Source organism: Carcharhinus amblyrhynchos, chromosome 2 (genome assembly GCF_965287045.1).
Source record: "Carcharhinus amblyrhynchos chromosome 2, sCarAmb.v2.hapA, whole genome shotgun sequence".
In the NCBI taxonomy this organism is placed as follows: domain Eukaryota; kingdom Metazoa; phylum Chordata; class Chondrichthyes; order Carcharhiniformes; family Carcharhinidae; genus Carcharhinus; species Carcharhinus amblyrhynchos.
The window spans coordinates 45,058,854-45,130,942 of record NC_137325.1 but is presented as its reverse complement, the minus strand read 5'-3'; positions in this window follow the sequence as shown (position 1 = coordinate 45,130,942).

Below are 72,089 nucleotides of genomic sequence, written 5' to 3'. Positions count from 1 at the left end.
TTATGGGAATTGCGCACTTCCAATGCAGAACCCTGATTTAAATTAAAGCTTTGTGCTCCTTTGATAGCAACAGAGAAGCTGGATCCAAAATGGCAGGCAACGCATTTCTGAGCAGAAATGGTTCCTAATGGCTACATTTTGGCAGTTATTTGACCATGTTCTTGCCTGAAAAATGGACCCTGCACAAGTAAATTTAGACATTTAGCTGGCCCCATAAACAGGAAGCGACGATTGTTCTTGGGTGCCTCTTTATGTAAAACTGAAGAACTATAATGAACTGGCAAGTAGTCTAGTTTAACACCCACACACTGTTGTGTAAGCTCAGATAACATATATGCTTGATGTTGGGCATTAACATTGCTCCTGATTTTAAATGAAAAAAATGATGCTAACACTATTAAAGTGGAAAAGACAGTCAAAAGAAACATCACACGCTACGAATTAAGCTTTTAATAAGCAATCTTTCACTTATCAGGAAATTAATATTAATTTCTGCTTCTCAAGAATTTATATCTGAATGTTAAAATTACAGGCAATCATTTTTGATTGTTAACATGGTGGCACAGTGGTTAGTACTGAACAAAGAATAAAGGAACACAGCACGGGAAACAGACCCTTCAGCCCAACAAGCCCGCGCCGCCATCTTAACAATGTGTTTTTCCTCCTCCACCCTTAACCCATGTCTATGCTTATGGTACCTCACAGTCCTGCCTCACAGTGCCAGGGACCAGGGTTCAATTCCTGGCTTGAGTCACTGTCTGTGTGGAGTTTGTATGTTTTCCTAATGTCTACATGGGCTCCCTCCGGGTGCTCCGGTTTCCTCCCACAGAGCAAAAAAAGTGCAGGTTAGTGCTAAATTCTCCCATAGTCTACTCAAAACAGGCGTCGGAGTGCGGTGATTAAGGGATTTCCACAGTAACTTTATTGCAGTGTTAATATAACCCTACTTGTAACACTAATAAATAAATTTGATAGTTTCTACTGGTGAACAAGAATTATTACAGTTGCTAAGGCTTCACATGGAATTGTATCCATCTCATTCAAGAATGGCAGATGAGAATGGCCTTTTGGAATACTATTATCTTCTATAGAGGACCACCCAACTCAGTTGTGTTAAATTTCTTTGTGCATTTTAATAACGCAGGTGTTTGTTCATTTATAATAAACACACCATTTGCTTTGTTACAATGGAGCATAGAGGAATTTTACACAAAAAGCTTTAAGCAGTGCAACACCAATGGAAAAAGAACTCCACAGACTTCTTCAACAGTAAGCTAAAGAAAAGAGCAAGGAGAAAACAATTATTAGTTAATGGTGTCTGGGGTGCAGTTTATTCAAACTTGAAATTGGCTTGTGCTGGTGAAAAGGTTAATGTATACTGGAAATGCACAGAAGTCTGTGCAGTGAGTAAATCATTCTGCCCTGGTGCTGAAGAAAATGGTAGTTTATCCTGACACAGTTTATTGCTCTGTGATTGCATGTGATTTCCTTACATTACTCTGCATTTTATTTCTCACCCCAGTATTAACTTATTTCTCTCGAATTTTATGATTTGTTCCCACTGCTCCTGCCCCTCCATTCCATATATATATAACTCAGCAGTCTGTGGCAGGTGTAATGAACCAGAACTTTTCAGGTCTGTTCCTGACCAGTCACTGGGAAAGGATTGCAAGGCCATGAGCTGATTCACACACACGGAACGCGTAGGAATGCACACATCTTCACATACAGAATGGGGGCTCAATCAGCATTATCAGCTTTGATGAGGAGATGCCAGCGTTGGACTGGGATTAAACACAATAAGAAGTCTCAAACAACAGGTTAAAGTCCAACAGGTTTATTTGGTAGCACAAGCCACTAGCTTTCGGAGTGCTGCCTCTTCATCAGGAGAAAGGAGTTCTGTTCACAAACAGGGCATATACAGACACAAACTCAACTTACAAAATAATGGTTGGAATGTGAGTCTTTACAGGTAATCAAGTCTTAAAGGTACAGACAATATGAGAGGAGAGAAGGCCAAGTACAGGCCAAAGAGGTGTGTATTGTCTCCAGCCAGGACAGTTAGTGTGATTTTGCAAGCCCAGTCAAGTTGTGGGGCTTACAGATAGTGTGACATGAACCCAAGATCCTGGTTGAGGCCGTCCTCATGTGTGCGGAACTTGGTTATCAATCCCTGCTCAGTGGCTCTGCGCTGTCGTGTGTCGTGAAGGCCGCCTTGAAGAACACTTACCCGAAGATCACAGGCCGAGTGCCCGTGACCGTTGAAGTGTTCCCCAGTAGGAAGAGAACACTCTTGCCCGGTGATTGTCAAGCAGTGTTCATTCATCCATAGTTGTAGCGTCTGCATGGTCCCCAGTGTACCTCAGATGCCTCGGGGCATCCTTTCCTGCAGCGTGTCAAGTAGACAACGCAGGCTGAATTGCAAGTATATGTACCATGTACCTGATGGATAGTGTTCTCACGTGAGATAATGGCATCCATGTCAATGATCCAGCACATCTTACAGAGGTTGCTGTGGCAGAGTTGTGTGGTGTCGTGGTCACTGTTCTCCTGAAGGCTGGGTAGTTTGCTGCGGCAATAGTCTGTTTGACATTGTGCCGTTGTTTGAAGACAAGAAGTGGGGGTGTGGGGATGGCCTTGGTGAGATATTTGTCTTCATTAATGACATATTGAAGGCTCTGGAGAAAATGTCCTGGTTTCTCTGCTCCAGGGAAGTACTGGACAATGAAGGTACTCTGTCAGCTGTGTCCCATGTTTGTCTTCTGAAGAGGTCAGTGCGATTTTTCACTGTGGTGCATTGGAACTGTCGATCGATGAATTGGGTGCCTTATCCTGTCCTTATGAGGGCATCTTTCAGCGTCTGGAGGTATCTGTTGCGGAGCTCCTCATCTGAGCAGATCCTGTTGCAGTCCTCCTCACCTGAGCAGCCCTATGGGGGGCTTGTCCATAGGGATGGCTTCTTTAACATAAGGACACAATACACATCTCTTTGGCCAATGCGTGGCCCTCCACTCACATTGTCTGTACTTTTAAGACTTGATTACCTGTAAAGACTCGCATTCCAACCATTATTTTGTAAGTTGAGTTTGTGTCTGTATATGCCCTGTTTGTGAACAGACCTCCTTCTCACCTGATGAAGGGGCAGCGTTCCAAAAGCTAGTGACTTGTGCTACCAGATAAACCTGTTGGTCTTTAACCTGGTGTAGTGACTTCTTACTGCATTATCAGCTTGCCAGCCAGAGTGTTGTAATGGGCTACAATTCTCCCTGGTCAGTGAAAGCGACTGTTTGGAGAGGTGGGGAGAGGTGAAAGAGGAAATTTGGAAAATTGTGTGTTGGATTGGCTCCCCAATATAATTCAGCTCTGAGCATTTTTCCAGAGGCAGTATAATAGGGGATTCAACAGCAATCCATCTGGCTGCTATGGGAAGCTTATTACAGCCAACAAACAATAAGCTCCTTTTCCAAATTTTCCCCACTGCAAGAGACTTTCACTGGAATATATAAGCCTCTCATAGGGCAGAAGTTTCCCATCCCACCCTCAGGAAGTTTCGTGATGAGCAAGAGGTGAAAGTTTAATGGGAGCCAAAAGGTCAGGAACACGCTGGTTTAGAATCATATAGCAATTCTCCCAATGGCGGGTTAATGTTGGGTTGGTCTGCCCACTGGCTGATGGCATGAATGGTGGCACGAATGCATGAATTTGCATTTGTTGGCATCTCATGAATGCTCATTAGACAGCTGCCTGTCGGATTCCCATCCAACCTTGCATCATGTCAACTCGAAATTATACCAGTCCAAAGCCCAGTTGCTAAAGAATGATATGCACAAAAGATCTTCAGTTAGTGAGAGGTATGGAGGTGAGTGCAACAAAACTTTCTACCACAGAGGCATGCTGCTCCAGGTGTGCTGGTCGCCACTCTGCCGGGGCAGGCCAGTTCCTGCCCTCCATCTCCATGCTGAGCTAGTCTTTACAGACTGCACTGTACTGTTGGACCCATGAATCCTCCTGTGTAACTGAGTTGATTCAGTACAGATCCTGGGCTTGGGGAGTACAGAGATCTCCATCTCCCTATGTCACACACCAGTGTCTATCTGGACAGCAGTGTGCTACGAGACTTCTGTAGCCACTGCAACAAAGGTCCAAGTTCAACGGGGGGCTCCATGAGGTGAGGCTGGGGGTGGGGGGGGGAAGGGGCTGGCTTGATGAAGACAAGGGGGCAATGTGGAAGAAGGGCAGTGCAAGGACAGGGAAGTAGAGGTGGGCAGCTTGGGGAAAGGACATGGATGAAGGAGACGAAGAATGGAAGGCAGAGGGAAGACAGGGAGAGGGAAGCTTGCCCTTCACAAGGCTACATGAAATGCTCGCAAACAAGGGAGTCAAAGGGATACCACATCAGTTACTGGAAGGGAAGGATGAAAACTCCAGATGCAGTGGATAGGAGTCCAAGGAAGCATGGGTGCCTGACAGGTGATGGGTTTGGGGAAAGGAATTGAATTGAGGAACAGACTTCTTTGTGAGCCTGTGGGCATTTGACCTTTGGGTCACTGATATTCTGTACAGTCTGGTGAAGACAGGTGAGCTGGAGAAAGTGATATGAGTGTATAGACTGACAATGAAACATGGGCCAGGACCTTTGAACCCACTAGCTGACAGTGGGTGGACAAATTAGTTGCCAGCCCACCAGGTGATTCAGAGGGGAACTAGCCTGTGCATAATTAATTAAGTTTCAAGTGCAGAATCTGGTGTGGTAATCCACTATTCTGGTCAGTGGGAAAGGCACCAACAGAGCTGCCCACCACCACACTTGGGTGGAAGAATTTTGCCCACTTTGTTTGAAGTCTGGTAATGCATTATGGTTGACAGAAAGAGGTACGAGTTGTGGCTCAATCAAGGGGTTATATTTATTTGATGGCAGCAATTCACAAAGTGGATTGCTTCTCATTATCTTGTTGCCACATCAAGAAGGCCAACGTTATGGCTAACGCTTGCCTTGCCCCTATGGCAAGTTGCTAGTCTCTCACTGGAGATATGTTCATGGTGCTCCTGTTGGTGGCCAGGCATGTTCACACTGCAAAGAAGAAAGGTGGCCACCTCTATGGGCCACGCTGAATCAACCTCCCAATGCTGGAAGGTAGTCGCCTTCCCAGTGGGACGGGGTTCCTGGTGGCAGCTTCTTAATTGGTTCCTCACTTCCGACATGCTCTTCCAGGTTCCTGATTCTGAATATATCTGGACATTAAGATCAGCATGCTAGCAGCAAAATGTATTCAACCATAGGTCTGGGCCACTTGTCAGGGAAAAGCGCAGTTTTTCATTTCCTCTGATTTTTATAGGACTGAAAATCAGATAGTTTCCCGTTGAAAGCTCTATACCAGCAGTGATCTTATGCCCTGGGAGTAAGTTAAAAATCTACTCCAATGTGGCAAAAAAATAAATCACAACCACATGCCAATGTCCTAACTCTCTGTGACAGCGTCTTGGAGTTCCCTCACACTGCACTATCTGTTAATATTTAATGCAGAAAGGGTATTATAGCTTCATAAAAGTAGCAATTTACTCATTCTAGATTATCGCCAAAAATGCACTGGTGTTCAGAAACAATTTCACGCAAAATCTGATTCGTGATTTTTATTTCATGAACACATTAACATTTTATCGTGTGAAAGTGCAGAGCTTTATCTCAAACTAAATTAAGAGCATGGACTCTAAAATACAAACATTTCTCAATTATTTATTTCAGGGAACAATTTGGTGTCTCTATCTGAAACCTATTCTCGGTTATCGGTTCAACATTTGTAATTGCAAAGTCCAGCAGAGGGCGCCTGTCAGTTACAACAGTATTCAATTAAGTTTTTCCACGCACGCACAAGTCAGCTCTTTCCCATAATATGTTCATTTGGAAAGTTATAGTAATGCTAAACGCTAGAATGGCAAAAAGCAGAACTTACCTGAAAAGGAGATAATGCAAATATTAATACTACTGAGATCTGTGTTTTTCTCATTTATATCACACTGCATTGAAGCCAGTGTAAAAAAAGCAGTATTTCAATGGACATATTTTACACTCTATGTGACAATAGTACTATGCTGGAATCACTGACAGTAGTAGGCAGACAAAGTGTGGCGTTTCCTTGCACCATCTCTTCAGATCACCTGCTCTGGAGTCTCACTGAGAAGGATTGCCGCATTTTCCTGAAATGCTATGATATAAGCAGAAGCTCACATTATTGCAACAGTAAATTCAGTCTATTATATCAGCATAAAGATTATTGACCAAATTCATGTTCCCAGACTCAAGAATGGCAAGCTTGCATAATTATGTATAAGAATGGGTCAGGTTTTACTGGAGATATACTGGTTGAAAACCTCCATCCTTGTGTGTGGCTGGGATTGTCTGCTGCTGTAAGGGAATGGAGTTTTGGCTGGAAGGCCAAATTCTCCATCCTCATTTGCAGCTGGATGCGATTGGAGAATCCCGCCCAATGTCGTTAGTCTGACTGCTCCCAACCTTGGTTGTCATATGTGACCCCATCATCCGACATATAGCTGTGCCAACAGTACGACCCCCTGTGTTCATTGCCCAGTTCTGAGTCTGCTTCAGCTTACCTACTGTTGAATATCTCATTTGCACCTTTGTTGTCTCCAAACTTGACTGTTTTAAATGTACTCTTCACTTGTCTCCTGTCATCCCCATTCCAGAGACCTGAGGTTGAGTAAAACTCTGCTGCCCTTGTCCCTACTTATATTGGCTAGCCTGCTGGAAGGTGGAAGTTTGGAATTCCATGGTGAGAAGAGGAAGATGTCTTGTTGCATCAAGTTCCTCCTCTCAGATACCTCTATGTGTTTCATCAGTCACAGGGCGCACCGCAACATCCAGTTTTAGATATCTCACCCTCCAGTTTGAGGTACGCCTGCAAGGATTGAAGAGACAAATGGAGAAGGGCAATAAAATTAAGGAGCATTGATGATATCTGGAAAAGTATTCCATAAACTGAATAGAGGTCCCTAATCAACGTTGTTTGAAAGTTAATATTTACTTGAATGCTGGACCAAGTCTCATTTGTCTATCATTCCTGTGTTTGCTGACCCTCACGGGCTTCCTTTTAAGCAGCACTTCAATTTTGAAAATCTCACCCTCGTTTCATATCACCCCATGTCCTTATCCCTCTTTATTTCTGTAACTTCCTCCATCACTACGACCCTCCAAGATATCTATGTTCCTCTGATTCTGGCCTCTTGAACACCACCTATTTTAATCTGTGTTTCTGCTGCACCAAGACCCAAACCAAACAGAAGTTCCAGTCTGAAATCTCTGTTTCCTCTTTTAGACACTCCGTAAAACCTTTGACAAAGGGTTTTCACCTGTCGTTGTGTGGCCAAAATCTTCCAAACTCATTTATGGCTGGGATTTTGCGGTCCCTTTGAAAGTGAATGGAGCTTTGGCTGGAACACCAAATTTTCCTTCTCGCTCACAATGGGTCTCACCACAGACAATACCGGAAAATCCCACCCTATGTGTTGAATTTTGTTTGCTAATGCTCTTTTGATGGGCCCTGGGATATTTTCCTATGTAGAAGGTGGTTATATAAATACAAGTCATTCTTAGTTCGAACAGGATTGAGTAGTTTTCCAAATAAGCTGAATCACCAGCTGAACTTGAAGACTCGCAGTGTCGGATAGGATTCATTTTAATATTAAAACATCACCTTCATATCAAGGTGCAAACAAACACATGTTGTATCAATGTAAAACTGGCAGTTTAACTGCAGCCTTTGATATTAAAGTGCATGACATAATACTTTGTCATTTGGTTTCTTTGGCAATATATTATTTGTAAGATGTCATGTGACAGTTTTAGTACAGTTATATGAAATTGGCAGATTTACATGCTAGACCAGCACTAACATTATATTATAGACTACCCATCTCCAGCATGGATGTGCAGGATAACTGGGATGTAAAAGGGAAGTAAGGCATATCCTTTATTTGTTATCATTGCCTCAACCTTAAGCAAGTGGCGATATCCTGGTAATAGAGCTGGAGAGGAAGATCACAAACATGTGTTTGCGAACTGCCAGTCACTTTTTTTTAATGCATTCGTGTAACATGGGTGCCGCTGGCTGGTCAGCATTTATTCCCCATCCCTAGTTGTCCCTGAGAAGGTGGTGATGAGCTGCCTTCTTGAATCGCTACAGTCCATGTTCTGTGGGTTGACCCACAATGCCATTAGGGAGGGAATTCTAGGATTTTGACTTAGCGACTGTGAAGAAATGGCAATATATTTCCATACTTGCACTCGGTGAATTATGTCAGCTCTCAACCACCCTGCTGGATGGGGCATCTATCAAAGGGCAGAATTCCTTGTTGAGGAGAGGAGGGAATCTTGGTGCCTCGATAGCCTCCAGTCAAGTACCTCTAAGTGTTTCATCAGTCACAGAGCACTGTGATTACCATATGAAAGGCCATAATGTGGAGATATCTCACCTTCCAGCTTGAGGTTAGCAATCTGAAAGAATGGAAAAGATAAATGGAGAAAGGCAATGAAAGTGGGCAACGTTCATGACATCTGGCAATGCATCCCACACACCTTATTTAAGTTCCTGGTAAACATTGGCCCGTGGCACTGGCAACATTTTCCAGTCTTGCTGTAGTCAATGGCTCACTGTAATTGAAGTTCCACCCAGACTACAATGGGGACCTAAAATTCCACCCATAGTTTGAAAGTTTTTTTTAACAGTGTTAGGTTTAGGAGCCTAATCATTGAATTTTATAGCCCACCACATTGCTGTTGGCTCTCTGAAAAAACTGTGCATTTCATTTGATTTAATTTAACTCTGATACCCGAACAATTAATTTTTTTTCAAATATATCCTCATTTTCTTCTTAAGGGATTTTTGGCTAACTAGCATGTTAGTAAATATCAACAAATTAGATTTTTGTTATCCAACATTTTAAGCATTACTGAGAACTGCTGCCAATAATGGTCTAATTCAGGTTTCATAACGTAAATATTACATTTCTTTGAGCCCAAAACATATTGCAGTTCAGACTAAGAAGTGATTCCGAGATATTCATTTCTGAAACCTTTACCAAACTGATGTGAAAAATGTATGGCACCATCCTTTCCATGTTATTGCAGTCCAAAGATGAGTAGGTTATGTGGATTAGCAATGGGAAATATGTGTAGGATTACAGAGAAAGGGTGGGGGAGGCAGCCTGAGTAAGATTTTTTGTCGGAGAGTCAGTGCAGACTCGATAGGCTGAATGGCATCTCCTGCACTGTAGGGATTCTATGATTTTATGTATTATTTCATCAATTGCTTAGGTTGCACACTAAACAACAGCATCACAAAACCAGCAGCGTCCATAAAATAATTTTTATGTTAAACAGCAAATATTCAGCACAGGTCATAATGCATGGATCAGACCACTATTAATGGTTGTGTACGTGTGCTATGCCAACTTCTATGGATGAAATGACTGTATACACTTCCATATTATTGAGCATATCCACCAGCAAAATGACAGGTTTAGCTTATGTTGGGCCTGTGACTGTTCTTTTTAAATAAACTTGCCACCTTGCTGCAATTAGAAAAGAGGAGCCATGGAAGTCTATGTTGAAATAATCCAACCCGAGTTTAACATTCATGCGTTGAGGTCAGTTGTAGGACAGCTGTAGCAGAATATCAAGTTTTATTGAGTTCTTTCCAATGCACTCCTCTCAGTCTGAGTGCACTTCTCTTTCATACGATGTGTAGAGTCATCACAAATTTAATTTGCTAGCTTTCTGCCCAAAGGCTGATTGAGAATGTAATATTAATCACTCCTGAGTCTTCCAGTTTCTCCTTTCTTATCCAGGTAAGTCAATACCAGAAGCACTTTTCTGAGGGTGTATGAACATGTGGAACCAGAATGCAGTTTCCTCTGCCTATTTCGCCAAGAGAGCAGGCAGATTTACAGCCATCACAACTTGTGGCCAGTTTCTAAGCGGCTGAATTAACAGTAGCTCATCTTATTTTTTATTAAATTAACAGGATCAAGAGGATTCAATCCAATTAACAGTCAATCGTCAGCTTTGCTCGATAGTTAGGGGGCTTGACGTATCGGCTTAGAGCGCAATTCTTTGGCAATTTTTCAATGTTTTTCTGCTACAGATGTTTTGCAGTTACAATTATCTTTAGAGAGCATAAGTCATAATTAGTACTGGCTGGCTAGTGTAACCTGGACTAAATAGCTCACAACTAGTAAGTATTAGGTAATACTAACTGACAGGTAAAATATGAATCATTATTTAATGTGATAATTGGCCATCAGATAGGAGCATTAACTCTATTTCTCCATAAATGCTGCCAGGCCTACTGTGTATTTTCAGCAATTCTAGTCTTGGTTAAGTAAAAGTAATCGAGGTTAGCCAAAGTAGCATGGATCATTATCTAACCAGTTTTTGTTTTAGAAATTTCCACTGATGTACCCACTAATGAACCAATGTTAAGAGAGTGAAGCTGTTAACCGCTTGCAACTGTTGTGAATGAAGATGAATGGACGCCACTGAGATGAATTCCTGTCTTCACAAATAAGAGGCTTGTTCTTTTATCTGTAAAAGAAACTTTAAACTCAGCAACACACTCATCTATTTTACCATTGCAGCTCAAAGGCAACAAATATGAAACAAATTGCCTTTTCCAGCCTGCCTGAGTTTGTGAGAGATGATCAACAACTGGTACTTTGTTAGAATTAGTTCAATGCCAAAAGAGCTCAGCATAAAAAGATAAATAAGTAAATAGAAAGAACTAATAAATGTGTGCCACCTGCTGGATTTCTGTGTAATTTCAACATATATTTGTGTGTTTTTACTGAATTAATTCATTTCTCTTCAAACATTCCTTTTTTTTGATATCAGTCATTTGTCTTTTGTAAATTCAGCTTAATTTCGGGGCATGTATTTTAGCAATAGTGCAAGCTTTTTATTATTGATTAACTCTCTCTATAATTAATCAATGCAATGTTCTGGCTAAAATCCTGCAGACCTTTGCAAGGTACTTCTTTAATCAAGGATAAAGCTTGCAGCAATGAAAACATGTTACATTGGGTGACTACCATCTTGATTTAGTGACTATAAGAAATGCTGCATTTCATATCAGTAATTTTGTTCATATTGATTAACCATTTTCCCCGTTTCCTTTTATTTCCTTCTCCTTCATATCACTGATTACCTTTTAGGCCAAACCCCTCCAACCGTGCAAGCTATTAGGATCACGACACAAGACGATATTTAGGTTGCTATAAAAGATGGTGCTTTAACAGATGGAAAATAATAGGAAATGTTGTATAGGTTACAACTGTGAAAAATTTCCTCAGTGTTTTTGTGCAACAAAATCATCAGTCCAATTGCAATGAATGGGTTGCACATTATATAGCTCCCAACAACCGCATCGCACCACCCCCCCCACCCTGTCATATTAAAGAGGGTAAGAAGTCCCACAACGCCAGGTTTAAGTTCAGCCAGTTTATTTGATAGTAATCCCAAATTTATTTGATAGTATCAAATAAACTGGTTGGACTTAAACCTGGTGTTGTGAGACTTCTTACTGTGTTTAGCCCTGTCCAATGTCGGCATCTCTACATCATATTAAAGAGGGTGCAGATCACAATAAGTGGATACTGGCTATACTGAGAGAAGTGTGGGGCAGCACTGCTGCCTCACAGCACCAGGGACCTGGATTTGATTACTGGCTCGGGTCACCATCTGTGTGGAGTCTGCATGTTCTCTCTGTCTCTGTATAGGTTTCCTCCAGGTACTCCAGTTTCCTCCCACAGTTTGAAAGACATGCTAATTAGGTGCATTGGCCATGCTAAATTATCCCTCAATGTACCTGAATAGCCGCCAAAGTGTGGCGACTAGGGGATTTTCACAGTAACCTCACTGCAATGTTAAACTAAGCCTACTTGTGACCAATAAATAAAGCAGGTCTTCATTTGTAATTTTATCTATGTATTGATTTTACATTACTGTTTCAGGCGTATGATTCTCAATTATCGCTTTCTCTTTGATCACTGTTGGCCAATATTTAGCCTTCAGTAATGTCTTTATAAAAAGGTTATCTGTTAAATACCACAGTGCCAAATGTGAAACCTTGCTATGTACAAATTGGTTGCCATGTTTTGTACATTACAATAACTACACACGGGAAGTACTGCACTTGACTGTAAAATGCTTTGGGATACCCTGACATTGTGAAGTACTCTGTACAAGATTTTCTTCTTTTTGAGAGATGGGTATTACAACAACAGGTTACTAACTAATGAAAAAGAAACCTTTAATATGATAACACATCACAAAGTGTCATAGAAGTAGATTTTTAACAAACAATATTGTAGGAATTGGTTCTCGCTGTACTCCTCAGGTGGAAAAAAAGGGTATGGCATCCTGTTCATTTCATGGACAATTATACTGGTGTGGGAAGATTTTTAGGTATTCCATTAAATCCCAAATATAGTTCAATGATCTATCTGTAAAATTTGCCAGGCCAACCCTGCACAATATTCTTCAGTTTTCCCTGCAGACAGAAATGAAAGTTATTTTTCACATTCATCATTTTTAAAAATGCATCAGGAGCCATAAGGACTCTCTCAAGAAAGACTTCCTCAACTTCACAGGCATTGCTCCCATTCTCTTTGCCAAAACTCTCCAGGGACTCACCTATGAGCTACTGCCAGTAAGATAAGTGTCCTGATATTCTGCAGTTCCAACGTATCAACTGCCAGTGAACGCATGTCAGGTCAGTCTCGGGTCTTATGTTTGGGGTCAACATTGACAGCACCAAATTTCAACCTGAAAATGGATCAAGAAAAAATTTCTACTCCAATATCTAGCTTAACGTATTTATGTGAATTCTCTACAAAAACCAAGCCAAGATCTCATAGGATAAGATAGCTGTTTGTTAACAAAGCATACCACAGAAATAGATGACCTAAGCACAGACACAACACCAATGCACCAAAAAATTGATTCTTCCAGTCAAATTTTTGGATCTGCCAAGAAGGCTAGATCAAAACCTGACTTCAGATTTTACTCTTTTATTGGCATCGGTCTTTAAAACAGCACTTTCAGAATGAGTTAAACAATGTTATTGTTTCCTTAAGTGAAGTTAATTTACAATTGAGGGATTGCTGCATGTTATGCTTCTGTCAGCTCCTATGATGGATCTATAAGTTTACCCAGTGAGGAGTTGAACCATACAGCTTGCCAGTTCAATGTCTTGGCTGACTGAGGTAGCTAATCATAGCTGGACAGTAGTAAAAGAGCAATAATCAACTGGTCTGCCATACCTAATAATTATCAAGTAAACCTTACTGTAACTGCACGTGCATGAATGTTAGTTGGTGACTGCATGATTAGGCAAATCTATGATATCCCCAAGGTAGCTAGTAGTGACTTCCTTAATGTTGATAAGTGTATACAGGCAGGATAATATATGTAAAATGAATAAATAAATAGAAAAAGCATTCCGTTTTATGGGACCACAGATTGATGCTGATTTTGGAATGGTCAGTACATTGGATGAAATTATGTTCATTCTTTTGATTAATGGCTTGTACCTTTCAAATTGAAGACTACCTCCAGATTGATCATGCCTTTACGCATTTTCTCTTTCTACTTCTTCGTCCATAGCAGCCCCTTTGGAGAAATAGCTCTTACAATAAAAAATTAGCATACATATTTAGAACATAAATAAAAATGGTATCTGATAGAAATGATGAGACTATTCAGGTATTTTCAGGGGGTGCATAGGGACATATGAACAAGGTGCAGGAGAAGGCCATTTAGCCCCCAGAAGCTGCTCCACTAATTAATAAGATCATGGCTGATCTGATAGTAATCTCAAATCTCCATATGTCTGCCCCCAATAACCTGTCCCCACTTTGCTTGCCAAGAAGGTATCCACCTCTGCCTTGAAAACATTCAGTTGGCCTGCTTCCACTGCCTTTTCGGGAAGAGAATTTCAAAGACTCATGATCCTCCGAGAGAAACAAAAATTGTTCCATCTCCATTTTAAATGGGAAACACTTTTTTAAACAGTGACCCCTGTTTGAGCATTTATTTGAATGTTCGGAGATTAGGAAACTATTCAAACTCGAGCTGGTGAATAGCTTTGCATAGACACAAGGGGAGTGATTCTCCCAGCCCACTGCATTACTCTAGCAGTGCAGCAGGCCAGGAGACGTAAGCAGATGCGGTTCAATGGACTCATTGCTGAGTGCCATTGCACTCTAGCCGCCAGAATTATAGTGTTGTCAGCTCCACCCTGATTTCCAGTGCAGAGCTACATTAAATAGTTAAATTCAAATTTTGATGTGATTAGCAGGTCTGGGACTGAACTCTCCAAGCACGCTCACCTCTCCCCCATGCCAAGAGTGGTTCACTCCAGTGGGTTTACAACAGCTCCCCACTAACGGGGAGCTGGCGGTCTGACCCTATTGGAATGAAGGAAGGCCCCCCAGGAGGTCAGGGGTAAGGAGGGTGCTCCTTGGGCATTGCCAGCTTGGCAGTGCCAGACTGGTCCCCGGTACTTCCCAAGAGGCAAAGTGGCAATGTCTAGGGGCACCTTGGCACTGCCCATCAGACATTGGGAAGTGTGAAGGGGGTGGGGCCAGAGGCAAGGTGTGACCTATAGGCGTGGGGCCTGTGGGAGGATTGTGGGTATTGGGGGGGTCCCACTGCCACTCTGATTTGGGATCGGTGACAGAGGAAGTGAAGGACTGATCAGGGCTGCCCAGCGAAGGGGGGGTTGGGGGGTTTGGCCTGCTTGGGGGCAGGACTGTAGGAAGAGTGGTGTGGGAAAAGGGGAACGATGGAGGAAGGGGGAGGATGGAGGAAGGGGCTGCTGATGGGGGGGTGGGATTGGGGGATCAGGACTGCCAGCGAGGGGTGGGTATGAGTGTCGAGGCTGGCCCGAGCCATCCAGGAGGCCAGCGAGCCCAGTGTCAGGAGTAGCGATACGGGGTCATGGGCTCACCAGTGATCGGGGGGTCACGAGCTGGCCAGTGATTGGGAGGACGGCAGTACGGAGCTACTGCGCGTATGCCGACCTGTACACTGACAGATCGTGCGTGCAAAGTGGTCCATTCAGCGCTATATTAAAGAACAAAAAACAACCTGGCATGGGAAACAGGCCCTTCAGCCCAATGAGCCCGCACCGCCATTTTAAAGCATTTTCCTACACCTACCTTGCCCCGTGTGTATGTGAATGGAACCCCTACTGTAGCCAGATTCAGGGGAGAATAGTGTAGGGTCAATTTGGTACACCAATCAGCCTAAGAGCACATCTTTGGGGTGTGGGAGGAAACCGGAGCACCCGGAGGAAACCCACGCAACCACAGGGAGAATGCGCAAACTCCCACAGACACTGGCCCAAATCCATGTATCTGCACAGCTATCAATGATCGTCACTGAGCTGTTGTGGTGCCCGTCTGCTGGTCCAGATTTAAGCGCACACATCGACACGAAATACTAGGCCACTGTCGAAACATCCAAGAGCAGCCCATGCACGAGCCACCGTGTGCATGTCCCTCGTTTGACAACAAGGTGGACCGACACCTGTGGATTAAAGAGACAAAACATTAAGACATACTATTACATTTCCAGTATCGTCCCGAGGCTCTGTCCCTTTTTAAAACCGTCTTATCTAACCCTCCATCCCTGTTGCTGACCTCTCTAGCAGGAACAGGGCCCACCCATTGATTTTTAATCGAGATTCACACCAGGGCAGAGTGTGGAAAATTCATTTTGAAAATCCCACTAAAAAAACCTGCAGGGTTTACTCCAGTTTTTACAAAAATTCGGCACTTAGAATTTTTGGGGGGAGAATCCCGGCCAAAAGGTTTTGTGTTGGAAGTCAGGAAGTTGAAAAATTACCTCTACAATCTGCTGAAGAGAGGATGTAAGAGTGGTGAAAGGAGGCAACCAAAACACGACCGACACTGCGTATGAGACCATTTCCAGGAAATAAATTGAAATGGCTTCAGCTTTCTGAGGCACTCTGTCCACTGAACTGAGATCTTTTAAAATGTAATTTTTAATCTTTTTTAACAGACCTGTTAACATTTTTAATCTGGTATCTAGCTGTTGGTGAGAATAGGTCTCAGTATGTGCAGAATTGTTTCATTCTGATTCAAGAGTAATGCTGAACTTTGAGTAATCCAATGCCACTCAGCAGAATTTTCCGATATTTTCCCAAAGTGTCTCTGGTGGGAAATGCGGAGAGCAGGTTGCCAGCTGTCTTGCCGGCTTTTCCTGTTGTACTGTTAAACACTTCAAGAGAGAAATGGAAGGGGCAGGTCTCACAATGTCATAATGGTGGGGCAGACTCTAATTGAGTCCATCCCAATAGCAACTTCGGTTTTAAAAGCGGGCACTTGGACTTAAAAAAAAATCAAAGTACAAACAGGGGCACCCCACAAACCCCCTACCACAGACAACCCTTCCCCAGTGATGGACACAGAACCAGTGGATAGTGCCCAGGCAGTGCTGGCAGGGGGAGTAACAAGGATCAGTTGCAGGGACAGTGCCCTTTCACCCCTTACATCTGAACTCACCAGTATTCCTCCAGTGGGTTATGTTCACCAGGGATATGTTGTGGGGGGATCTGTCATGATTCGTGCCAGCGTGGACAATCTAACATAGCAGGACAATCAGGCATGAATTGCTGATATGCATAGTCAATTAGGTGTCTTTGGCATGGGGTGGGGACAATCAAGCGGGGAGATCTCACGATGTGACAGCTGCAGTTTTGAGTCTCACACTCAATTTTACTCCCCCTCCGCCATTCCTGTCCTTCCAACAATGAGGGCATAACGTCCCCCCCTCCCCATTTTCTTGTCTCATGCCACAAACTTCATACCCTCATCACCAATTGCATCCTCTTAGAGTCACCGTTTCATGTTAAACTACACTGTTGACAACCTTGTTCTCTGGCAGTGAGATTCTCTGGTTCCCATTGACAGCACACTCCCTCTTCCGGGCTTCCTGGCAGTGTGGGGTAACATCAATGGGAAGCACCATTGACAGCAGCAGGACCAGAGAATTCCACTGCCAACACAGCACACCAGCTTCCGCTGTTGAGAAACCCAGATTGGGAAATCGGAGAAGCACTCCCAATGTGTGAAAACCACACCTTTGTTTAAAACCCACAACCTTTACAATAGTTAGGACATTACAAAAAGAAAATTGGTGACGCATCAGGATTTTGTTTCACTGAGAACATTAAGAAAAGATCCTAAGTAGAGAAAAAATACATTGTGAGTCCTCACATTTCATATATTAAAAGGCTGGGGAAAATCAACAACAGGATTAAAGATTGACGTGTCAGTGCAGGAAGAGCAAGTAAGAAAAGAAATGCTGTGTGGTTTTAAAAGATGGGTTTTTTCTCATTAGAGAAGGAGATTCCAGGCAGTACTTGGCACATTGAAAAAGAGCAGACGTTTTGTTGTGTGGTTGGGGTCAGTTAAATAAAATCAAGTCAACAGTGTCCAGGGTAAAAAGTAGAACTGGAGGAGTACTGGGAAAACATTAAAAAATATATACTGAGCACTCTCAAGACATGAGTTCCTGCAAGAGAAATGCTGGGTCAATTCAGAATCAAAAGCAAATGAGTCATGGAATTCCCAAGCAGAGCATTTTCAGTACTTTGCACAAGCAAATAAAATTGTAAACAAATTGCTCGTACGGGCTTTCCTTAGTACAATAGGAAGAAACCTTCAATTTGCACATGAGCCTGGCTCTTCCAGTTCACTAGATTAATTCCAGAGATAAGGGGTTTGTCTTGCAAAGACAGATTGGGCAATTTAGGCCTATACCCCCAGGAGTTTAGAAGAGTGAGAGGAGGTCTAATTGAGATGTACAAGATGATAAGCAGATATGGAGAGGATGTTTCTTCATTAGGGCAATCTCGAACAAGACATCATAGCTTTAGGATAAGGAATGGCAGATTTAACACAGAGGTCAGGAGAAATTATCTCTCTCAAAGGGTCATTGGAGAGTTTTTGAGTTTGTCTAGTTTGTGGTCTCCAAAATGAGGCTACCCAAAGAAGATTGCTCACTGAACATGCTTTGACTTGGAAGACACCATAGAACTGAAAATGTCGATCGAACTGGCTGCTTAAAGAGGCTCCACAATTTGGTGCAGGAATGAAGGTCCACAAGTTGGAAACAACCCATAAGACTAGAGGGCACAGCCTCAAGTTTCGATCAGGGTTGAGGAGGAACTGCTTCACTCAAAGGGTGGTGAATCTCTGGAATTCTCTGCCCGTTGAAGTGGTGGAGGCTGCCTCGCTAAATATATTTAAGTCACGGGTAGATAGGTTTTTGATAGACAGGGGAATTAAGGGTTATGGAGAGAAAGCGGGAAAGTGGAACTGATCCACTTCAGATCAGCCATGATCTTATTGAATGGCGGGGCAGGCTCGAAGGGCTAGATGGCCTACTCCTGCTTCTATTTCTTACGTTCTTATAAGAAGGCAAAACAACAACAGACTTGTCACAGATGTGCCATTCAGTGAGTTAACACTAGAGGAAAGGACAGCTAATGCAAGAATTGTGGCAAAATGGATCACATTGTAAAATCCGGTTGGGTTAGGCCAGTTCTCCTGAGAAGAATATTCAGGAGATGAATCTGTATACCCTCAAGAAGAACAAATTGCATCCTACAAAAAGAATTTACACATGGAAGAAAAGAACTACAACTGTGCACAAGAGAATGTCCAGAAATGCTGAGAACCTCCAACTGAACAATTTAGCCACAAGGTTAATCACATATATTCTGGGTTAAGTTAAGTGGACAACCTGTTAGGATTGAGGTTATATAGCAACAAAAGCTGAAGTTTCTTCCTTTAAAACCAGTTCATTTGATTTTAAGGTTTCAGAAGTGAATATGCTGTGGAAAGGTTACATCATGGTCAACTTAAGAGTTGACCCTTTTAACCTGTGCTTAAAGATCTCTCCACTCACATTGTCTGTACCTTTAAGAAATAATTAGCTGTAAAGACTCACATTCCAATCGTTATGCATGTAAATTGAGTTGTGTCATTGTGCCCTGTTTGTGATCAGAACTCCCACCCACCTGACGAAGGAACATGTTCCAAAAGCTTGGGGCATTTGCTACAAATAAACCTGTTGGACTTTAAGCTGGCGTTGTGAGACTCCTTTCTGTTTTACCCCAGTCCGACGCTGGCATCTCCACATCGTTATTATACCATCCATAGTTGCCCTTGCCAAGGTAGTGATGAGCTGTCTCCTGGAAGCACTGCAGTCCATGTGCTGTAGGTTGACCCACAATGTAATTAAAGTGGGAATTCCCAGATTTTTGATCCAGCAACTGCAAAGGAACAGCAATATATTTGTAAGTCAAGATGGTGAATGGCTGGAGGAGAACTTGTAGGTGGCACTTTTCCCATGTATCTGCTGTCCTTGTCCTTCCAGATAGAAGTGGTCGCGGGTTTAGAAGGTTCTGGCTAAGGATCTTTGGTGAATTGCCACAGTGCATCTTGTAGTTAGTACACACTGCTGCTACTGAGCGTCGGTGGTGGAGGGAGTGGATGCAATGTTAATCAAGTGGGCTGCTTTGTCCTGGATGGTATCAAGCTTCTTGAGTGTTGTTAGAGCTGCATCCATCCAGGCAGTGAGGAGTGCCTGACATGTGCCTTGTAGATGGTGGATAGGCTTTGGGGAATCAGTTACTCACCGTAATATTTATAGCATCTGACCTGTTGTTGTAGCCACTGTGTTTATGTGGCGAGTTTCTGGTCAATGGTAACCCCAAGGATGTTGACAGTGGGGGATTCAGTAATGGTAACACCATTGAATGTCAAGGTGTGATGGTTAGAGCGTCTCTTATTGGTGATGGTCATTGCTTGGCATTTGTGTGGCATGAATGTTACTTGCCACTTGTCAGTCCAAGCCTGGATATTGTCCAGATCTTGTTGCATTTGAACATGTACTGCTTCAGCATCTGAGGAGTCACGAATGGTACTGAACATTGTGCAATCATTGACGAACATCCTCACTACCTACCGTATGACGGAAGGAAGGCCTTTGATAAAGCAGCTGATGATTTTTGGGCCCAGGACACTACTGCAGAGATACTGACCCTCTACAACCACAATCATCCTCCTATGTGCCAGGTATTACTCTAACCATCTTTCACAGCACATTTACATATTGATCTAGCTGCTGAATCTCAACCGTTGCTTACCATCGATTTTATAAAGATCTATTTTGTTGTAAAAGATTGCTTTTTAGGATAACACCCACACCAGCCCTATTGCAAAGATGAATGCATCAGGTTTTAAATGGTCTCAATTATACCTGCATGATACTCTAATTAAAAGGCCCAGTGAACAGAAGCAATTGAATAATTTAGAAATGACATTGGAAAGTCTTCAAGAACATGGTCCATGTATCAAGAAAGAAAAGTGTGATTTTTGTTTTCCAGATGTCAGCCAAATGTTTGGGCCATGTTATTGATAAAGGCCTACATAAAGCACCTAAAAGGTTGATGCTGTTTTAAAAGAACGGGCAACACGATAGCACAGTGGTTAGAACTGCTGCTTCACAGCTCCAAGGACCTGGGTTCGATTCCTGGCTCGGGTCACTGTTTGTGAGGAGTTTGCACATTCTCCTTGTGTCAGCGTGGGTTTCCTCCGCTTTCCTCCCACAGTCCAAAGATGTTCAGGCTAGGTTGATTGGCCATGCTAAAATTGCCCCTCAGTGTCCTAAGATCCTTAGGTTAGAGGGATTAGCAGGTAAAATATGTAGGGATATGAGGATAGGGCCTGGGTGGGATTGTGGTCAGTGCAGACTCGATGGGCCAAAGGGCCTCTTTCAGCACTGTAATGTTCTATGATTCTATGAAACTAGGTCTGACAAATGTGATGCAATTGAGGCCCTTTCTAGGATTAGGAAATTACTATGGCCAATTTGTTCCTAACTTAGCTACATATTGAAGCCATTGCATAACATACTATTTCTGAATCAGTCATGAGACTGGATGTCAGATTGTGAGAAAGCATACAAAGATGTCAAAGGTGCTTTGCAGAAATCTGAAGAATCGGTTCATTTTAATCTGAAGCTACCATTACTGCTTGCTTACGATGCTTCATCTTATGGAATAGGGGCAGTCGTTTCAGATATCCTGCCTTCAAGCAAAGAACGACCAATAGCTTTTGCTTTGCATATTTTGACTAGTGCTGAATCGAACTATGCTCAGCTAGGAAAAAAGGCAATGCATACAATTTTTGGCATACAAAAGTTTCATTATTTGTACGGTCATCATTTCGCATCGTGACTGATCATTGACACTTTATTATTTTTGGGCCATATAAAGGCATATCTTCATTACCTGCTAGCCAATGGCAAATATAGTCACTAATCTTATCCACACATTCTAATTATATAAATATTGTCAGAGTGCCAAGCTAATGTTGATGCATTATCACACTTACTTTTACCTACTGAGCAGATGCCACCAAGATTTGCTAATATTCTGTATTTTTCATTTGCCTGTGACAGCTTCAGGAGTTCAGGGATATACTAGAAATTATTCCATAATGGGGACAATAATGGATATGGTATTGTAAGAACAATAGCTGGAACTCATCACCTGCATTCTGAATTGAAACATCCTGCGTCAAGAAAGCGGGAGTTAACCTTCCAAGGTCTATTGTAAGGGAAACCAAGTAATCATTCCTCCTTGTCTGTGAGGAAGAGTTCTTGAAGAAATATGTGAAAGACATGGTATAGTCCAAATGAAGGAATTAGCGCACAGTTATTTTTGGAAGCTGGGTTTGGATGCTCAGATTGGAGAAAAAGTGGGACAGCATCAACCCCGCGCATAAATGAGAAATACACCACCGTTTTCTCCTTTACTTGGGACTGGCCTAAAATACCATGACAATGATTTCATATAGATTTTGCTGGTCAGTTTAATGCTGTTAGTCATACACACTCAAATTGACCATAAGTTGCCCATTTCACTTTCCTCCCAAGCCCAACCAACAATTTCAATGTTTTCATTTTGCAGCTTTTGTAAAAAAAGTTAATATTCTACACGCACAGTCATTCCAAAGTTCATAAGAACATAAGAACATAAGAAATAAGAGCAGGAGTAGGCCATCCAGCCCTTCGAGCCTGCCCCGCCATTCAATAAGATCATGGCTGATCTGTTGTGGCTCAGTTCCACTTTCCCGCCCTCTCCCCATAACCCTTAATCCCCTCTCTTATCAAGAACCCATCAACCCGCTTCTTAAAAATATTTAGCGAGGCAGCCTCCACCACTTCAACGGGCAGAGAATTCCAGAGATTCACCACCCTTTGAGTGAAGAAGTTCCTCCTCAACTCCGTTCTAAACCGCCTCCCCTTTATCTTGAGGCTGTGCCCCCTAGTCCTACTGTCTTTTTTGAGCGGGAAGAGTCTCTCCACCTCTATCCTACCCATCCCATTCATCATCTTATACGTCTCAATGAGATCTCCCCTCATTCTTCTAAACTCTAGCGAGTACAAGCCTAGTTTATTCACCACCTATTTACTAATGTTAATGTTGTAATGTCTTTAAAACATTTTTGTACATGTCCATTATGTGAGCTATTCAACTGTGAATTGTAAAATATGCTGTGATCCATCCCCTAACTTGCTTTGAGGAAGCTGAGTGCATATAGATTCATTCGAATTAATTTGTGGAATGTATTTCTGATGTATTCATCTTTTGAAATAGTTAGGTTCACTTAATAAGACCACAAATAAATGTAGTGTCCTCTCATTTCTATAATTTTAAGCCATGAGTCACAAATTACTCATGAAAGAATTTCTGGCTCATGCGGGATCCTTTTCAAAGCAATATTTACACTGTAGGCAAAAAATTGTAAGAACTTAACTCTATATTCTACTGTAACATTACTGAACAACATAATACAAAGGAGAAGAGTTATATTCTTTCATATTTCTGAAAGAGTGCTATTCATTTTCCATTTCTATCATGTTATATTTACATGTATTTACATTAATATGTCCACTCGTATCAGTATCTAACGGTCCCAACTCACATACAGCATCATCAACCACAAAGCAAAGATTGCTTTTACTCTGGCCCAACTTTGGACCTTAACACCAGCCTCAGGAAACCACCAACTACCACGATGTGGTATTTATTTCCGCATCTGCTATCTATAAGTCTCTTGAGTACAATCCTCAATTCAATATCAATTAGTGGGCAGTTATGATTATATTGTGGCCTTGTGGTCACTGTTGGGGTTGAGGCCAATTGAATCATTTTATATAGAACAATTATGGATAATAATATGAATCCACGCTAGATGCAGGGTTCAAAAAGGAAAGGAAAAATATACGAAATCCACCAGGTACACATTGATGTTATCCAATGGTTTCAAAACAAAGCAGCAGCTCTTTTTACCTATCTTTCAACCTGAGATTAATAGAAATAAAATTGGGGAATGATTTAAAATCAACATTTATTTTACACAATTGCAAAGGCAAAACCTACCCATTGCAGCCCTTAAAGAACAACATTCTATGGTATATCCCATGAAAATGTTTAAATATGTTGCAGTACTGAAACTTAACAATCCCCAAAAAATTGGTATGGGGATCATGATGTGCAATGAACTCATTGATTCTGAGGCTTGAAGGATGTCAATTTCAAGTAATCTGCTCAAACCATATTACAGTACTAGTACTAATCATGATATTGGATGGTGGCATTCCTCTGTGGATGTCCCAAAACCGTGAAGCTGGTTCCAGTTAAAAGCAGCCTGCACTCCCTAAAGAGAAGGCATTGAGATTTGAGCAGGTCAATCTACAGCCAATTTCAGTTTGGACAACATTCAATAATGGCAACCTGCAGAAGAGGGCAAGCTCACAAATTGTAGGAAACTGCTCTTGAGCCCTTGATAGAGAAGATTCAGAGGAGGGGAGAAGTGCCCTATACACTGGGAGACAAGGGGCCCTCCCTCAAACTCTGTGAAAGAGATGAGAGCAGAGAGTTGAGGCAGTCAATGCCAGGAGTCATACCCTGATGAACAGGATGCAGTGCTGCAAAAAGATCTCTAGCCCCATATGAGTGGTCATGCTCAGCGTAGGTATCTTCAAATGTCACATAGCACCACCTCACTACCAGCCTGAGACAAAGTCAATGCACCACTACACCACTGTTAACTTACCAACAATCTCCATCATTCATACTCAAAATTCAAATCTCCACCACATGCTCACACATTTAGTCCTGTCACAAATCTTATACCCACATCTCACAAACTGCACACACTGCCAGCTATTCAACTGAGACAGACACTTCGTCACAATACATTGCACCATACTAGTGCTCTCTTGCACGCCAAAGTGGTACATGACCAAAGCAGCAGCTAACTGATAGCAGTGTACAGCCATAGCTGCATATTGTTGTCCTGGCGAAGGAGAGGATGCTCATTGGGGTAGCCATTGCTGAGGCAATAGCACTGATGTGCTGTAACCATACAACATGACAGCATCTTTATATGTAATCATCTTTCTCATATTCCACTACTACTCATCTAAAACTTCTTCTGATTTAGATTAATGATTTAGATGATTTAGAAGAATTTAGATGAGTTAATGTAAGCGTGTATCTTTACCTTCTCCTCAACCTCATCCCTGACAAAATTCATACTCTCCTGTAATTCCTTTCACATACCCAAGAACTACAACTTGAAGAGAAACAAGTGCATGAGCCAGAAGACAGTGAAGATGAAGAAACAGCCGGCAGAATTTTACAGTCCTTCCTGCCAATGAGATTTTCCAGTCCCACCGGAGTCAATGGATCTTTGAATGGCTTGTTGCATTTTTCAATCCTACCCTCATGACAGGGCCACTAAATTCCACCCACTTTCTAGGTATCATACTTGGAAACAGCAACTCAAAAACGTACACTTGGCCTTCTCAACCCGAAACACGAAAATCCCACTCGAGGTCAACGGATATTTCCATTGTTCGCCCCTCGCCCACTCCAATTCCATGGTGACCACGTGATAGGATTCTGGTGATTGAGTGTATTTTAGTGGATGGCCAGATTTTCATATGGGTCATTTGATTTTTTGATTTAATTTGATTTATTTTGCCACAATGAAAAGTATTGTTTTTTTGAGCTCCATAGAGACAAAGCATACCATTCATAGAGAAGGAAAGGATAGAGTGCAGAATGCAGTGGTACAGTCATAGCTAGGGTGTAGAGAAAGATCACCTTAATGCAAGGTAGGTCCATTCAAAAGTCTGGTGACAGCAGGTTCTTGAATGGGTTGGTACATGACCTCAGATTTTTGATTGGAAGTGGGGGATGCAAAATTCGACACTAGTGGCCTCTGTACTTGCTCTCCACCACAATCCTGATCTCTGAGTCATAGAGTCATCGAGATTTACAGCATTAAAACAGGCCCTTCGCCCAAGTTGTCCATGCTGCCCATTTTTTTAAATGACTAAACTAGTCCCAATTGCCTGCGCTTGGCCCATATCCCTCAATAGCCATCTTGCTAATGTAACTGCCTAAATGTTTTTTAAAAGACAAATTGTATCCCCCTCTATTACTATCTCTGGCAGCTTGTTCCAGACACTCACCACCCTCTGTGTGAAAAAAATTGCCCCTTTGGATCCTTTGTACCTCTCACCTATCGCCCTCAAGTTTTAGAATCCCTTACCTTTGGGAAAAGATGTTGACTATCTAGCTGATCCCCCATTATTTTATAGACCTGTATAAGATCACCCCTCAGCCTTCTATGCTCCAGAAAAGAAAGTCCCAGTTTATCAAATCTCTCCTTATAACTCAAACCATCTAGTCCCAGTAGCATCCTAGTAAATATTTTCTACACTCCTTCTAATTTAATAATATCCTTTCTATAATAGGGTGACCAGAACAGCACATAGTGTTCAAAGAAACAAAGAACAATACAGCAAGGAACAGGCCCTTCAGCCCTCCAAGCCTGCACCGATCATGTGTCCCTAACTAGACCATCTGTTTGTATCCCTCTATTTCCAGTCTGTTCATGAGGCTGTCTAGGTAAGTCTTAAATGATCCTAGCATGTCTGCCTCAACCACCTTGCTTGGTAGTGCATTCCAGGCCCCCACCACCCTCTGTGTAAAATACATCCCCTGCATATCTGTATTGAACGTTGCCTCCCTCACCTTGAACTTGTGACCCCTTGTGTTTGTCATTTCTGACCTGGGAAAAAGTTTCCAACTGCTCATCCTATCTATTCCCTTCATAATTTTATAAACTTCTATTAGATCAGCCCTCAACCTCCAACTTTCCAGGGAGAACAACCCTAGTTTACTCAATCTCACCTCATAGCTACAGCCAACATCCTGGTAAACCTTTTCTGCGCTCTCTCCAAAGCCTCCACGTTCTTCTGGTAGTGTGGCAACCAAGGCTGGATGCAGTATTCCAAATGTGGCCTAACCAATGTTCAATATAACTGCAACATCATATGCCAACTTTTATACTCTATGCCCCATCCAATAAAGGCAAGCATGCCATATGCCTTCTTCACCATCTTTTGCACCTGTGCTGCCAACTTTAAGGATCTGTGGACTTCCACACCCAGATCCCTCTGTGTGTCTATAATCCTGATGGTTCTGCCTTTTACTGTATAGCTGACCCCTGCATTAGATCTATCAAAATGCATCACTTCACATTTATCTGGATTAAATTCCATCTGCCATTTCTCCACCTAATTTTCCAGCCTATCTATACCCTGCTGTATTCTCGGACAATGTTCATCACTATCTGCAACTCCAGCCATCTTTGTGTCATCTGCAAACCTGCTAATCAGACCAGCAACATCTTCTTCCAAATCATTTATATATATCACAAACAGCAGAGGTCCCAGTACAGAACCCTGTGGAACACCACTAGTCACAGATTTCCAATCGGAAAAAGACCCCTCCACTGCTACCCTTTGTCTTCTATGACCAAGCCAGCTCTGTACCCATCTAGCTAGTTCACTTTTGATCCATGAGATTTAACCTTTTGCACCAGCCTGCCATGAGGAGCCTTGTCAAATGCTTTACTAAAATCCATATAGATGACATCCACGGCCCTTCCCTCATCAATCATTTTTGCCACCTCCTCAAAAAACTCAACAAAATTTGCGAGGCATGGTCTCCCTCATACAAAACCATGTTGACTTTCACTAAGGAGACTATTCAGTTCTAATTATAGATCCTATCTCTAAGAACCTTCTCCAACAATTTCCCTACCACGGACATCAAGCTTACTGGCCTATAATTACCCAGGTTATCCTTGCTACCCTTCTTAAATAAAGGGACCACATTTGCTATCCTCCAATCCTCTGGGACCTCATCTGTGTCCAATGAAGAAACAAAGATTTCTGTTAGAGGCCCAGCAATTTCATCTCTTGTCTCTCTCAGTAATCTAGGACAGATGCCATCTGGCCCTGGGGATTTGTCTACCTTAATGCTTCCTAAAACACCTAATACTTCCTCCCTTGTAATTGTGATTTGTTCTAATGGGTCTACACATCCTTCTGAGACATTACCAATCAACGTGTCTTTCTCCTTTGTGAATACTGATGCAAAGTATTCATTTAGGAACTCACCTACTTCCTTGGGTTCTAAGCATAATTCCCCTCCTTTGTTCTTGAGAGGTCCAACTCTTTCTCTGACAACCCTCTTGTTCCCAACGTATGTATAAAATGCCTTGGGATTCTCCTTAATCCTGTCTGTCAAGGACATGTTGTGACCCCTTTTTGCCCTTCTAACTCCCTGTTTGAGTTCTTTTCTACTTTCTCTGTATTCCTTCAGTGCTTCATCTGTTTTAGTTGCCTGGACCTTATGTATGCCTCTTTTCTCTTTATGATTAAACCCACAATTTCTCTGGTTATCCACGGGTCTCGAATCTTTCCTTTCCTGTCCTTCCTTTTTACAGACACATGCCATGCTATTCCAAGTATGGTCTTGCCAATATCTTGTACAACTTCAACGAGACATCTCAACTCCTGTATTCAATGTTCTGAGCAATAAAAAGAAAAATGCCGAGTGCCTTCTTCATTACTCTCTCCATCTGTGACTCCACTTTCAATGGGAACCTGTACCCCTAGATCTTTTTGTTCTATTACTCTCCCCAACACCCTACCATTAACCTACCATTAAGTCCTGCCCTGATTCAATCTACCAAAATGCATCATCTCGCATTTACTTAAATTCAACTCCATCTGCTATTCATCAGCCCACTTGTCCAATTGATCAAGATCCAGTTGCAATCTGGGATAACCTTTTTCACTCTCCACTATACCACCAATCTTGGTGTCATCTGCAAACTTACTAACCATGCCTCCTTCATTCTCATCCAAATCATTAATATAAGTGACAAATAACAGTGGACCCAACACTGATCCCTGAGGCACATCGCTGGTCACAAACCTCCAGTTTGAAAAACAACCCTCTACAACCACCCTCTGTCTTCTGCCATCAAGCTAATTTTGTATCCATCTGGCTACCTCACCCTGGATCTCGTGAAACTTAACTCTATGCAACAACCTACCATGTGGTATCTTGTCAAAGGCCTTGCTTAAGTTCATGCAGACAACATCAACTGCTCTGCCCTCATCTATCTTCTTGGTTACCCTTCAAAAACTCAATCAAGTTTGTGAGACATGATTTTGCACTCACAATGCCATGCTAACTGTCCGTAATCAGTCCTTGCCGCTCCCCCCTCCCCAAATGCCTGTAGATCCTGTCTCTCAGAATACCTTCTAACAACTTACTCACTACAGATGTGACGCTCACCGGCCTGTAGTTTCCAGGCTTTTCTCTGCAGCCCTTTTTAAACAAAGGCGTAACATTTGCCATCCTCCAATCTTCAGGCACCTCACCCGTGGCTGTCTATGATTCAAATATCTCTGCTAGGGGATCTGTAATTTCCTCCATCGCCTCCCACAGAATTCTGGGATACACTTCATCAGGTCCTGGGAATTTATCTACCAGCACCATCTTCTCTGTATATGAACACTCCTCAAGACATCACTATTTATTTCCCCAAGTTGCCTAACATCCATACTTTTCTCAGCAGTAAATACTGATGGGACATATTCATTTAGGATCTCACCCATCTCTCGCGGAGCCATAAATGACCTCATTGATCCTTAAGAGGCCCTACTCTCTCTCTAGTAACTCTTTTGGCCTTTATGTATTTGGATTCTTCTTTGCCGTATCTGACAAAGCAATTTTGTGTCCCTTTTTGCCCTCCTGATTTCTCTCTTCATTCTACTTCTATATCCTCTTTGCTCTTCAAGGGATCCACTTGATCCCAGCTGTCTATGTATGTCATGTGCTTCCTTCTATTTCTTGATGAGGGCCTCAGAATCCCCAGTGAAGGTGGCACTGAGTCAGATTAGCAGGCAACCAATTCAGGCCGATTAAGATTAATCACAAGGCTTATTAAGATTCTGTTCCCCCACTGATTGGCATTTTCCTTTGACAACATGTGCAACCCACCTTGGCTTGAACCACATGCAGGTCAACATGGTTGGGTCAGGGCAGAGGTGAGAGGGCACGAATATGATGAATCATAACTAAGGCATGCCTAGGACCAAGAATGGCTGCTAGGCCACAGCTGAGGCCGCTGGCAGCCCCCCTAAGAGGTGTTGCATAAAAACCACCAACTAGTGGTCAGCAGATAGCCTTTGTCACTTTGGTTTGTTCAGATGCAGGTGCAGACTGATGTGGAATGAAGACATTATGGCTGCTTCCGGGATAGCAGGCAGTAACCTATATTGTTCACTAAGTGTAATGTTAAGAGAATGAAATCTCTTTCTGTTGCAGTACGTGATTTGATTTATTATTGTCACATGTATTGATATACAGTGAAAAATATTGTTTCTTGCGCGCTATACAGACAAAACATACCATTCATAGAGAAGGAAACGAGAGAGTGCAAAATGTCGTGTTACAGTCATAGCTAGGGTGTAGAGAAAGATCAACTTAATGCAAAGCAAGTGCACTCAAAAGTCTGACAGCAGTAAGGAAGAAGCTGTTCTTGAATTGGTTGGTACGTGACCTCTGAATTTTGTCTCTTTTTCCCAAAGGAAGAAGGTGGAAGACAGAATGTCTGGGGTCCTACTACTACATCAATGTCTGAGAACAGCTGGTTTGTACAGAAGTTTTGATGGCAGAATCAACTGCTTCAGTACCTGCCACACCACTCCCTATAGACTTCAGCAACTTTAAACAACTCTTGAAAATGCAAATACTTAGGCAGTCATAGAAACAGCCCATAGAAATCAATCAGCAATCAAACTGAAAAAGTGATTGTCCTTTTAAATAGGACTTACCAAGGTTTCTTCCTGCTATTGTGCATATGTTTAGCAGTGTAGGACAGTATTAGCTGTTGCATTGAACACCAAAATGGTACTGCTGGCATCAAATCTGCATTATACATTGCTGGATGCCACAATCTGCCAACTCTGCATACTTCCAACACATGCTAATGCTCTCACTAACGTGGTATCAGGCACAACTAACACCACAGTCAAAATTTTGAGCAAAGCTAGGAGTGGGTATGGGACCAGAGGGAGCCCCAAATTCCCAACACCAGCCACTGGGCCAGTTTGCTCACCCCATTCCTTGTGCTGGCCATTTTTGCCAAGGAGCGCCCAAGGCTGGCAGGGCTAGCTGCCTCCATGAATCAAGTTGCCGAATTAACTCAATAAGAGCCTTGTTGACTAGTTAAAGGAGGCTGGCTGTGATTTTCCAGTTTCTTGACCCAATGAGGCAGCCACACAGCAGCAGACCAGGGAACTAGCAATCCAGGCAGCCCAAGGCCTATCTGGGGCTGCTCTGGAGAGAGATTTCCAGCCCTCACAAGCCCCACACCATCCATCCATCCCAAACTTCAGTGTTAGCCTATCTGTTGCAACTGTTCTTAAAGTTAAAATGTTGAAAAGTTGTTGAGAGGTTGCCTCTATATTGAAGCATCCTTTCAGATACTTACCCTGTACAGCAGGCTGCTGCTGCCGTTTCTCTCAGGCTGAAAAGCCTCAAAATGCCTATCCAGCTTTGAGAGCAGGAATGCCACCTTAATTGGACAGAGGACCTGCCTTCATGCCAATCAACCTCTGGGCAAATTCAGAGTGACTGTTCTCCCTCCCCAGAGGCGGCTTCAGAACCCGGAAGCAGTCCAGATGTCTGTTCCCTGCTCCTGCTGAGGGAAGGCACATCTGGATGTGTATGTCCAAGGCAACTTGGACATCCAGAAAATAGGTATTACACATCAGAATTTTGGCGCTCAGAATAATTGTTATTTATTATTTTATTCCATGCAATGGAGAACGAGAAAACGGGAAAGCGAAATGGAACGCACAAAGCGAAAGATAACCAAAAATAAATCAACATGATTCCATTCAGGATAATGTCTCAGATATTTTAAAGTGCTGGGTTACGCAGTTCGATTTCAGTCCCCCCATCTCAACATTTATTTGGAGTACAGCCCATTCTTATAGAGGATAGAGAGTAATGGAAGTCTGCGAATGGAATGCAGACAGCTTTTGATGCCAATCACTCGCTGGAAAAAATGGTGAGAAATCTCGCTCGATCCTGAGTGTCTTTCTGTGTTGTGACCAAAATAACATGACTGAACAGCTTAGCTAATACAGTTGTGACAACACAAGAAATTTCTTTCGAAAAAACTTCTGTCAGGAACATCCCCGGGGCAGATTTCACAATTGATTGAATGGAGACATGAGCGAGGAGAGGCAATTTTGTATTCAGTTTGCAGCAAGAAACTTTGCATAATGTGAAGGGTGAGAGTACATGGATAGCATAATATTGCCTTTGCGTTAATGCACTTGTGTAAAATTTCATTGTCTGTTATTTAATAAAGGCCCATTTGCTGTAAATGAGTTTGCTAAGATAGCAAAGGCGTATCACACCAAGATGTTAATAGATCTGTCACATTCTAATTGCGATGTGTGGGGCTGTGTTTTGTGCACAATTGGTTGCCTTGTTTTTTCCTATTTTACAACAGTGACTACACTTCTACAGTGTAGTGATTGTGGTGTCTGTCTTTAAGAAAATACAGCAGAAGAGGGCTACCCTGGCTTGAGGGACCAATGAGAACAGAGATCAAGAGATCACTCCAGTGGGTGGAATCCTCTTTTGAGCAGAATACTTCTCAAAGCCATGATGTAAGCATATAAGGACTGGAGCAGCTCGGCAGGTTGCTCCAAGGTAGCCTAGGGTTGCAAACCGCTACATCAAATTACTCTTTATCAATTTTTGTTCCTAACAACGCTTGAAGCCCCTTGAAACACCAGAAGTGCCACTACAGCATGATGGCACAGTGGTTAGCACTGCTGCCTCAAAGTGCCAGGGACCTGGGTTCGATTTCTGACTTGGGTCATTGTCTGTGCGGACTCTGCATGTTCTCCCTGTGTCTGCGTGGGTTTCCTTTGGGTGCTCCGGTTTCTTTGCACAGTCCAAGGAATCGGATGATCTTCCAAGGGGCTGGTTAGAATCAGTGGATTGATCAGTATTTAAAAACTCTGTGACCAGCCTGAATGAGTACGCAACTAAACAACTGACTTCATTAGTAAGTGCGTAGAAGACTGTGTGCCAAAGAAGTAAACCCGTGTGTTCCCCAACTGGAAACCATGAATCAACAGGGATATCCACTGCTTGCTGAAGTCCAGGTCTGGGGTGTTTAAGTCAGGCGATACTGGCCTATACAAGAAAGTCAGATACGGTCTAAGGAGACCTATCAAAGATGCAAAAGACAGTACTGGACCAAGCTAGAGTGCCACATGAGCCACACCTACCCCCGCTGATTATGACAAGGTCTGCAAGACATAACAGACTACAAGATGAAAGCATGTAAAATCATCCGCTCCAACGTACCCCTTTTTTGATGAGCTCAATGCATTCTACGCCCGTTTGAGCAAGAGAGCAGCGAGAGCATGCCCTCCATGCCCTGGATGAACCTGTATTTGGGGTCATCACCGCAGACGTCAGAGCAGCTTTCTTGAAGGTCAACCCACAGAAAGCAACTGGCCCAGATGGTGTACCTGGTCGTGCACTCAGATCCTGCTGGTGGAGGTATTCACGGACATCTTCAGCCTCTTTTTACAACAATCTGAGGTCCCTATCTACTCCAAGAAGGCGACCATCATCCCGGTATCTAAGAAAAATCAAGCAGTGTGCCTTAATGACAATCAGCCGGTGGCTCTAACATTCATCATTATGAAGTGCTTTGAAAGGTTAGTCATGGCACGAATCAATTCCAGCCTCCTGGGCTACCTGGATCCACCACAGTTTGCCTACCACCTCAATAGGTCAACAGCAGATGCCATATCCCTGGCCCTGCACTCAACCCTGGAACACCTAATTAACAAGGGCACTTATGTCAGACTCCTAATTATTGGCTACAGCTCAGTCTTCAACACTATTATTCCCATGAAACACACCTCCGAACTCCATGGTCTGGGCCTCAGCACCTCCCTCTGCAACAGGATCCCGAACTTTCTAACCCACAGACCACAATCAGTAAGAATAGGCAAAAACATCTCCTCCACAATCATCCTCAACACCAGTGCCCCACAAGGCTCTGTTCTCAGTCCCCTACTATATTCCTTATACATCTATGAATGTGTGGCCAAATTCCCCTCCAATCAATTTTCAAGCTTGCTGATGACACCACCGTAGTGGGTCGGGTCTCAAACAATGACAAGACAGAGTACAGGAATGAGATACAGAATCTGGTGAATCGGTGCGACAAAAATAATCTCTTCCTCAATGTCAACAAAACAAAGGATATTGTCATCAACTTCAGGAAACGTAGAGGAAAACATGCCCAGAGACATCAACAGGGATGAAGTAGGAAGAGTCGAGAGCTTCAAGTTTTTAGGTGTGCAGATCACCAACAATCTGTCCTGGTCCCTCCATGCCGACACTATAGTTAAGAAAGCCCACCAACGCCTGTACATTCTCAGAATCTAAGGAAATTTGGCATGTCAACTACGACTCTCACCAACTTTTACAGATGCATCATAGAAAGCATTCTCTCCGGTTGTGTCACAGCTTAGTATGGTTCCTGCTCCGCCCAAGACTGCAAGAAACTACAAAAGGTTGTGAATGTAGCCCAATCCATCGTGCAAATCAGCCTCCCATCTATTGACTCTATCAATACTTCTCTTTGCCTCAGCAAAACAGCCAGCATAATTAAGGACCCCACACACCCTGGACATTCCCTTTTCCACCTTCTTCCTTTGGGCAAAAGGTATAACAGTCTGAGGTCATGTACCAACCGACTCAAGAATAGCTTCTTCCCTGCTGCTGTCAGGCTTTTGAATGGACTTAACTTGCATTAAATTGATCTTTCTCTCCACCCTAACTATGACTGTAACACTACATTCTGCACTCTCTTGTTTCCTTCTCTTTGAACGGTATGTTTTGTCTGTATAGCACGCGAGAAACAATACTGTTCATTGTATGTTAAAACATGTGACAATAATAAATCAAATCAAATCAGATCAAAATCAAAGGTGTGCTGCAGGTTTCTCAGCATCTATTTTCTTTCCAATGTTTTGAGTCTGGGTGACCTTCCTCAGAGCCAGGCCTTCCAGATTTGAAGCATTGGCTGTATTCTATCTCTACAGATGCTGTCAGCCTTGCTGAGATTTTCCAGCATTTTCTGTTTTAGTTTCAGATTCCAGCATCCACAGTATTTTGCCTTACCAAAGATGTGCTGGTTTGTTGCATTGGCCATGTTAAATCCTCCCTCACTGTACCCGAAAAGATGCTGGAGTGTGGCAACAAGGGGATTTTCACAGTAACTTCATTGTTGTGTTATTATAAGCCTACTTGTGGCTAATAAATAAACTTCATAACACAACGTACTTCATTGACTGTGAAGCATTCTGGAACATCCTAAGGTCATGAAAGCTGTTATATCAATGTAAGAGCCACAATAGGTCTGTAGTGCTTGCTGGTTTTTATACTACGGGTGTGTGGAGCTGATGGAAATGGCAGGATGGGTGTGTTCTTCCACCAACTTCAAACATCATTCATACTGCTCACACTGTTAGAAAGGGCAATAGTGCAGGTTATGCAAAACATGATGAAGGAACAGTGCTCCAAAAGCTCCTGATTCCAAATGAACTTGTTGGACTTTAGCCTGACGTTGTGAGACTTCTTACTGTGCCCACCCCAGTCCAGTGCTGACATCTCCACACCATGACTGAAAGGGATCAGCTTGCAATATTTAGGTGAGGTGCTTTTGATTATTTTTGCTGCTGCGGACCTTGTGGAAGAACGTGTACTGTGTGGTTGGAGGAGTTCATGTATGTTCCTTGAGACAGAAAGAAGTGGTACTGGATCTTTGCAAGGAGCTGTGCGGACCTTAAAGATTTCTAAGCAGGAAATGTGCTCTTAGTCAAGGAATAATACCTGTGATACCTCTTGGGATTCAGCAAAGCGGAGCAAAGGCAGCAGAGTAGAAAAGTTGCAGAAGAGGAAGATGGGTGTCAACAAAAGATCTCAACCACTTAGGGTATTCAGGCAGCACCTCAGCCAAAAGCAGTGCCTTGAGGCATCCGGACTTCACTAAGGGGATAATCACAGAAGTGTACCACCTTCTCCAGTCAGACCTGTAACTGCACTGCAAGGTGAGGCCGGCAATGCTAGTTTTCTTTTACCTCAGAGATTTACAGAGTTGACTTTCAGCAGTTTCTTATTGTGAAGAGAAACATACAAATTAAGCGCAGGAGTAGGCCACACTCAAGCTTGCTTCACCATTTAATAAGATCATGCCAATCTGATTGTCACCTCAACTCCACTGTCCTGCCTACCCTTGATAACTTTTCACCTGCTTGTTAATCAAGAATCTATCTGGTCCCACCTTAAAAATGTTCAAGCTTCCACTGCCTTTTGAGGAAGATAATCCCAGAGACTCTCAATCCTCTGAGAGGAAAGAATTCTCCTCATCTCTGTTTAAAATGAGTGACACCTTATATTCAAACAGTGACCCCTAGTTGTAGGTTCTCCAAGAAGAGGAATCATCCTTTCCACATCCACCCTGTCAGTAATCCTCAGGATTTTAAAGGCTTTGATCAAGTCACCTTATGCTCTTCTAAACTCTAGTGGATACGAGTCTAAACACTTCAACCTTTCCTCACAAGACAACCCACTTTATTAAAAAGCTTTAGATTGCTTTAGTTTCTGTTTCTCTGTAACCACAATGACAAGCTTAATTAGCAGCACAGAAAACAACCAACAGACATTTACAATCAAACACTGAACAATTGAACACAGATCATTTTCCCTTTGTAAACCCAAAGGACCTCATTTTGCATAAACCATCATAAACAACAAACATATGTCCATCATCTTTTTTTTAGAGTTCAAAGTGTCTGCTTTCTTTAAGCATAGAAATAGTTATTTGAGTTTTTTAATTTGTCCCTTTGTGGGACATGGGTGTCACTGGCTGGCCAGCATTTATTGCCCATCCCTACTTGCCCTTGGGAAGGTGGTGGTGAGCTGCCTTCTTGAATCGCTGCAGCCCACATGCTGCGGGTTGACTCACAATGCTGTTAGGGAGGAAATTGCAGGATTTTAATCCAGCAACTATGAAGGAACGCTGATGTATTTCTAAGTCAGGATGGTGAATAGGTTGGAGGAGAACTTGCAAGTGATGGTATTCCCATGTAGCTGCTGCTCTTGTCCTCCCAACTGGAAGCGGTCGAGAGTTTGGAAAGTGCTATCTAAGGATCTTTCTTGAATTTGAGACATGAAGATGGCTAATAATGGCAATATAAGAGGTACAACCTTGAGATAAAGGTTCCAATTGATCACATTGATGAGGCAAATGATCAGTATCACAGTCACTCATTGGAAAAGGAAATGTATCATCATCATCGTCACTGAGGATACAAAAAACATACCAGTCATGGCTGTAACTTGGGCGGTGTAGGGGAAAGAGGAACTTGGTGAAATTGTAATCACTAGGGAAGTGGTACTGGACAAACTGATGGAGCTGCAAACTCACAGGTCTCTAGGTCCTGATGGACAGGTCTCTAGATCCTAATGGACTCCGTAGGGTTTTAAAAACGTTCTTCATTGTCCCTTCCAAGGACAATTACATCATCAACTAGGTTGAGCCAACCACTCAAGTCTGACAAGGCTGAAGAAGTGATCATCCAGAATATGCTCAATGTTGAGCATATTCTGGCATTCTGGTACAGAAATACACCTGCATGAATAACAAAAGCTGTAACACTTCTGCTTTGATCCACTAGTGGTATCTGAAGATAGCTCCACCACAGGTCAAGCTTTGTAAAGACTATAGAGCCATGCAATAATGCTGATAGTTCTTGGATTGTAGTAAATGGACACTTCCCTTGAATGATTACTTTGCTGAATGCCTCAAGGTCAGTGCACAGGCTAAGTTTGTTATTTTTACATCATGCAATGTTTAGGTTCAATAATCAAAGCAATGAGTCAATTCACTCAATTATGCCTTTTGCATCACCTGTTCCAGCACTTGGGACAATTCACCACAGATTGCAAATGGGAACTACTTTAATTTTGTGAAACTGGTGGAGTTGATGTGTTGATGTGAGGAGCATAATGGGTACTGTATCCCAATTCCAGTGAATGAGGAAGAATACCGTTGTGCACCAGCAGTATCATCTATCATATTACTGGGTGCTCCAATGGGATCTTCAAGTTTGAAGCCAAGCTAATGGAACAGATTTACCTCCAAAGGCTTCTTCCTTTGGCTATGGAGAACATGAACTTCTCTCGGTTAATGTTTTATGTTTGAAGAGTATCTGTCACAGGTTTGAGAGAAAGTAGTGAAAAATAACATGGTAGAGTGTGTCACTCAATCTGCATACTTCTTACGCCAACATCAATGAGAAGCAACACTAAAATGTCCGTGATCTTGACTGAGTAATTCTTAAAATAACATGTTGCTTTATCACCCATGACGTTATTCACATGCTGTATTTCACTCTTAGGAATAGATTCCTCCCTGTAGGGAACTGATGAAGCTTTCTTCCTTGATGACCCACGCTCCTTTGTTAAGTGATTCATCTTTAAGCATGCTTTTCACCTCGAGCTGGACATGATGTTGTGGATCAAAAGGGGTACCTCCACTATCTGAGCACATTTTTGAGGGTATCTGATCATGATGGAGCAAATATTGATGAGTCTGCTAAGGTCTCTTTATCCATCACATGGATTGGTTTGGCAAGATATGTCTGTGCCTCTGAGAGTGCATTTCTGTGTAATGTCTTTAAATCAATTTGGACTTTGAAGGTTGTGCCTTATTCCAAGGATAAATCATCATTCTTCATGAGAAGGTATTTTCTCATTCATGGGATAAATAAATTGATCACAAATTAGTTGGACAGGTTAGGCTTGTATTCACTGGAGCTTAGAAGATAAGAGGAGACTTGATTAAATCATCTAAGATTCTGAGGGATCTTGACAGGGTGGCTATGGAAAGAATGTGGCCTCTTGTAGGAGAATCTAGAACCAAGGGTCACTGTCTAAAAATAAATGGTCACCCACTTACGACAGAGATGAGAAGGATTCTTTCCTTTCAGAGGGTTTTGATTCCTTAGAATCTTCCTCAAAAGGTGGTGGAAATAGAGGGTGGGCTTTTCTGGCCATGGTTGCCCCAAGATTGGAAAATCCTGTCTGAGATCAAAGAATCTTTTCATGGTCCGTGTCCCACCTGCTATGATTTCCTGGTGGGCAGGATGGCAAAACTCTGCCCAGAGTCTTTGAATATTTTTAAAGAGGAATTAGCTAGATTCTTAATAAGCAAGGTGAAAAGTAGGGTAGCTGTGAACGTGGAGTTAAGATTACAATCAAGTTAAGATTACGCGGAGTTAAAATTACAATCAATTTTGCATTTTCTTGAACTATTTCTTAGCTCCATTGATCCATACATCTGTGAAAGAAAACCATAGGTTCTAATTGGTCACATTTTTTGTACATATACAAATGTAATTTTAATTACATCACTCCAGTGCACAGCCTTAAGTCTTAGAGTGAGCGAGATATTTGTTGAAACAAAGCCTAAAATGTCGCATTGGGCTGATGCAATGAACTAGGATTCCTGCAGAGGTTCTTCCTGTGGGAGTCAGGTCCTAGAAGCGGGAGATGCTTTCTGGGATGATGGGATCCACAGGCAGTGTACTCCCGGTAGTGAATGGCAGAGCAGACTCGAGGGGTCGAGTGGTCTACTCTTAGCTCGTATATTCATACGTGGTTTGTTGGATATGTGCCAATGTGGAAGTCGATGGCCACAATGCTACCACATATTGTTTAATGATCTCACTGTTTCTCTGGTGGAATGTATATTGCCCAATAATCACACTGTTCTTTGGCTTAAAGTATTTTTGAGTGCAGTTACCCCTTGCAGCAAACATACCTTCTATGAGCTTCTCAGATATTAGCCTTCTGCCCTCAGGCAATGGAAAAGCACTGCATTTTTGCAGATCACTGCAACCTCCAAATGGTTCATATCAATTTCAAAAAAGTGAGGCTTGTCCCTGAGATGCATCAATCCTGTGGTAAGGTTGGACCTCCTGGTGAAAAAAGAAAAGTTGCGGGAACTAGTGCACTTATTCTCCATCAAAAAAAACCAGAAAATGCTGCAAAATCTCAGCAGGTCTGACAGCATCTGTGGAGAGAGAATAGAGCCAACGTTTCGAGTCAAGATGAATGTTGGCTCTATTCTCTCCCTACAGATGAGGTCAGACCTACTGAGATTTTGCAGCATTTTCTGTTTTTGTTTCAGATTCCACCATCCGCTGTATTTTGCTTTCACACTTACTCCCCATCCCTTTCACCAGCTATTGTCTCTTGTGCTTTGGGAAATATGCAAAGATGACTTTCACTTGTTTCAGTGTGTGAACAGCACTTTATTACAAAAGCTTATAAAATGTCTCCTCCCCAAGCTCCCAGCTTGTTTTAGTTTCTGTTTCCCTTACCATGACCAACGCTTCAAGATCTTTCCAAGCTGGAGAACCAGAGACCTCGCCAACCTCTCCCAGTTCACCTTGCATCACTGCGTTCTTGAGATAGACCAGAGAGTGCATTGTCTTCTCTCTAAACAGAGAGAAGCAATTGCAGGACTAATGGAATTCTCAAAGATGCAAGTAGCCATCAACTGCACAAGTGTGGCTCAATGAGGTGATGTACCAGAATTGTGAAGGGGTCCACTTCTTCAATGTGCAATTGGTGTGTGACCATGCATAGACCATTAAACCATTATGCTTGTGAATGCCTAGTATCCTGGCAACAGCTGCACTGCTTTTATCCCGAGCTGTCAACTATCCCTGACATCTTCAAGCTGCCACGATGAACCAGAAGCAACAAGATCACTCTGCTCTACGTGTAGCTTTTGACTTCCCTCTGTCACCCGAGGTAACTGAAACAAGAGACGGGGATTCAATGGCTTCTCTCAGAAGCAGGATGAACAGGCACGAAGCTAAGAGGATTCCCAGTGATGCAAGCAGCCATCGACAGCACACACATCACCTTTTCACCTCTACTGCTGATAGCTGACCAGTATCTGGATATTGATCACAGAATGAACTCTGTGCTCACAAACACTGATTTTGTTGTCAGAAGCAATTGGTGCATGTCTCCAAAGTCATGGTGGTTCCGACAATTGTGAAAGTGCAAGCATTGCCATCAGCCTCACCGAGCACCCATGGAGGAAAAGTTGGATGATAAAGGGAAGCTGCAATGTGGACAATGTCACTTCAGACGAACTGCCTGTGAGCAGATCATGAGACTCTGGTTCCCCTGAAAACATCTCACATTATCATTGTTCCACAATTCCCCATTTTCCATTGGTTTTTTGTGGACCATCACCTTTATTAAAATCCTGAAATGAAAGGCAGCACAAAACAAACATGCCATAACAGTTTTATTTAACAACACCCCCAACAATGTATACACAATTCATCTATTCACCATTTCTGCATTCCACTAGTGCCTGACCTACCCCAGTATCTGTAGCATGGCTGGTGGAAGGTTGCTGATGGGGGAGACTTCAGAGGCCTTGCTGGAGATCCTCGAGCAACTCTGGCCAGCTGATCTGGCTTTGGGCTGCATCACCTTGGCATAGGCAGCAGCAATCTGGGCTGTCTGACTGAAAGCCAACAGCAGGGCACTGGCAAAGTGGCAGTGGTAAAAACACAAATGTTGCCCTTCACAGAGGACAGCAATTCATGCATCCTGGCACCACTGCCAGTTCAGTAGGGTGAGGCCTCAGTAATCTGTTAGACAGTTGGAGCACAGATTGCTAGGCTTCTGGGAGAGCCTGAAAGCCTCTTTGAGCACTGGCAACTGTAGCCACATGTCAGTATTTGAGTCTGCAATACAACAAGCTGGGCTTGCAGTTCAACAAGCCCGGATCTTATTTGATCTCAGTCTGAGTTTCCATTGCAGCACTTAGGTGTCAGAGAGAACAACGACACAGCCAGAAAATACGGCGAGAATCAGGAAGCATGATTGTTGCTGACGAGATCATGTTTCCTGATTTTCCATGGCTCTTGTTGGCATGTCACAAAGTCCACGCCCACATAGAGAGAGAAAAACGCACTTTAACGTTTTTGGATGCATTTCAATGGAATCATCCAGCCCACTTCCCTCCCCACAACATAATCCCTCCTTACTGGAAATCCAAGCGTTGCCGACATGAGTCATGTTCGCAAGATTTACAATAGTCATTTGAGGGGATTCCCTTGATGGTTCAAAGCTAAGTATAGCCCCACAGGACGAGAGGCTCTGGTACTGCCCTTTGGCACAGATTGGCACTGTTAAACTTTGGCAAGGGGCAGTACCAAGGGCAGGCGCCCTGGGGATCCCCATTAGGGGGAGTGTCCCCGTTATGTATGGTGGGACAGGGGGAGCCCTCAATGGTTGTGTGGGGGTGGAGGGGCGAGAGAGACCCGGAAACCTCTATGGTGGGGGTGAGGGGGGTTAATATCAGTGGGCATCCTTTAATGATGGCGCTCTGATCTTTGTGGAGCTGGCCTTGCCAGCAGTATCAGACCCCACCCTACCAGACTGATGGTGGAAACCCTGCCCACTCAGTTTTTTCTCCCTGAGTGCCTGAAAATCTGGACCAGAAACTGGGTTGTTTGTGGGATAGCCAGTTTTCAGTCAGAGGCTGACACTTTGAAACAATATTTGATTTGATTTGAATTATTATTATCACATGTATTAGTATAAAGTGAAAGGTATTGTTTCTTGTGAAGTATAGAGACAAAGCATACTGTTCATAACAAAAGAGTGCAGAATGTAGTGTTATAGTCCTTGTAAGACACCCTTGTAAGAATGGGATATGGCGCTCGATTCATTGATTGACAGTTCAGACATGCCACAGCGAAAAACTGCACTGACCTCCTCAGAAGACAAACATGGGACACGGCCAACAGAGAACCCCTTGTCATCCAATACTTCCCTGGAACGGAGAAGCTATGATAATTTTTTCAGAGCCTTCAACATGTCATTGTTGAAGACGAACATCTCACCGCGGCCATCCCCACACCCTCACTATTTGCCTTCAAACAACCACGCAACTTCAAATAGAACATTGTTCACTGCAAACCACCCAGCCTTCAGGAGAACTGCGACCACGACACCGCACAAACCTGCCACAATGTAAATGGTCATCTGCGCATAGTACACAGGAAAAGCAAATTAGGCAGAGAGGGGATGAGACCAATCACCCATACATCATAGGATTCACCTCCTTTTCAATCATTTCGTTTAATAGACTGGCAATAGGCTCATGTGATCCTCCCCACCCAATTTTCACTTTACATTGTGACCAGGTGATCTTTCACAGGGGCAACAAGAGGAAAATCCATGCTAATATTTTTAAAAAATAGATTACATCAGTAATAAGTTACCGTCAAGTTGATAATTAGCAAAATTCTCTAGCCATATAATTATCTTCTGTTTTCATCCCTATTTTCACTTCCTCATCAATAAAATATATGAGAGCTTTGTTCTCATTGATACTCTAGCAGGAAATGAGGAAATGTATTAGGAGGTTAAAAAATACATCAGGCTCTGATAGATTTTGTGCTGGGTGGGAATTTTGTCCCTTACAAGGTTAATCACCAGGGTGCAGGCTCTGTGGGTGGCATTTTCTGGCAGCACTCCCCCAAAACCAGAAAATCCCGCCTAAGTTCAACGGACCTTTGTATGATCTGTCCTCTGCCTGCTTACAATTCCTGTGGGAGGTGGGACAGGAAAATTCCGCGACGTAAATTGCTAGGAGGAACTCAGCACTTTTTGTTTGCTGTATCTTTAACTGCATTGTGAATCCAGCTGGAGATTGAGACTAGTATCAAGGCCTGAAATCCTGAAGGTTCTGTGCCATGGGATTTCATTTTTTGGTTTGCCGTCATTCCCTTAAATACAAAGTTACTGGAAGTTGTTTTAATCTCTTTCCCAATTGGAATGGGTCTGGCATGCTACGTACCCCGGGCAGCAAGGTCACATTTTGCAGCATGCCAATTCACTCACTCTGTCAGGGTCAGTGGGAGAGGACACCAACATGTGTGATTCTGACGAGAATGCAACTCTGAGGAATCTCTGACCCACAAACACTTATACATGGTTTGTTTAATAACCTTTTCTTCCATATAAATCTTTAAACTTAATTTTTCAAAATATATTTATCCCTTCTTCTGTGGGGCAGCACGGTGGCACAGTGGTTAGCACTGCTGCCTTACAGCATCAGGGACCAAGGTTTGATTCCCAGCTTGGGTTGCTGTCTGTGTGAAGTCTGCACATTCTCCCCATGTCAGTGTGGGTTTTCTCTGGATGCTCTGGTTTCCTCCCACGGTCTGAAAAATATGCTAGTTAGGTGCATTGGCCATGCTAAATTCTCCCTCAGTGTACCCGAACAGGTGCTGGAGTGTGGTGTCTCGGGGATTTTCACAGGAACTGCATTGCAACGTTAATGTAAGTCTACTTGTGATACTAATAAATACACACACTTTATTTTGGTAAGAAGAACGAGGAAAGGTTATTTAAAAGGAAAGGAATTAATTGAAGTTGGAGGACAGATTAAGATAATGGTTAAAGAAGTATACAAGTTCCAGGGCTATACAATAATATACAAAAGCAGGGAAGTTACGACAAGCCTGTATAAAACACAGTCTCGTCACACTAGGAGTACTGTGCCCAGTCCTAGGCTCCATGCTTCTGGAAGGATGTGACAGCATTAGACAGAGAGCAGAAAAATATTCTCAAAAGTGGTTCCAGGGATGAGGAACTTCATCTTTAGATAGATTAGAGAATTTGAAACTGTTCTCCATGGAGAAAAGAGGATTGAGAGGAAATTTAAGAGAAGGTTCCAAATCATGAATGTTCTGGACAAAGTAGATACAGAGAAAACAGGATAAGAACTGCTCTCTGTATGCAGCGGCTAGCCTGATAGAAGAGCTGATAAGCACTCTCCAACACAGCAGCCCAGCTCCCAGCATCATTTACAGGCTCCCTAAACCTCATCCTTCACCTCCTCACCACCCTCCCCACCCACCAACACCTCACGCTACCACATGCCACCCACTAACACCTCATGCTACCACATGCCACACACCAACACCTCATTCTACTCCGTGCCGCATCAGGTTATCCATGACATCTCCATGCCACTCATCCCTTACTTAACCACATGCCACATCCATGTCACTGTACATCCTCCACAGCCACTCACCCAGCATGCACTATGAACATTCATCAGGGGCCACGAAACTGCAATGAGAATGATTTTTAAATTACTGTAAAAGAAAACTCTAACAACCTAATAAAAATCATTGATACAGTGAGTGCAACAGTTTAAGAAGGTAGCCTTACCAAGGTGGAGCTGAAAAAAATTTTAGATTTTGAAACCCAGCCAAGTAATCATAATGGTTACAACTGTCTTAACAAATATTTCCAGCTACTCTGCCTAAAACTCAGAGAGTAGAATGGGGTTCCTTTTCCATATCGAAAAGAGGCCTATCAATCGAGGGCCCAAGCCAGGGTGGTGGGTGCCTTGGAAAGAAATTTGCAGGTCATGGTATTCCTATGCCCTGCTACAATTGTCCTTGAAGGTGATAAAGATTGTGGGTTTGGAAGATACTTATCTCAGCATTAAAGCTGAATCCCCTCTTCAATTGAATCTTTTGAATGGGAAGCAAACTGAGGTTAGAGTCAGAAACAAATAAATGAAATGATTGTTGTAGATGATTCTTGCAACTCAACTAAATAACTGAAGTGCTGCACTTTCCACATAGTTGAAAAATGGCAATCCGGTGGTCATTTTTCAGTTCTTTTTTCATCACTTTTCCTCAGGGTCGCTTATCTTTCCACTTCATAGAAAAAAATCTGAGTCATAGGGTGGGAATTTCTTGCTGCACTCGCCCCAGATTGGAAAATCCCTCCTAAGGTCAACAGACCTTGGCAATGATCTTCTCCCGCCTGCTACAATTCCAGTCACAGGCAGGATGGGAAAATTCCGCCCGTAGAATTTTTCAACCCCAATGGAGGACATTCTGAAAGGGACCTGAATGGAATAGATAGAAATAAAGTGTTCCTGTTGGTGATAGGATTGAGATTCAGAGGCCATCTATATAAGGCAATTGGCAAAAGAGGCAATGGGGCAATGAGAGGATTTCTTTTTTACACAGCAAATGGTTGGGATCTGGAATGCATTGCCTGAGACTGTGGTGGAGACAGATGCAATTCAAGTCTTCAAAAGAGAATAAGGTATTATCGGGAGAAAATATATTCTGCTGGGCTATGCAGATACAGTTGAGGAGTGGGACAAGAGAAAGCTGCTCTGCAGAGAGCCATCAAAGATAAGATGGGCCAAAACATCCCCCTCTGTGCTGTAACTATTTTATGATTTTATAATTCCATCTACCCAGTACCATTCACCTAACATTTCTCTATATTTCTCCTAAGTATTTATCTACAGCCAAGACATAAAACGTCCCCAAATCTTAAACTCATTCTTTTTTTTTGAATATTTTAAATTACGTCCTCTAGTTATCAAACAGCTTCTTATTCCCTTAATGCTGATCACTGGAGATTCTGAAGAAGAATCGTATTCAACTCAAAATATCTCTGTTTCTCTCTCCACAGAATCTGCCAGGCCTGCTGAGTATTTCTAGCACTTGCTGTTTTGTTTATCCTGATCACACCATCTGGCGACTTTAAGATTCATGAGATCAGCCTGAAGTGATTCAATTCCAAGAGATATGTTGAATTTATATATGGCAATTGACAGGCCACAGTTAGAGTTTTGTGTGCAGTTTTGGATACCCTGCCAAATGCCATTATATAATGGACTTTAAGTCAAAGATAGAGCACTGCACAGTTACAGGGGGATAATACCAGATGTAGGAAACCATTGGTATGAGTAGAGTCTTAAAACTTTGGGACTATTTACACTGGAACAGAGCAGAACAGAGGGGAGAATTAGCAGAGGTTTTTGAAATTGGAATGTGTGAATATTGAAAGACAGTTTCTTCTGAGGAGTCATCATTTAAAATTATCTCTAAGGCAAGAGACTGGCAGATTCTCTTTTTATACTGTTTGAGCTTGAATGCTTTGCCACACAGACTTGTTGAGAGAGTAAGACCATTGAACTTTTTTTTAAGAAAGAAGCAGATAAACATTTGAAGCAGGACAAAGTAAAAAAAAAGATAATGAGACTGGGTTTGGATTTGTCTATAAACAGCCAGCATAAAACCAGCCACATTCACCTAGGAGTCAGAAAGTTTTGGGTTCAAGTCATACTCCAGAGACTTTGCCCAAAAAAAATTAGGCTGGCAGTGCAGAGCTGTGCTGAAAGCATGGTGCATCCTTCAGGTGAGGGGGTAGAAATTTGTCTTCAGTGGTGGCATGAACCAGGTGGTATCAGGCCAGCTGTTTGTAGTACACAGCACCTGATGCTCAATTCCTCTGCATTGGATGGAACTGATTATCAAGCATTACATATGATGGATAACTGATCTGATATGACACACTTGAGAGAAATTTTTATCGAGCAGCTAAACTGAGATCCAGTCTAGTTGAATGTAAAAGATTCCACGCACTACGTCAGAGACGAGTATAGAAATTTATCCAATTGCGCTGGAAAATGTCTATCCCTCAACCAATAGATTATGTGGGCAGGATCGCATTGCCGTTTGTTGGAATTTCTGCATTAAATTAACTGCTTCATTTCTTTCACCACAACAATCTCTGCACACTTTATGCATTTCATTGGATATACTTCATAGCAATTTGCAAACACCTATAGGACACCTGTCAGAGCCCTGAGTTGTAACCATTATGATTACTTGGCTGAGTTTCAAAATCTAAAATTTTTTTCAGCTCCACCTTGGTAAGGCTACCTTCTTGAACTGTTGCACCCACTGTATCAATGATTTTTATTAGGTTGTTAGAGTTTTTTTTTACAGGGAACCATGTTGAAGTGCCCACTTTAATATGAAAAATGAGAGGGAAGCCACTTATGACCAAGATGAGAAGAAAATCATTTACTCAGAGGGTTGTTAATTTTTTGGAATTGTCTGCCTCAGGGGGTTGTGAAAGTTCAATGATTGAGTACATTTAAAGCAGAGATTGACAGATTTCTAAATACCAATGACATAAAGGGATATGGCGATAGAAGGAAGAAAGACATTAAAGGTGGTGATTAGCCATGATCATATTGAAAGGTGGAGCAGATGCAATGGGGTGAATGGCCTACATCTGCCCCTATGGTACTATGTTCCGATTAAATGCTCTGTGTCAATAAATGGGCTTTTTTTTTGTTTGTACCATTGAAATGATCAGAATGCTAAAGATGTCCATTTCAGTTGGAACAGTTAAATACACAAGCACATTTACTTTCATCTAAACAAGTACATGCAAAGAAAACTTTCTACTTGAACATTTGAACAGGACAGCATTACAAGATGCCTGGTTCAGCCACAACGCACAAATGGCGTGGGCTGGTGACCTGTCTATTTTATTCCAGCTCTAAACAGAGTAGCAGAGAGAAGAGTTAGTTTAGCCAGAAGAGAGGAATATAGCACTGTGCAAGGATATTCTTCACATTGGAATAATTGAGTATTTCAAAGCAACATTCAGAGCTGGCCAATTTAGGCCAGAATGAATGTTGTGCACAGGAGTTTGCTTGGCTTAAACAGCTAATTGAGAAGCTTCCAGAGAAGATTGTTTCCTTTGGGCCAGACCTATCATTCTCCAAAGCTATCTTAAAACAAATAGAATTATGGTCACTGGTCCTAAAGTGATCCCTCACTAACACTTCTCTCACCAGCCCTTTTTGATTTCCCAAGAGGAGGTCAAGTTTTTTCCCCTCTCTAGTTGGGCCACCCAGATACTGAATGAGAAATTCTTCCTGCATACACTCAACAAATTTCTCTACATCCAAGCCTCCAGTGCTATGACTATCCCAGTCAATGTTAGGAAAGTTAAAATCCCCTACTATTGCCACCCGATTTTTATTGGAGCTGTCTGTAATTTGCTTATATATTTGCTCTTCAATTTCCCACCAACTATTTGGGTGCCTATAGTACAACCCTATCAAAGTGATTTCTGCCTTTTTATTTCTCAATTCAACCCATATATACTCAGTGGGCAAACCCCCATATATATGCCCTCTCAGTACTGCTGTAATATTTTCCTTAATCAAAAGTGCAACTCCCCCTCCTCTCTTACCTCCTGTTCTATCTTTCCTACAGTATCTGTACCCTGGAACACTGAGCTGCCAGTGCTACACTTCCTTTAGTCATGTTTCAGTAATTACTATAATATCCCAGTCCCATGTACCCATCCATGCCCTGAGTTCATCTGCCTTGCCTGTCAGGTCTCTTGCATTGAAATAAATGTGTTTAATCTGGACTTCCCTTGCTCTCTGCCTTGCTTTTGCCTGATCTATCTGGTACTAGGATTACTGACACTACTTTTACTATTTATCATGAAAACTTATATTTATATAGCGCCTTTAATGCAATGAAACATCCCAAGATATTATAAAGCAAGGAGCATATTAAAACAAAGTTACATGAGGAGATATTCAGTTAGATGACAAAAGTTTGGCCAGGGATAGGTTTTAAAAAGTAACTTATAGAAGGAAGGTGAGGTACAAAGGGAGGGACATGTAGAGAGTGAATTCCAGAGCTTCAGAGGTGGGCAAATGAAGTTACAGTGACCAATCGTGGAACAATTAAAAAGACCAAAATTAAAGGAGTGCAGATCACAGAATCACAAAGTTGTTACCTTATGGAAACAAGCCATTCAGCACATAATATCTATGCTGGCTCTCTGGGTGAGCGCTTCACATTGTGCTACTCTCCTTTTCCCTGTAAGCAAGCATATTGTTTCTTTTCAAATAATTTTCTAATCCCCTTTGAATGCTTTGATTGAAGGAAAATGAGATCGGGGGAGAAATATGTGCTCAAAACTGGTGTGAGAAAAGTGGATTCTGGTTTATGCAGCACTGACACCAGTTCTAAGGAAAATTAAATCTGTACATAGGGATGGTCTGCATCCAAACTGTGCTGGGATCACTGTTCTTGTAAGCCGCATAACTAGGGAAGTAGAGATAGTTTTAAACTAAATACTGAATCAAATTTGAGAAGATGTAATAAATCAAAGAGTAAATCAACGCAAAAGAGAAAGCTATTATTATGGAAAACCGACAACAGCAGGAAAAGATAGAGCATACAAATCGAACAGTAAATCAACAGATGAGATGAGAGATTATTAAAAAATGAAAGGGTAAAATTAAAGGCTTTGTATCTGAATGCATGAAGCATTGAAAATATGAAGTGAGAGGACATGTAGAAATAAATACATAGATTTCCAGAAGGCATTTGATAATGTGCTACATCAAGGGTTTTATGGAAACTAGAAGCTCATGTTTTTGGGGATAACATGTTGTCATGGATGGGAGATTGGCAGGCAAACAGGAAGCAGAGAGTAGGCATAAATGGGTCTTTTTCAGGTTGACCAGATGTTTGTCACAAATATCAGTGCTAGACCTCAGCTGTTTACAATTTATATAAATGAAATTGGATGGAGGGATTGATAGGATGATTGCCAAATGTATTAGGCTATGTGTGTCCAAATAGCTTTTAATTCTGTCACGGATTTTTGATTCTAAAACTTTCCTGCCATTGACATTAAGCCAACTTTCATTTATTTGTAATTTCTGTTCTTGAATGAAGCTGCAACATTTGCAATTTGCCTGGACTTTGGCACCAGCAAATGATTGGCAACAAATGTTGACCTTACAGCATCACTCACAAGAAAGAATGAAACAAAAGCCTTGATACAAGGAGGATTAAAATATTGTAGCTCCCCTACAATTTGTGAATTCCTTTAGAAGGGTATTCACCATTTGAATGTAAGAAACACTGCAACCAATGTGATATTAAATGAGGAATAAATATTGGTAGGAAAACTTCCCAGCTCTTCTTCCAAAGTCCCTTTTCATCCACCCCCAACAAGTCATTGCGACCTCAATCTAATGACTCATCAAAAAGATGGTACATCTGGTAATGCAGCACTATTTCAATACTAATATCAGCCTAGATGTTTGTACTCAAGTCTGGAATTGGTGTTTCCTGGAACCTTTAGACTCCTGGCAAAGAGTTCTGCCAACTGAGCCATAGCTGACACCAACATTCTTGAAACACCACCAGCCCTTCCAGTACTTCCTCTTTATCTAATTTCATATATCTGATTACCACATAAACATTTCAATTTCCGACAGCTTTGAAAAAATCCTCTTCTTTGATAAACACCAATACAAAGTATCCACCCAGTACCTTAACAATGTCTTCTGTCTCCACCAATGCATCTGACTTTTATTCTAATCAGTCCACCACTCCCCTGACAACTGTTTGTGCAACCACCAGCCTATTGTTCAACAATAGATGTTGATAGTACAGAGCTTGAGTATTGTTGGAAAATGAGACATGTTGTCAAAGCTTTTCATCTTGCATTCATCAGGACAGATGTGAAAATACTAAATTTCAAAGGAAGCTACAATTTATTTCTTTACAGTTAAAAAAAAGCTTGGGAGACAACTGTCCCCTCATACAGCTCTCATGGCAATACATATACTGATCAAAATAAATTTGCTTTTTTTGAATTTAACAAAAGCTAACTGTTCCCTTACACATTGTCCATGGCAACATCTTGATCAATCAGAGTCCACTTGCCAATGAAACAACCTATTTCTTATGCATTATAAATTATTGTTGCCCTTGAAACTTTGTATTCTTGATTCTGGTGAGGTAAGTGCAAATCAAAAAGCTTCAACTGCATATCTCTTTCTTTTGCAGTATCTCAAACTGTTTCCTTACTTCTCTTATTTAAATTCAGTCTAATTCTTTTGTATTATCATGCTGACATATCAAAAGCTCATTTGTTGCTGCATCATTTTACCTTCTAATTCTTGCATCGTCTATGGAGCTTGGGCTGTAGAGGCCTCCCATTTGCATATGTGAATGTACTATTTGCCCTTAAAAACCCCAATGGTTCTTATTACATTTTTATCTGCCTTTCTTTGACAAATATTTGCCTGGCCAGATCTCTCCTCAATCATTGAAATTAGCCCTCCTCCGCTTAAATATTTTTTATTCTAAATTACTCCATGACCTTCTCACAATTAATCTAAACTTACAATAATATGATCACTATTTCCAAAATACTCCTGACTCTGATATTCTCCATTTGATATACTTCAGTCCTCAGGGCTGGATCCATGATCTCTCCTTTCCCATTGTGAATAACACATACCAAACAGGAAAATTAACTGGAAATCACCACAGAAATTATATCCTTTCTCTACTCTTGTCATTGTTACTGCCCCATTCAATAAAGGAGTACTTAAAGCCTATCATCATCATTGCTCCATGGTCTTTTGTCTCTCAATAATTTCAGAGGAAATCTGCCTCACTCTCTCCTGTCCATTATTTCTTCTCTTTCTACATCTAGTGGTTCATGAGGCAGACAAAGAATATATTTATATCCGTGTTGTTAACTAATTTTCCTTGGAACACATCATTAGACTACCAACAGAGGCAATAGATTGAAGGGCGCCACCTTATCTCAACTAGGAAATTCTCCCACTCTTATTGCCTGCCATAGGAACATCGGAAGGATTGATCATTAGTCTATTTGGCCATGTGATAAATGATTCCTTGGCCATCAAGACCTGAGTGGGACTTGAACCCAGAACCTCTGGCTCAGAGGTAGGGACATTATTCACTGTACCTACCACAATACCTCCTTCCCATTATTTGGTAACCTATAATATATGAAATAAAGTAATTTCACCAGTTTCCTAGCTCCAACCAATTAGATTTCATCTTGGATCCCTCAAGGGTTTTCTCTTTCTCTAACACTTTTTTTTCCTTAAACAAAACGCTGCACAATCCCTCTATTTTTTCTTTCCTTATTCTTTTCTATACCCAGAAATATCAAGCATCCAACCCTTTACTTAGAACCAGCACATGATATTCCTATGTGGCAATTTGTGCCTGCTGCTCACTGGCATTTTAACCAGACTTGATGTATTTGCACAAATGCATTGCAAACCAAACTTTGACCTCTTTGTATTTTCTGTGTTCCCACCTAATTCTTCATTATTTCTAATTCTAGCTGACTTGCCCAGTGTTCTCAGCAGCTAATCTGGTGAACTGTTTTAAAACCTCCTCACAGTACCAGCTAACTTGCCCATGAGGATGTTGGTCCCTGTTCTGCTTAGCTGCAATCCCTTCATTTTAAATAGCATTCACTACCACAGAATTCTTGTCCCATTGGCTCAGGAATCTGAAACACTCCTTTCTGCACCATGTCTCCAACCACACACTAATCTGCCATAACTGGTTTATTGGCTCAATAAGATTTCACTTCCTCTAGAAGTAACGTGGAGATAGTTAGTACTTAATTATTTTAAAACTATTTATTTACACAATTTAGATCAAGGCCTCATGGTAAGTTCTCTGGACATGGACTCTACTGTGTCTTGCACCCTTGACATCTTTTGGTTATCTGATCCTGATGTTATACTTACATCATCATTGATATCATTGTCTAATCAATGTAATCATTTTTTACTTTCTTATAATCTCCTATTTCTACTCTCACTAACTTGTGGCAGTGGAAGAACTTCAGAATTTATTACTTTTGAGGACTGCTTTTTTAACTCTCTCTCCGATTCCTTAAACTCTTGAAAACAAATTCACAACCCTCTGCCTCCCAAAGTCATTGGTTCCAACATAAAATATGACTTCTCACTCTTCCCTGTCCGCCCACATAGAATGTTCTGCGCCCTCACAGCAGTGTGCCTAACCCAGACACCAGGGAGGCAACATACCACCTGGATGTCATGTTAATGGTAACAGAATTGCCTATTTGTCCCATTAACGACTGAACCCCTAATTACCAACACATTCTTACAGTTTGCCTGATCTTAGCACATAGAACATAGAACCCTACAGTGCAGAAACAGGCCCTTCGGCTCATCGAGCCTGCACCAACCACAATCCCACCCAGGCCCTATCCCCACACATTTACCCGCTAATCCCTCTAACCTACACATCCCAGGACACTAAGGGGCAATTTTTTTAGCATAGCCAATCAACCTAACCCACACGTCTTTGGACTGTGGGAGGAAACCGAAGCACCCGGAGGAAACCCGCGCAGACACGAGGAGAGTGTGCAAACTCCACACAGACAGTGACCCGAGCCGGGAATCGAACCCAGGTTCCTGGAATTGTGAAGCAGCAGTGCTAACCACTGTGCTACCGTGCCGCCCATTGATTGATCTTGCTGAACCATTCCCCATACCATCCTTTGCATTATGTTGCCAGATTTGGGACTGGTTACCTGAAAAAAGAATTCTTACATGTACAGAGGTCAACAGAGACAAATGCCTGATTTGTTAATAAGATTGCATTCTTGTGCATGTATCCCACACCAATACACAATCCAGCCCACAAGACCAGGCAGAGGTATTGCAAAAGGAAAATTATGGGGGATAGTTTTCTTGTCCCACCCACCATAGGAATCGTAGTGGGTGGGGGAGCAGGCTATGCAAAGATCCATTGACCTCTTTGTGGAATTTCTGGTTTTGGGCTGAGTGCAGCCAGAAAATTCCGCACTACAGCTTGAATTTTACCCTTGGCTTGCACATGATTGGCGGGTTGAGAAACGGATGTTAAATCTGCTGCTGCCCATGATCAAATTCCAACTCTGGTTCACACCAGCTGACCAGCGTGAAACACACACTGAGACTGGCTTGACATTGCCAGTGGGAGCAGGGCAGCTGCTGGGTTCCAATGGGAGGGGGGTTTAAAAGTGGATGGGGGAGCTCCCTGAATGTTGCTAAGAGATGATCAGGAGCCTCAGAGAGCTACTAATTTCTTGCACGGCCTCAGAACATGTAGCTCATGCCAGGCTGGTGGGCAATGCAAGAGGGTACTCTGCCCCCTACTTCTCAGAACAATGCTTGCATGTTCTGCTGGAGGCAGCGAATGTCCAGCAGAAGACATTAATCCTGTGGGATGATAAGAGGATACCACCTTATCAAGAAAGAGGGCATGGATGGAGGTGGCTGCCTAGTTGAGTGGGTATGATGCTGTGCATCACATTTGGTTCCAGCGTCATGAAAAGTTCAATGACCTAGTGTTTTCTAATGTCAGAACTAGTATGGAACTGTGTATAGATGTCATAGTGGGTAGCCAAACAACTTGGTGCTCATGGGTGTGCTGTCAAAGGCTGGAAAAAGATCCAGCTTGGAGGTGTGCAAAGGAGATTTGTGCCAATGTAATGGGCAGCTGCTCATGTGTGTTCCCGGAGTGGGGAGCTGGGGAGGTTGCTATGATCTGGAATGTAGAGAGTGGATTCATGGAAGTACTTTAGTCCTTACGGGAGAAGAGAAGTAATGATACACAGGAGTGTAGATAAATGGGTGGTGGGGTGCCCAACATCCTAATCCTGACTCTGGCTGAGGAAGAAATTGAATTGATACCTGAGCATGGAGCCAGGTTAGTGGGGAGGCAAAGGTCTCAGAAGAAGGTAGCATTCCAGGGAACAGAGAAAAGACTATAGGAGTGGACATTTTTGCTTCCTGTCTCATAACATGCCATAGGCCTAAGGCCCCATCCTTGATCCCCAAGGAGAAGCCATGGACAGATACACCCACATCACATTCTACAATCATAGAACCTACAGCACAGAAACAGGACCTTCAGCCCAAACTGATCCATGACGAACAGAAAGCCCATCTAAGCTAACTCTATTTACCTGCATTTGGCCCATGTTCTTCTAAACCTTTCGTATCCATGTATTTGTCCAAATCCCTTTTAAATATTGTCAATGTCCCTGCTTCAACAACTTCCTCTGGCAGTACCACCCTCTGTGTAAAAAAGTCACTCCTCAGGTTCCCATTAATTCTTTCCCCTCTTAAACCTACGCCCTCTAGTTCTCGATTCCCCAACCCTGGGAAAAAGGCTGAGTGCATTCACCCTACCCATGCCTCTCATGATCTTATACACCTCTATAAGAAAGATCACCCCCTCAGTCTCCTATGCTCCAAAGAAAAAAGTCCTAGCCTGTCCAATCTCTCCCTATAACTCAACCCCTTGAGTTCTGACAAAATCTTTATAAATCTCTTTTGCACTCTCTCCGGTTTAATAACATCTTTTCTGTAGCAAGGTGACCAAAACTGAATCTTCTCTAATTACCAAGCACCAGTGCTGACACAAGCATATCAGTGTGCATTAGTATGTCTGATCAGATGTTTGTGCACTGTAGTGAGGGCTCCTCACAGCTACCTGAGTAGCTGGCTGAGGCAAAGGATCCATATGGTGCCAGCAATTGTGGAATTGCTGGAGATCAAGATAATGCTGAGTCTGAGGCAGTCGATGATCCTCTGGAGTTGTCCATTAGTTGGCAGATGCTGGGTTTCCAGCATGGGCAGATCAGGTGGAGATCCCTGAGTGTCTGCGTGCCATGGTCTCTGGCTAGGAGGAGTCCATACAGAGCGTGAGTACTCTGTTGACCCGGAGCCCTGAAGGCAGAGCCTCCTCCATAGAAAGAGTGGTGATTCTTATGGGGAGACAGCTCCAGAAACTTAGTCAGGGGTTTCTGGGGTTGCATTCGGCAGGCCAATGCCGTTGTGAGAGATGGATTAGGCTGCTGATAACTCTGCTAGCTGCCTGTCTTTTTATTGTGAGTAGGGAGGTTCAAACCAACCTCTTGTTGGCAGACAAGCTAAAGCTTGCATCTGCAAGCTCTTCTCAGGGTGCTCTGGATGATGGTAGCAGCTCCTCTGCCCCTTTGCAGTGACTGTCTCATCGGATGAGATCACGTAGCAAAGGGAAGGTAGGGCACCACAAGACATAACAATTATAAGTCTAATTTTCACCACAAAAGGCGATCTCATGGGTGGTGCAACTTTCACTGAAATGTGTATTCTGTTTAATTTGTATTTCCAAACTACTACATAAGTGTCTCATTATATATTACAGGCCCAATGTGCTTCATGATTTCAGAGGTGACGGGCCTGGGAGTTGTGTGTGAGACACGGAGTGAAAGGCTGAAAACTTTATTTCACAGTTCATAACTTCAGGATAATAGGATGGCCTCAACAGGGAAGATCAGAAAAGGTAGCATGATCCTTGTCCTCAGTTTCAATCCATGCCTTGGATGCCTAGCTGAAAGTCTGGCGATTTGAGGCTTCCCTGGCCCCACAAGGGTCCTCACTTCAGCATCCACCTCCTCACCCTACAGCTCCTCCAGCTGCTCCTCAAATCCAGCACCTGAGTCATCTTCTGCGTCTTATGGATCCAGATTGCTGTCTCCATCATCCAGTGGGACCCACCGAGAGAGCCAGATTGTGCAGTGTACAGCAGTCAGCAACAAAGAGGGAAATGTACTCAGGAGAATATTGGAGTGATTTCCCTGAGCATTCCAGTCAGTGGAACCTCATTTTGAGTTGACCTATGTTCCTCTCAATTACTGCCACATGTGGAGGCAAGACTGCGAATATAGCTTTCCTCAGCTCATATCCTTGTGTTTCTCAATGGAGTCATAAGTCATCTTTTCAGCTCGTAGTGTTTATCCCCCTACCCAAGTAGGCTGGAGCCATGAAAAGCCTTATCACTAAGAGTGACGGATGATATAGGCATCGTGACAGTTACCTGGGTAGCTGGCACAAACTTGTAGTACCTGAGTCTTGTGATCACACACAATCTGGAATTCAGAGAGTGGAAGCTCTTTCTATTGGTGAAGACACCTGGTTCACCTGCTGTCGCCTGTAAGGGTTGATGTGTTCAGTCAGTGGCTCCCAGGAAACGTGACAGTTGCTGTGAAGGCTCTTGCTCACTCAAACTAACTGGCTTCAAGAAGTGAATGTAGGTGCTGACCCTTTGAAACAGGGCATCAGTGACCATTTCAATGCAGCTGTAGGCAGCCAATTGGGAGACAACAGATTGATCTCCCACTGACCCCTGGAAAGAACCTGAAGTCAACACATTCAACCCATTGTAACTTTAAGAGCCACTCGTGGCCATTGGTGATCTCTGGGACAATCACCTTGTGTTTTATTCATTCATGTAGTGTGGGCATCTCTGGCTGGGCCAGCATCCTTTGAACTGACTGGCTTGCATTTCAGAGGGCAGTTGAGAGTCAACCACATTGCTGTGAGTCTGGAGTCACATGTAGGTCAGACCGGGTAAGGATCGCAGATTTCCTTCCTTAAAGGGCATTAGTGAACTAGATAGGTCTTTACAACAATCAATCATGGTTCTGTAGTCAGATTAGACTTTTAGTTTGAGAATTTTATGGAGATCACAGTGTCCTTGGAAAGGCAGAGCCAATCTTGGCACTGAATCTTAGACATGTTACTGAACTAAGATAATGCTCTGGGTTCAAATCACACCAGGGTAGAAGGGGAAATCTGAACTCAATAAAAAAATCTGGAATTCAAATTCTGGAATTCACTCTGGGATGCTGTTTATGTCCAACTGACCCCTCCTTTCTGGCCCTATCTTCGTCTTTTGAGAAAGTCCCACCTGCAGAGTAGGTAATGCCCACTTTTTGGAAGATGATTGGAAAGCCTCCTCAAATGCTGAGAAATCAAATAGTTCTCCAGAACACAGGAAAAATGCAAGAAGTTATCTGTAAAACAACTCACAAAACACCTCATACTAACTTTTCGCCTTTTATCCTCATCAGATATAAAATTCATGAAAAACCTGAAGGTCGTCGGGCATGTGTGGCCCATGTGCTGAAGCGCATTTCTTTTAATGCAAAAACAATAAGCTAAATCAAGCAAACTCAGGGATAAAGCAACAAGAACAGCCCAAAAAGGGGAACACCCAAACCAGAAGACAAAGCTTAAAGGAAACTTAAAACCAAAGCGTCAATAATACACCCCAGTCTCTGCAGCACCCAATGGCACAGAAGGCCTTGATAGTGCCTGTGGACTGTACATGCTCCCTCCCCAGGGACAGTCGGCCATGAATATAGCTACAGTAAAGGGGCAGACAGTTGGGTCGTATGACCCCCTTGGTCACCCACTGCCTGGATCTGTTGATGGCAAATTTGGCCAGACCCAGGAGCAGATTCACAAGGCGGTCCTCCTCCTTCCCCAAGCCCCGTCCGCATCAGGTGCCTATAGATCAGAAGCGTGGAACTGAAGTGTAAACAAAACATTGAGTGTTGAAGCGCTTGGACCATTTAAAATCACAGTCAATTAGATTTTAAATCAGCTTAATTGTCCCATTATTGTCAGCGGGCATGCTTTTGACTTCCGTGTGTGCCCACTGACAGTAATATCATAAGACGCATGTCAGGACATCGCCTGATGTCATCACGTGCCATTTTATGCAAGATCAGGATGCCATCACCCGCTCCGACAATGTAAAATTCAATACAATATGTTCAGATTTGAATAGTAACATGAGAAAACGCCATCACTTTTAGCAACTCAAATAAACACACACTTGGCAACAGAATCAAATGTGATGAATGGCTAATATGTGTGTACAGCGTCTCTAGTATATCTGCTTACGATTCTGCACAACTCCTTCAACAACGCATTGTTACAACTACCCTTAAGTCAGTCTGTTTCTGCTGGATACTTGGGGCAGGCAGGTGTAAGATCTCTTCACAGCACTGCAAATGTCAACGGCACTGAGAAACTCCGGTCATGGTGACTCCTGTTTAGCTGTGGACAAAACATGCACCGGGAAACGAGCATTAATTTAGAAAAAGATAAACTTGTGATATTTGGAACCACTCCCTTCCCCCCCCACAATACAAACTCAGACCAAACATTGTAATCACAGTTACTCCTCCGCTCCTTGTTTCAATTAATGGCAAATGTGTGTGCTTGCTGGTAAAATAGGTTTCTTGGCACACCTTGCTGAGACTGGGTGAGGCAGGGGGTGGGACCGTCTGCGACTCTGAAGTGTGGAGGTGGTGCAGGCAGTTCTCTGTAATGAGATACACATACCAATTGAAAATAATGATGACAGATTGTGAATCAAGCAGGATCCAGGTCTATAATTATTGGCTGGCAGGCCGGAGGCAGTGCCCAGGTGTTGGTGATGTAATCCACGCTAGGCAAGCAAAGACAGAGAGCGAGGAGAATTCCAGACTCTCACTCTCAACGTGAGAAATAATTTGAAGATATTGTTTGTTGCCCAAGGGAAAGGCAGTTCAGAACAAAAATGACTCTCGCAAATTTCAAATAGTATGTTATTATTACTGTAGTTGTTCTGCACCTCAATAATATCCACGCAGGGTAATTATTTCAACTAACGCAACCAAAGACCTAATTAAAAATTTCTAAATAAATAAACCATTAATTCCAAATCCTAAAATTGTACAGACATATATTTAAAGAACATGTATAAATAAATATGTACAGATATTGACCACAGCGTCAGGCAGAATATGCCATGTAACACATTTATACATTCGTCACAGCATCTACACAGTGGAAACAGCATTAGATGCTCAAACACACTACACGGCTCTCTCCATTCTATAACATATTCCTTCAAAAACAGAAAGTGTCTGACACCATTGTATACAATGGATACAACTGGTAGCATTTTCAAGGCCAATTCAAAAAGTTATGGGTTCAATTTAAATTCAACTAAGTAATAAGAAAATCTGGAAGTCAAGGTTTTTCTCAGTGATGGTGACCAAGTATCACTATTGGGTTCACTAATGTCCTTTAGGGAAGGAAATCTGCCATCCTTACCTGGCCTGATCCACGTGTGACTCCAGACCCATAGCAATGTGGTTGACTTTTATTTGTCCTCTGAAAGGATCTAGTAGGCCATTCAGTCCTACTAAAAGTCGAAAAGGAATGAAACAAGATGGACAACCGAGCACCGAGTTAGACACCAGGAAGAAGAATGGGACACCACTTGTAAAATGTTCCTTACCAACATCTCAGGGCTTGATTCACAGGCTAGTCCAACAATAGCTTTATATAGGCATGCTCACTGAAGCACATTCCAGACAATAGGTAGGAGTTTTCTCCCCTTCTTGCCACCGAAGGTGACCTACTGTGGCGGGTTCCGCAGTGGCAGGATGGTTGAGTCTTGCAAAACACCACAGACACCAGCGGGACCAGAAGATCCTGCTAGTGGCCAATGGCAAGTCACCTGTGCCACCGGGAAATGCGATGTTCCAGACACCACAATCCCTGGTTACATCCTGTCCCACCCATAGGATAAATTTGGCAGAGGTGGCAATACAGTGATTTACAGTCAGGACGGATATACAGTGATATACTTGGAATCCTTTCATGACCCCAGAAAATGTCAAGACATTGGGTCAAATCTGGGCGAGCAAAACTCCTGCCAATTGTCACTAAGCAATTGCACCCCCAACCCCCTGCCCACCACCACCACCTGAGCTGATGAATCAGGACTTCTCCATATTGATCACCGCTTGGAAGAAGCACTGAAGATGGCAAGGGCAGAGAATACACTTTGGGTGAGGAATTTCAATGCCCATCACCCAAAAGTGGCTCAGTAGCATAACTACTGATCAAAGGTTCTGTTCCCTCACTCTCAAATGGACAGTATTCCAGGGAACAAAGAAACACTTCAAAGATACTCTGAAGCTCTCCTTGAAGCACGGCAGCTTTGACATTGATGACTAGTACGAGCTTACCAATCATTTAAAATGGCAACAATTTGCCCATCAAGTTGCATCATGCTTCGATGAGGCAGAGCAACATCAGAAAGGAAAGAAAAGGAAGAAAATCCTGCACTCCAGATCTCTTGAGGGATGCCCTCCCTGCCCCATTTACCCAAAGATCTGCTGGTTAAAAATCAGCCTGCTCCCAGGGATGAAGATGCATGGCAGAAACTCACGACCCTGATTGGAAATCACCCTCAAATCGAGGAACATTGACAATGGAAGAACTTACTGTCCTTAAAAGCCAATGTAACCGGATTACCTGAACATCAACATGCCACCAAACATCTGTAAAAGTTCCGGTATACCTATTTGGTAATAATCATGGAGAACTGTCATCTCAGTATCTGGGTTGGCAACCAAACATGTACAGAGGTGTGTCACCTTCAACAAGGACATTGGTGACTACTGTAACTTCCAAGAGAATGAGAATCATAGAATCCCTACAGTGCAGGAGGAGGGCATTTGGGCCATCAGGTCTGCACCAACTACAATCCCACCCAGGCCCTATCCCCAATCAACAAAGGAGAACCAAGGGACTTATTAAAGGGAAGAAAATGAAGTATGGGGAACATAATAGAAGTTTCTATAGGTATGTGAAGGAGAAAAAGTTGGTGAAGACAAATGTAGATCGCTTGTAGTCAGAAACAGGGGAAATTATAATGGGAAACAAAGAAATGGCTGATCAGCTAAATACATACTTTGGTTCTGTCTTCACAAGGAAGACACAAATAACATATCAGAAATTTTGGAGAGCACAGGGTTCAGTGAGAGAGAGGAACTGAAGGAAATCAGTATTAGTAGAGAAATGGTGTTGGGGAAATTGATGGGATTGAAGGCCATTAAGTCCCCAGGGCCTGATAGTCTACATCCTAGAGTAAGAAAATGGCCTGAGAAATAAAGGATCCATTGGTGGTCATCTTCCAAGGTTTTATAGACTCTGGGACAGTTTCTACAGATTGGAGGGTAGCTAATGCAACCTACCATTTAAAAAGGGCGGAGCTAGAGAGAAAACAGGGAATTATAGACCAGTCAGCCTGATGTCAGTAATGAGGAAATTCTAGAGTCCATTATCAAAGATTTTATGGCAGAGAATTTGGTAAACAGTGGTAGAATCAGACAGTCAGCATGGATTTATGAAACAGAAATCATGCTTGATAAATTTACTGGAATTCTTTGACGATATAACTAGTAAACTTGATGAGTGGGAGCCAGTGGATATGGTTTATTTGGACTTTCGGAAGGCTTTTGACAAAGTCCCACATAAGAGATTAACGTATAAAACTAAAGAGCGTGGGATTAGGGATAATGTATTGAGATGGATAGAAAATGGATTGGCAGATAGAAGAGTAGGACTAAACGGGTCATTTTTTAAATAGCAGGCAGTAACTAGTCAAGTATCATAGGGATCGGAGCTAGGACCCTGATCCCTGTGATATCCCTCCAGTGGGCAGTGCCAGGGTGTTAGACTGGCAGTGCCAGGTTGCCAGGTCTAATGGGCATTGCCGTCCCTGTCCCCCACTATCTGGGGGGCTTCAATGTCCTCCAGTCCCACCAGCAAGGCCATCACTTATTGTGTCCTCACTGGTTGAGGACCTCCACTGGCGAGATCATGAAGGCAGGTGAGCCCAGACGACTGTGTCCTGGGTTCACTAATAATATTTAAATAGCCTACTGAATATTTAAATCAGTGTCGTGCCCTTCCCAGCACAAGGCTGATTATGCTGGCAGATCGGAGCCAGTAATATCATGAGCAGCGTGAACCCAGTCTTTCGCCTCTCGCGCGATGTTGCTAGCTCGTCACGCCAATCGATTGGCAAGATAAGCTGGTAAGATCGACCCCCCCCCTCCACGGAATATTATGTGCATGTTTGGACTCCTTATCTGAAGAATGATATTCTTTCTATTGAGGGAGTACAGAGCCGTTTTACCAGATTGATACCTAGGATTGGGGGACTGATGTATGAGGAGAGATTGAGTCAGTTAGAATGATAATTGCTGGAGTCTAGAAAAATGAGGAGGGATCTCATGGAAAACTATAAAATTCTAACAGGACGAGACAGGATAGATGCAGGAAGGATTTTCCCAATGGTAGGGGTGTCCAGAACCAGGGGTCATTGTCCCAGGATGCGGATCAAAACTTTTAGGGCGGAGATGAGAAGAAATTTCTTCACCCAGAGAATGGTAAGCCTATTGAATTTGCTACTACAGAAAGCATTTGAGGCCAAAACATTGCACGTTTTCAAAAAGCAATTAGATATAGCACATAGGACAAAGGGGATCAAAGGATATGGGGGAAGTCGGAATCAGGCCTTTGAGTTGGTTGATCAGCCGTGATCATAATGAAAGGTGGGGCAGTCTCAAAGGGCTGAAGGGCTTACTTCTGCTCCTATTTTCTATGTTTCTGTTTAAAAAGGACAGCATGATTTAAAACAGACCCACCAGTTAGTCAGATTACGTCGACTGCACAAGTTAATTGGATTTGATATGATTAGTGCCATTGCTGCATTCAGCAGAATCTCTGCTGTTCATAGCCTCTCTCTCTGACAATGCCATACTGCTGACGATCTTTAGCTGGACTTTATACTTTGCCTGCGCAGCAACAGCCCTCATTCCACTTAATTGGTTTTCAAGGTGAGTGATCAGTCTTTGATTGGTCCATATTGGGCTTCAGGTTGGTCCATTTCCCACTGGACATCATCCACATAATCTGTGTTCTCTCGTGGTGCTATTGTGTTTAGCCATAGGATGTTCAGCCTTTATTGCTTCAAGGTCAGTTTGTTTTCTCAAGTGACTTTTTATCCGCCCTGTATCATGAAGCGTCCGCATAAATAAATACAATCACAGCAAGCTCCTTCATCAATTTTTTTTGCAGTGAATCTTGTGCATCTTTTAAACAAACTTTTACTGGAATTCTCGTTCATATTCTCACACTATACTCATTCTTGTAGACTCCAATGAGTACAGACCCAACCTAATCAAACTTTCCTCATAAGAAAACTCCTGCATCCCAGAAATCAGCTTCATGAAGGTTATCTATAGAAATCATATTAAGTTGATTAAGTTTACCTTGCATACACTTGTCTGAATCAGTGCCCTGGAATTATGCTAAGCAATTGACCATGGAAATCTGGTTACAAACAGTAGACGTCTATTGAAATAAAAACAGAAAGTGCTGGGAATACTCAGCAGGTCTGGCAGCATCTTGATTTGATTTATTGTTATAACATGTATTGGGATACTGTGAAAAGTATTACTTCTTGCGCACTATACAGATAAAACAAACCATTCATAGAGTACATAGGGGAGAAGGAAAGGAAACATTCAGTGAAGTTTAGAAGAGTCAGAGGGGATCTCACAGAAACTTACAAAAATTCTAACAGGGTTAGACAGCGTAGATTCAGAAAGAATGTTCCCAATGTTGGAGGAATCCAGAACTAGGGGTCATAGTTTGAGGATAACTTTTAGAACTGCGGTGAGGAGAAATTTCTTCACCTAGAGGGTGGTGAATGTGTGGAATTCACTGCCACAGAAAAAAAATTGAGGCCAAAATATTGTCTGATTTCAAGAAGAAACTAGAAAAAGCTCTTAGGGCTAAAGGGATCAAAGATGAGGAAGGGGGGATCAGGATATTGAATTCAATGATCAGCCATGATCAAGATGAATAGTGCAGCAGTCTTAAAGGGCCAAATGGCCTACTCTTGCTTCTAGTTTCTATGTTTCTATGTTTCTATGAGTGGGTGCAGAACAAACTGTTAGTCATAGCATCTGTGGAGAGAGAGAGAGAGTTAACCTTTCAGGTCATGGATCTTTCTTCAGAAATTCTTTTTGTGTCAGTCAAAGTGTAGCTATTATTATAATGTCACAAAGAAAATGTTTTTCTCTATTTATGGACCAGGGTGTCATACTGGGTGAAGGCGCCATTGCAGCTCCCATCCAGTCCTGTGGTCCCTGCCACGATTAGTGGCTGACAGTGCAACTGTCAGCAAATAAACTGAGGAAGGTGGGATGTCAAGTAGTGGTGATGTCCGGCGGGAACTCAATACGGAATAGTCATTGCTGAGTAAGTTAAAGGGTTGTTAGCAGTGTGCAACAGGACAATAGAGGAGCTGTATCAGGAGGTGAACATGGAGTGAAGAGACAGTCATTAAAAATCCGCAGCAGATAGAGGAGTCCCATCCATAGGACCTGGCTACAGTGTCATGAAAGGTTGAACAACCTTCTCCATTCTGCAAAGATTAGTGAGGATGCTAACTCTCAAAATGGATGCACTCTGTGACATGCATGTTTTTGGACAGTCTCCGTCCAAGATGCACTGATCTTAGCTCAGTCTTGACATGCAGTCTTGAGTGAGTCACCTTTGTGCTTCCTTCAACAAGTCAGACATCGGCACAATCACAAGCCATCATCACAAGACACTGGCACCAACCTCTGAGAAAGAGGAAGGGACCGTAGAGAGTATCCCATCCTGGCTCTGTACTTCCTACCTTCCACTAGCCCACTTGGGTGGCCATGATGTGGAGATACTGACGTTGGACTAGGGTAGACACCGTAAGAAGTCTCACAACATCAGGTTAAAGTCCAACAGGCTTATTTGGTAGCACAAACTTTCAGAGCACTGCCCCTTCATCAGGTGAGTCGCCTGATGAAGGAGCAGTACTCTGAAAGCTTGTGCTACCAAATAAGCCTGTTGGACTTCAACCTGGTGTTATGAGACTTCCTACTGTACCACTTGGATGGATATGCGCCCGTCAGCCATAACAGCAGAACCAACTAGCTCAAGCTCCACACAAACATCCAAGTAGCTGTTGGAAGTGGTGACAATTTAGACCTCTGACACTCGAAGGACTTTGGGAAATTAGGAAGATGTTTAGCCACGGACAGATGACGAGCCTCTGGAGATGTCCATGAGGTGACAGGTTTTGGATGTTCATCCAAAGATGGTGCATGAAGATCCGATGAAGGGAGAGTGCAGAGGATATGTGTATCCTGGCAGACAGTGGGGAGTCCATCCAAGCCATGAGCACTGCAATTTCTCTCTAATCTGCATGTGTGATTTACTCCACTGGGGGATTGGCGGGCGGCTGGAGAGGCAGAAGCAGCAGCACATTCAGGGAATGTATATAGGCAGAATTGCAAGTCATCACATTGACACTGAGCTCAATCAGGCAGTGCTAATGTGGGAAGGGGACAAGGTAGCTGTACTTCCCATTAGGACCTCATGCCTCTTAGGAAAGGAGAGATGTACAAATAGACACTGTGACAGCAGAAGAGTCACAATTGATTGCATCTGGGGTGTCCCACTCTGGACATTCCTTAGCGTACCAGCATCTCCTCTACCTTTCGGTCAGTGACACCAGCACCTCAGGTTACACACTGACATAGGAGCACCTGCTACTAGGCAGGCTTCTCTCACAATGCCAGGGTCCTCACAGCCTCAGGCAACCAGGCTGATGAGGTATCAAGAAGGTTAGCAGTCTGCCTCCAACACAGTTGACAGTGAAGGAGGACAAATAACTATGATGCAACACAGGAAAGAGAATCAATAAATACAATAGGCACGCATGAACTTTCACTGGTGCCTGTACAATTTGTTTTCCTGAGATTTAATGTTGTTCTGAGGCTTTTTCTGAAATGCTTGTCACTTATGGTCGCCCTCATAATTTGAGCTTATTTCCCCTGCAAGCATCTTGAAAATAGATGTGACTGTTTCCCTAGAGAGGCACAATGGCCTAAGATATTGGTGCACTGACAATTTGAGTGTTGTATGCATACTGTCTTCCAGGATAAGCTCCCCTTCTCGGGTGACCCAGTGCATTGTTCTCTCATACTTTCACCCTGTCAGCTTCACCATGCCCTGCAATTGGCTGGCAAGCAAGATGTTGCCATGCCTGGGAAGCATCCCTCCACTCTTTCCTTCTATCCTCCCTGTTTGAGGAGCTTCCTGTGACCTCAGCTTCCTTTGATTCATCTGTGTCAACCTCCCCATAATCATTTTATGGGTGGTGCGGTGCCATAGCGGCTAGCACTGCCGCCTCACAGCACCAGGAACCTGGGCTCAATTCCGGTCTCAGGTAACTGTCTGTGCGGCATTTGCATTTTCTCACCTCATGCAGTCTCAACTGCAGCCTCCAACTCTTCATGCTGAGCCCCTCATCAGCTTATATGCCACTGAGTCAACCCTGCCATGATTTCCTCAACCCCACTCCCACAGCCCATGCATCCAATGAAAAATCGAGATCTAGTGGCAATGCAGTTGCCTCAATGAGGACTTAATTGGCCTTCATCAGAAGGCAGATGGGTTTCTAAAGTTGCTGCCTGCTCATCTAACTATAATTGTAGACAAGAGCCACAATGTCAGTAATTGGACTCAACATTATGAGGACCGATTTTATGAAGGGGGCAGGAGCAACAGCCAGAAGATCAGTGAGCACAGAATCCTGCCCATGGTGTCAGTGGGACAAGGATTCATGAAACCCCAAAAGTGGAAGTACAAAATATCTACTTCTACAATACCTCCAATGAGATATTATGAAGCTTAAAACAAAGTATCACAGAGTGACTGAGATATGTATGTATTTGTTCAGATATTTGTAACACTAAGGATTATTGACTATTTATACTGCTCCTTTAGACAACAGATTAATAACCAAAGTCTTATCATTGTGAATAGAAATCTGTTAAACATTTATCTAACTAGATCATCAATGTTATACTACATTAATCTTCACTATCAGATTGCAGATCACTAATATGGCAACTCTAACAAATTATTTTTGACAACCTGAATGTTTTAATGGATAATAATGAGTTACAACAGCTATACATAGATTTTGAAATCCTAAAACCCCGCATTATCAAATGGCTCTCTCAATATTGGTTCATATTGTTCTTTAAGTACAGTGTTAATTTTGGCATGAGGTATTAGAACATATGATCGAAATTAATAACACAAATAGCATAAATCCAGTCAGAATTAGGCTCTGCTATGCTCTCAGAGAAATATTGATTGAATGGTCACCTAAATATTGACAGGAATGGGTCAGAATTGACTGTGATAGTCATAATACAGATAATGGTGGTCACCAGAAATGATGCAGACTCAGACAGCATTTTCAGTCAAGCATTATATAAATGAATGTGAATATCTGAAAGTTGCTGTCAGAAATGTGCCACTACAAGCAAACTGCGCAAAAAAAAGCATCTCACCGTCTGTTTCCCCATTCAAAGTTATTCAACAATGTGAACCTCTTCCAATAATATTCCAGTAGAGAGTAAACTTATAACAGAAAGTTAGAGTTTGTCAATTTCAGCTTCCGTTAGCTCAGTTGGCTGATGGCTGGTTCGTGGTCTGAGGTCACATATAACTGACTCAAGAACAACTTCTCCGCTGCTGTCATCAGATTTTTGAATGGTCCTACCTCACACCAAGTTGATCTTTCTCTACCCTAGCTATGACTAACAATATCTTCTGCACTCTTTCCTTTTCTTCTCAATGAATGGTATGCTTCGTCTGTATAGCGCGCAAGAAACAATGCTTTTCACTGTATACTAATACATTTGGTAATAATAAATCAAATCAAATCAAAATAATGCAGAGCAACGTTGACAGTGCAGGTCCAATCCTGGTACTAGCTGAGGTTATTCATGAAAGCCTGGCTTCTCAACCTTGCTCCTTACCTGAGGTGTTGTGAGCTTCAGGTTAAAACACTACCTGTCAGCTCTCCCTCTCTGGGCAGAAAGCAACCCACAATCATCTGGAACAATGGCAACTCTACCTTTCATTTTCAGCAGTGTGATGAAACTTAATTACCACTCAAAAAAAAACCCTCTGACACTGAGCATTCACATTTATGTTTGTGAAGTCTCATTTCTTCAGCTTTTAATTATTGATTTTTTTAAAATAATAAGCTGTTTCCACTTTAACTTTCAGCTCTTTTATCTCTCTATTCACCCAATCTTTCTTTTCCTCTCTTTTTCATTTTCTGTACTCAATACGGTATTGGATTCACTGTTTGAACTCACAATTTCTGGCTCAGTATCTGTGATGTTCATTATCAATTCTCCATTACTATTGTTAAGAAATTGTTAACAAAATACATAGCTGCTTACCTTGTTCACACAGCTCCCAGATATCTAAGAAAGGGTGATACACTCTTTCGATGTACCAGTTGCAGCAATTTGCTATCCAGATATTCAGAGAAATTAAGCGAGCAATGGCATTTGGGCTATTGTTTGTCAGCTGCAGTAAATTCTGATCCAATATCTCATAGCAAGAATGTGAAAGAGCGATTAAGCTCCCTAATTTTCACTTGGTTCAATTGGATATGCATCTGACTTCTGCCTTGGTTCCAAACTCTCTCCCCTCTACTTGCTGCTGAGACAAATGTAACAAGTGAATACTGTAGTGACAGATCTAAATATATGTGAAATATAAATGGATTGAAAAAAATGTGCATGATGAAACGTATAAATTATCATTTAATCCCTACAGTGCAGAAGGAGGCCACTCGGCCAATTGAGCCTGCACCAACAAAAATCCCACCCAGGCCCTACCCACATAATCCCATGTACTAACTCTGCTAGTCCCCCTGACACTAAGGGGCAGTTTAGCATGGCCAATCAACCAAACCCACACATCTTTTGACTGTGGGAGGAAACCCAAACAAACACAGGGAGAATGTGCAAGACAGACAGTTGCCCAGGGCTGGAATTGAACCCAGGACGCTGGCGTTATAAGACAGCAATGCTAACCACTGTGCCACATGCCACCATGCCATGAAATACAAAATAATTTGTCAACGTTTTTGTGGCAACTCACAATTAATTCTTCTCTTTTTTTTGTTTTTTGTACCTGATTTAGCATTGAAGTCACTAATAAATATATCTAGAAAGAGGAGGTGGACAAAGATGAAAAAGATGAAGTTCCTATTTGTTTAAGGCAGATTTAAATTTGAAGAAAGTAGTTGAATCTGCAATATATTGATAAAGGGTATTCTGGAGTTCAGCTGGGGATGATTGATAAAACTTCAATGATGAAGAGTCCAGACAGGTACAAAGAGTGGTTTTAGCATATCAACTGTTCCTTATTATTCAGACAGAGAAATGGTCAGGCACATAGCTCACTGTACTGTATAAAGGGGTAGCTAACAGAGTAAAACCAGTGGCACACGGTAGGTGCATATTTAAAAATATAGTGTCAAGTTTCCGGTCACTTGAAATCGAACAGCAGCAAGTTAAGTTTTTGCCAGCACAGTGAGTGCTGTAGTCAGCCTTATTATTTATTTACGTCAAGCTCTTACCCAGATTGGACCAGCCAGCTCACAGTCAGTGGCACCTGGGAAATAATGCACTGCTGTATCTCCTAAAGGCTGCAGACAGTACTTGCGGAGGCGGTTCAACTGTCGATTGGAAAACTGAAAGGGTTTTCCAATGGATGCTGCGTATATCCATTTTTAGATATTATTTTGATGCTATGCCTGGTGAGTTCCTGCAATGGATCTTGTAGATGATACAAATTGTTGTCACTGTGTAGCGAAAGGCAGGAAAGTTGAAGGTGCTGGATGGCATTGCCAATTAAGTGTGTTGCTTTGTATTTGGTGAGTATGATTATGTCAGGCTTTTACTCGATTAGTTTGTGGGACAACTTTTCCAATTTTGTAGAGAACCAGTACAGGTTGGGTGGACCTTAAGGCATCCTTCTGTGCTGTTCTAATTATAAGATTCTATGATTCTAACCTGCAAATTTACTCACCATTAAGCAGGCTGAAAAATTGTCTTTCCACACAATTACATGGATTTCCTGCCTGGCAAATTAAATTAAAATTGTTTTCAGAGGGGAACAGCAGGAAGTTACGAATCACTAATTAGGTCTTATAGTCGTAGGCTACATGAATCACTAGTTAGGCCTTACAGTCAAAGGCTACATTTTCATGGAGTCAGGGAGGTTCCATGGATGGTTGAAAATGATGGTCAGGACCCTCTTCCAGGATTCCAATCTCCATTCCCAAGGTAACCAATTATCAGGAGTGCCTTTTAAGGGTGCAGGCTGGTTTAAATAGTAAGACTGCACCTACCTACCTGGACAGCTCCATTGTGGTGTAGGCATGTCCCAGTTCTCCTTTTAAGGAGTCAAGCCAACTTTTCAAAGAGCCATGTTCATGGCACATCAAAGGTGTCATGAACTGTAGTCTGCATGAGGAAACCTTTTGAAAGTTCAAAAAGCCCACTTTATGCCCTCTGCCATCCAAGGTGTGCCCCCACCCACCCTCCATGTCCCCATGCCAAGGTATGCCACCACCCCTATGGTCTATATCAAGGTATGCTCTCAGTCAACCCCTATGCCCCTATGGCCCAAGCCAAACTATGCCCCTCAACCAACCACTATAGTCCTTCATGCCAAGCCATGGCACTTAAGTGCCCAATCACCCAGTATGCACGACATAGATCCAATGAATTTTATAGCAACAATAGGGTAAGCTTTTTTAAAAATGTTTTAAACATTATTCTTTGGTAACTTCACACTTTATAAAATCTCCAGGTCCTTTAAATTATCAACATCAGAAACTATATGCACTTGAAATCTCTTTATCTTGTGTAAATAAACATTCTGAAATTGATAGAAGAAATCAGGGAGCCAAAGCTATAAATCAGCAATGATTTCCCTGGAGTTCAGGTGTTTCTGTACTCTAATGGATGTCTGGGCTTTCAGTCAAGAATACGTAATGAGGCTTGGCTGAGAAACCTTGTGCCACCAAC